Genomic DNA, 71,851 nt, shown 5'->3' with positions numbered 1-71,851 from the left:
TTTGTGGTTTGCAACAACTCAGCCCTTAAAGAATTATTTAAAATTGAATAAAATCGGATCTTCATGTAATAAATCCTTAAACAACTCTAGATCTGTCTGATAGAATCTTAGAGACTCCTGAATAATTTTGTTTTATTATTTCTGCTGCGTGTATGATATTCAGAAATTTAACAATTTTAAAGTTCAATATATTTAGAAATGAGGTTTTTAATGTTTGGAAAAAGGGGTAATTACATGTTCATATCAATATTCTCTTCTCTAAAGCTTGGGAAATAGATGATTGGTGGTAGAAAACTCAAAACCTGAAAAATAATCCTTTTTAGTAGGGTTTAGTGACCCTCAGATAATTTTTTAGTAAAGAATTACAATAAATAAGATAATGAGCTTTAAATTCTAAGAAAAAAAGTGTTTGTTCTTGTTTTTGTATGATAAATACATTGAGAATCAAAATATTTATGCTTAAAGGAGATAAATTATGAACCATTTACATGGGTGGTTCAATTAGTATTTATAGCCTTTGAACCTTGTCATGTTACTAAAATGGAGGATTTAGATTGTCATTTTCTCTTGTTAGCATTAATAAGAGATAAATATTTCTTACACAACATTAAAAGAGGAACAAATATCTCTTACACCATATTAAAGATGGATAGATATCTCTTACATAATATTAATGGCAATGAAAATATGATAGATCCTTTAAAAACTTTTAGACAACTAGGGGTGTAGAAAGATAAGTATTCCTAATATTAATATTTTATGTTAAAAATCATAAGAATAAATAAGCGAAGCCTTATGACCCAACATGAAACCTAAAATGACCATCATATTCATATCTATTTGGACTTGATATGATACAAAGTCCACGGGCAATAAATTTGATAGGTTGTAAAACCTATTTTTATTTGGGTTTAGCACGTAGTTTAACTCTATAAATAGATCAAAATTATATATTAAACTCTAATTAAATTTAATGAATCAAATTTAGCAAATCAATCACAACAACACACAAGTTTAGTTGTTTTCACTACAAATGAGTGTCAGCACATGCGACATGTGTAGCTTTCATGAAAGAAATTTAAGGCCTTTTATTTTTATTTTATTTTTTGAAGGAATTAAAAAGCAAATGGAGTGGGTGTGTTTCAATAGGCCTAATCAAAGCTCGACCCACTTGAGAATTTATGTTTCAATCTCTTGTCCCTTATAAAATGTTGGGTCAGGCGTGGTCGACTCAAATATCACTTATTACGCCTAGAACCCGTGGATTTATTTTGTTCTTTTAATTTCAAAAATAAAAGCGTATATATTCTCCTCTTCTTCTTCTTTTAAGAAAGAAAAAACAAAATTCATGCAAATTTCTAGATATTAACATTAATGATTAACATTAAATAAATAAATAAATAAAAGAATAGGGGTTCATTATATCCCTTGTGGCTATTCATTGAAATAATATTTTATTTTTAAAAAATATTATTAGTGTTTTTTTTAATTTTATTATTTAATATTTTTTATTGTATTATTTTACTCTCATGACATGGATTGCAGATTTGACGGGTTGACTTGGGTTTTTTTAATTAACTTTATTATCCAATTATATCTTTTAATATTGGGTTGATTAAGAATTAGACTTCATAATTTGTTTATTTTTTATTAGGTTGTTTTAGTCTCATAACCTGATAATAGTTCTTAATAGATTAACCTGAGGTGACCCGGATTATTTTTCGTGTTTTTTTTTAATTGAATTTTTTTAAAAAAATTATCATTCAACATTAAAATGAATGAGAATTGACCTTTTATAATATATTTTGATTTGCTTTCTATAATGATATTTTAGTCTCATGATCATAATCTCGAGTTTTGGCATTTTAATCCCAATTAAATTATGTTATTTTTTTATTTTCTCTTTAAAAAGTTATCTCGGTCTCATGATCCAGGTCAAGAGTCATACAAAATTAGATTTGCTTTTTATTGGTACATCCTCATCTCATGACCTAAGTCGCGAGTTCAACGAGTTAACATAATGACTCAATTTTTTTAATTGATTTTTTTTTCTAATTTCATCATTAAATATTGTGTTTGATTGGAAATTAGACTTTATAATTTTTTTAGTTTGTCTTTTTTAGTTTATCTCGGTATCATGATTAAAGAATAATTTTCATGATCTTATAACCTAGATTATGGATTTAACATGTTAACTGTTTGTTCAAGTTGTTTTTAGACCCTTAAAGTGAAGTAGATAATATCAAACTAACTTCTATATAATTTAAAATTTTATTTTATTATAAAAAAATATTAGTAACATCTGAATATTTTTTTATATTTTAAAAAAATTTAATCCAACTCAGTAGCACGGCTGAAAATCCAGTTGAGACTAAGTTTCTTAGTAATCGAGTCTTAAAACAATATTAGTAGTCTTGTGAGGAATTAATGGACTAATAATATAACCCAGGCCCCATATACAGTGCCAACCTCAAAAAAAAAAAAAAACAGAGAAGAAAAACTGCGCTGCAACGTGGGAGATCATGCATCAATGCATTGCACAGTCCAGGCTGGCTGATCTTGAATACATTAATACATTTGTAGAAGTTGTCAGAATTGTCCTTGATTCTGGGAACAGATTAGATGGTTAAAGGAAAGGGAGTAGAATTTAGAAATACAACAGTCATCGGGCCGGGAGTAACACATTCTTACTTTTCTTCAGAGAGAGAGAGAGAGAGAGAGAGCAATGCTGTACCCAGGGGTGGTTAATGTCTTTCTTATTGCTTAAAATTTCTTTGTCGAATAGTATAGTTGAACAAAAATTAGTGAAATAATACATTTTATACATATCATTATTAGATAACACGATCTCCAACGCTAATGCTAAATGAGAAGCCGAACTGAAAAAATGCTACTTCTTGGCTTTTTATCTCTGTTTTACTCGCTCCAACGGGGAAGCTACATCAAATGGCAAAAAATGCTCTTACTCTGTGCTGAACAACACAACCTGTATATTTGGGAGAGATTTGGAAGTTCTTGAAAAGTGACAAGACTCTGGCTCTCACGGGGTGGAGGTAGATCTGGGAGAGATTTTATGACCTCTGGAGTCAAAATTGCACTAGAGTTTTAACATGGGGTGACCTGTTTGGCCGAAACTGAGGACACACATGGCTGGGGCCTCGGGGCCCAAGAACAAGTTCTGTTTAATGACAATGTCAGTGCAGGCATTACCTATGGAAGAGAATGCAGGAAAATTTTCTTACGATGCAAAAACACGAAGTTAGCTGCCTTTTTATCAAATTCCCTCCATTCTTTTTCCCTGGTAAGCTTGGATTATAAATTCTTTATCTATAAATTGGCAATATAAACAAATGTCACATCCTGATCTGTGTTAAAAAAAAGTGTCACCGTCTTTCTTTTGCTTGTTTCCAAAGTAAATCAAAAAAGATTTTGAGAAATTACTGGGAGAGGAGGATGCAACCCCACCAGGAGGTCAGAAACAGAGTTACAATTAATTATTGCATTAATGCTAGTAATTAGAGAGTAAAAGCATGCAGCGCTTGAAGTACTGGTGGGGTAACAGGCAACAATGGTGGTAGCCCTCTTTTGTCCCGGCACTCGTAACTATTGACGTGAATGAAAGTGGAACTGTTGACGTGAATGAAAGTTTCCATGGGCAGCTACATGAAATTGGAAGGATTCATGTTACTTGAGGCAAAGTTGAATCACACAGCATGCTTTTGTTCAAAATAAAGAATCACAGCATCTCTTTCTCAAACCTTTTCATCTTTCTTTTTTTTAACCATGTTGAGATCCATATTCGTTAGAAATCTTTCCTTGGGTATCAGATAGTTAATATGTGATACACAGCTAGTACCTGTTAAAAAGCAAAACCTCAAATCCAATAACATCAGGAAACATCTTACAGAAATGCATCCTGCGTTGACTTCTGCAAGAATGAGACAAGGATAGCACCATTGGTGTGGCCTTTTTTTTTCTCCTCTCCTTTTACGTAGGTACATACATTTAAAAGTCCAAGAACAAAACAATACATGCGTACACATTATAACATTGTCGCGTCTTACAAATTACCACAGTTGTGGAGTGGTGATACAAACAAAATGGAACATCTTAATAATCTCAGAACTTAGAGCAATAAATTCTTTTATCGGTCAGATTTAGAGCCGTAGGGGAGATTAGAACCAGAAATGGCATGTACTACTCCCACGAGAAGGAAAGTGTCTGATGAGATCCATTTGCAGATAACCAATCAGGTCCGATCTGAAACATATGCTGACCATGGGGGTTGGAATTGCTGCTGCCATCAGATGCTAAGACAGGTCCTACTGGCTCACTTTCCATTCCAAGAGCATCATTATAGTTCAAGCTTGGGATCAAGGACTGAGCAGGAGGGTTCAGGTCAGGCTGCACTACGTGGCTCAAACCAATATCCCGAGTCTCAGATGGTGGAGATGACAGAAGAGAGAGAGCACGGTTGGAGTCTATGACTCGGTTTAACCCATCAGAGAACATTTTCTGGCTGTTGCCAATATTTCCTAATGTGGAATTGGCATTGAGACGGATAGAATCTCCAGGAAGTGTGGAACTAGTGCCTTGTAAAAAGGGGAACTGCTTTCCTCCTTTATAGTTGGGAGACAAGGAACCAGGAAAAAGATTTTTTCTGCCATCGAAGTTCATTGAGGATTGACTAGTATAAAGCATTGGATCCCTCTCGGCTTTTGCAGCTCCAGTCCAAGCAGAGCTCATAGCACTGGTTGAAAATATTTGAGAGCTACCGAATTGTAGATATCTAGTACCTGCAGTATAATAAATTAGTATGTTTCAACAATGTTCAACAGTTTTGGAGTGCTTATGAATTTTTTTATACTGGAAGACAAACTGAATGGTGGGGAAAGAGACAACTCTCCGAACACAAACACAATTTCTCAAAGTCAAAATTCAAACCTTGGTTGGAAAATATCCTTGCAGAATTTACTGAAAGTGAATCTGGCTGGGGCTTCCTTCGACGCCGATTATGTCCATCAAGACGCTTTCTGCAGCTTCGCTTCCCCTCATCAAACTCCCCCAACGAATGGAACCTGTTAAAAGGAGCATTCAATAGCATTAAAATTTCGCACCAACAAAAGAAAATTGTGACCAAAACAATTTCTTTCTAGAATGGGTGACCGATCTATCATGCCTAAAAGACCATAGACACCATCCCCAACCTCGAGGGTATGGAAGTTGATAAGAAAGATACAGCTAGAAGCCTAGAACTACATAGGTTATTAAGCTGCCAAACACTATCGGCAGCATCTGGCAAAGTCAACCCACATAGAGAAAATAAAGATCCTCCCCCTCACCTACTTGTAGAGAAAAAAAAGATCCTCCCCCTCACCTACTTTTACTCTATGGTAGCGCAAAATATTTTCATAGTCAATTAGCTTGCATAAACTACGCTTTTATAGACCAATCAGTTTTCTTCCGCTACTTTTGTTCCTTTTAAACCTCTTCCTAACAGCAGAGCGGCATTAGTAGGATTGCTTTAGGCAATCATACCAAAGCTAATTAGTTGTTTGATCTTATTGTATTTATTGGATGGCAAATAGGAAACATATCCTCTGAATTAATTGTGAATGAATCTTGTGCAATGCAAAGAATGATGGTCAACCAATAGAGTCTCACTTGTTGAAGCAAAGGATGAGAGTTAAACCTCGATAATAGTGTTATTCCAAAGCTAAAATGTATTCATGCAAATTTATGAATCTAACAAAAGAGATTCAGACTCGACAGCAAACATCTCGAAACAAACCAAAAACATGGTGTCAGGAGAACATGCAGACAGAATCTCAACAATCGCAGCATACGGCAACTTAAAAAAAAAGGATGCTGCACTTCTGATTTCGTTCTATTAAAATCAATTCTAATTAACGAAAAGTTAAAAGTTGGAATTGCTAGAATTCAAAGAGCTCTCTACATTCACAAGAATGCTAGTTCTTACCTGCTGCACTGCTGGCAAAACCGTTGTTCCTGACCTTTAATAAAAACCTGAGACGACTTGGAGTGGAACTCACATACTTTATGTCGCCGATGGTAATCCCTGCATTTGCTAAGGTCCGAAGTGCATCCATCAACCAAGCATGAGGGGACTAGGGTTGCATTGTTAGGTGTCCTAGCTCTCTTTGATGATCCAGACGAAGATGATTCCATTAAAGAGCCCCCGGGATCCTTATACTTGTCCTTGAAATTACCAGAATTGCCGAGCTTCAAGTCTACTGAACAATACCCGGTAGCCTGAGGTACCCTTAAGCTGCTAGACACAGTGATTTGAGTAAAGTACGGACTGCTTTGTTTTTCCGATTCAGCTAATTCCCAAGGAGTCTTAAAATTATAGCCCATAGAGCATCCTTGCTTTGCAAACGTATTTCACTCTTTCCCACCCTACAATCAAATTCTTCTCCAAGTGATCCACCAAGCCAATCATTACACGGTCTGTAATATTAACAGATAACAAGAATAAAGATTATAGAAAACAGGGACTGTCAAACATGTTGTGTTTGAACATTACATTCCCGGACAAAGAATTAGTTGGTGGTTTACTTGTAGATAAAGCAATAGCTTGCATCTGTTTATCAAAGTTACAAGACATTTAGTATGCACATCTAAATGGACCAAATGCAGTTAACTGGTAAAGCAATAGTAGTTGTAGTTCAAAATTTGGAATTTGCAGGAAAGGAAAAAGGGCCACGATGGTCATTGCACTTTAATAATAAAGAGCACCCTTCAATGCTATTAAAAGACTGGATGCCTGTCACATCATGGGAGTCAGCACTCTCATCCCAGCCACAGAAAGCATTGAAGAAATTTCTTTTCATTGAAAAAAAATTTCGCATATTATTTTCTTTATTTTAAACAACGAAAAAGTAAACTTCAAGCTCATTAATGAACATAAATTTAAACAAGCTGGTTACAGGCCAGTATGACTGCATCTAATTGCGACAATTATTGTAGGAGAAGGGCATGCCTAAGACTTTCTCACAAGTTTTTTTTTTTTTTTTTTTCTAGGCAAAAGCTGTCAAAACCACTTTATTCCACATGTGTCCCTAAGACTTTTACTGTTCAGAAGTTACTATTGCAGCGTGTGTGTCTTCTATCAGTAATTTCTTCTTCCTTGCAAGCAACAGAGAGAGACCAAACCAAACCAGCAAAAAAAACCCATTCTGAATTATATAATTAAAATAAAATCACAAAGAGCTAAAATGACCGGCTTAAAGGAGGAGTTCAAATTTAGAGATGGGTACCTGAAACAAACAAAGAGGTAGAATCCAGTCTCGGTAACCTCCAGGCTATTAGAAATCCTTAAAATGAGGCCGCAAAGGAAAGAAACTGCTGGTTGAAGTGTAAAGAAGCCAGAATTCAGAATCTAAAGCAGTGTGGAAGAAGTGAAATGAAGAAATTGGCAAAGGGTTAAGAAGGAGAAGATAAACGATTCCTGTTGACTTCACAGCCAATAAATCTCTGGCAACAGTAGCATCAAATAGTGTTGAAAGAGGAAAAATTAAAGAGCTTAGCTTTTGCTATCTGCTAATGCACAGAAGAAAGACAGGAGCGAGAAAGAGAGAGAGAGACGTGGGGGGAGAGGGGTGTTATTGTAAGAATAATTGAAAGTAACATGGAAAGCGGATAATGTATTCAACTTTTGGAAGGGTTATGTTTAAAGAAAAGGAGAGGCCAAGAACTGGAAAGCAGACTGCGTATGAAGGGTAAAGACTTGCTTTTTTCCAAGTCTCTCTCCCTTCCTTTTCAGGCTTGTGGCTTTGTGATAAGAGTAAAGAAAGATAAATAAAATACTGTAAAAGAGATTTTAGAAAAAAACAAAATCCAAAAAAAAAAAAAAAAGAGAGGTAAGGAAAGGGACAGGGTGTTGTTGCTTTCAATTTTGAGAGAGAAAAAGTGCAAGGCAGTGGGAAGGAAAGGTGGGAGTCGTTTCTTGTGTTTCACATTCCATGATGAAACAAGTCGTATATATGACGTGCAACTCCATTTAAATTATAAAATACTGTTTACAAAATTAAATTCAGAGAAAAAAAATTTTGAGGACACAACGAAGCTTGACTTGATGACAATAACACCACTTTAACGAAGAGCTGAGTAATTTATGATATTTTTTAATGTCTTTAAATTTATCTAGAAAAGATTTTTTTTAATTAAAGTAGGTGTTTGAATTAGTTTCCATACATCTTGATTAACTAATTTAACGGGTTATAAAATTAATCATCATATAAACCTTCAATGACCTTGAGATTTGTGGGGCTGGAACTGGTGATCTTTAGATAGTAAACTTAGAACTTGACCAATTGAACTACCCCTCTAAAAATTAAATATTTTTTTTAAAAAAAAATTAGATATTTTTTTTTTTAGTTTAACGCGAGTGTCCAGGTCTGCTTTCGCGCACCTCGACTAATCCCACGAGGCCCTAAAGTTAACAACCATGTAGGTCTCTAGTGGCCATCATATAAGCAACCACATGGCTCGAACCTGAGACCATAGAGAGAGCAAACCTCTTAGTCCCAAGCTCTTACTACTAGATCACCACCTAAATAATTAAAAAATTAGATATTCTTAACTATATTAGTGGTATTGTCATCAGATTTTTTGGAGTATTTCTAAGATTTTTTTTCCTCCTCTTTTTAATTTAATTTATTTTGCAAATCATTTTATAATTTAGAAAAAGTCTCTCTCTAAGTATACTAATTTTCTAAATATTTTTTTGAATATGTTATTGTTTGTTGCAGTCATTTCTCATCCGTTGGATTTCGATTCAGTAGCTGTACAAGTTTGGAAGTCAACCCAAATCTGGACACAAGTGTTGTCCCTCCCGTGGAGAAGATGCAAGACTTTGCAATTTTCTATTTTCTGGTCTTAATTTTTTGATAGCCAGTTTGGTGTGACCTTCTTCCCTGCCAAATCGTTGTTAGAGACTTGTCCGTTTGGAGAGTCGTTCTGTCTGCTTAAGACTAAGCGGGTAAGTGTTGGACAGACTAGTCGATGGGAATATTGAAAATTACCACAAGATACCATAGCAAGAACATGAGGTCCTTTTCCACTATGCTTACCTTTCTCAACTCGGGGCCTATCAGCCCACAGACAGGGGGGGGGGGGGGGGGGAAACCAGAGAGAAGGGAAGTCGTGTTCTGGAGAATTTCTGATTTGATTTAGTGTTAACTGGATGGATAGGTGGCTAGATCCAAGTGTTTTTAAAATAGTTTTAAGAAATTAAAACTCGGATAATTGGATTTGAATAAGTTTAATAAATTTAGGTAATTTAATAACATGAATAAAAAAATATAAAAATTAATCAATGAAATTAAAATAAAAAATTAATTAAGAAAAAATAAATATAGAAGAATCTTATATGATAACAAAACAAAAATCAAAAGAAAATGTAAAAACCTTATAAAAAATTAAAAAATATAGAAGCTTAATTTTTAATAAATAAAATATTAAAAGATGACATTAAAAAAAAATATAATTCAAAAAAGGTTGAAAAAACCTGACCTGAACCCAACTTGGTTACTCCGATTGAAAGTAAAATGAATAAAATTATGAAATACAAATATTAAACAGCTCAATATTAATGGGTGAGATAATCATGACCATTCAAAATCAATGAAAAATTCTACAGAAAGTATATAAAAAAATAACAGCGCTCAATATCTAATTAAATAAATTCTAAATGCTAAAATTGAAAAAAAATAAGTTTTTATATATATTTTTTTAAAAAAAAACATGCTAACCCAAGTGAATCTCTTAGACTTGAATTTTTTTTATTTCTCAAAAATAAAATCAGAAGATTATTTTGTTTTTATTCAAAGCATGGACATTGATTTCTGAAATCTTTGAACCCTCAAGTTTTTTCTTTCTTTTTTAATCCTTATTGATGTAACGTAGCAGCAACAATTTGCATCTCCTCAAGCCTTTTTGACAAGGCAGTAATGTAGCAGTAACAAGATCTTCCACGCTCAGAAGCAAGTGACAAGCGGTATCAAAAAAATAATTGATAACAAATTGACTTCTTGTTTGCCTTCCCAAATCAGACTTCCAAGCACTCTTGTGCAAATAAGAAATTGAATTGAATGGATCCCTTGATAAATTCAGAAGGAGTAGCGGTTGTGCAGTAGCGGGAGAAACAGTACTGTAAAAAGAAAGGGAGAAAAAGAAGAATCAAACCAGTAGAGTTGAATTGAACAAAATTGGCAGGAAATAAAAGAGAGTGAAAAGGATGTTAAATTGATTTAAAAAATCTTGGTTCCTATTATTATTTAAACTAACGGTGTTTTTAGTGCCAGAATCATTCTTAATAAATCAAATTATGATGTTTGGTCCTAATTGATGGAAATGCATATTGCCAAAAAGAGAAAATTCTTCTATATTTGAGGCAAAAAATCAAATCACTTGCGTAATCATATGATGAGTATCAAAAGTAGTATGCAAGAATCCAAAAGTAAAGAGGTGGCTATTGATATCTATGACCCCAAAAATTATGAACCGTTGTATATTCTTACCAATTGCCCGTAAAATCTGAAATGCTTTATCAGCAACATTCTATGATGGAAATGATGATGAGTTGCAAGTTTTTGTCCTAAACCAAGAGGCTTTCGTTACCACACAACATGGAAAGTCCCTCTCTAAGTGTTATGGAGAGCCAACCGAGGTTTTTTTGAAAGTTTGATCATTGTGACAAAGCGGTCATGAAAGATCATAATGACAATGTAGCATATCAAAATTCCACCAGACGTCTTAGGGTACACATTTCTTATTGGATTAGATTGGGACTTTGAGAAGTTCATGAAGAGATTTTAGGTGAAGAGCAAGTTCTAGACTTGCAAGGATGCTTCATTTTTTTGTTCGATGAGAGGCAGTGCGTCATACAAGTTTGAAAAGGAAGATGATGTTGCTGAAAAACCTCTAACATTGTTAGTAATTGCATGTAGTGGTGGTAATTAAGGTCTCAAATACTTTTGTGCTTGTTTCTAATTCATCCTCACATAGATTTATTTCCATTGAAAATGGTACTTTCACTACTACCAGAAAACCGATAAATACAAACGGAAATATCAGGGGAATATTTCCGTCGGTAAATTTCCAAGGGATTTTACCGACGGACATATTCTCTCGGTATATACCGAGGAAATTACGGAGGGACAAAAAAATTAAAACAAAGCAAAAAAAAATGATGACGTGTCAGGATTTACCAACGAAATTACCGACGGATTTATTCCGTCAGTAAAATCCGTCAGTAAAGCCGTTGGTAAACTTGTTTACACTGTTCATCTTGTCAATTACAAAGGGAATCACCGACGGACAAAATCCGTCGGTATTTTCCAGAGAGCTCCAGAACTGTTCACTTTCCAATTGCACTGTTAATTGTTGTTCTTTACGGACAAAATCACCGACGGATTGAAAAGTCGTCGGCGTTTTTTGGCGGTTTTCTGAAAAAATTCAATTGATTTAAAATTTTCATTTAAATATTACAGACAGAATCACCGACGGACTAAAAAATCATCGGTAATTGTTGGCGGTTTCTGAAAACTTTTTACGAAATTAAAAATTTAAATTAAATATTACTGATGGAATTACCGACGGAATAATTAAAAAATATTAATATTCAATTATCCGTCGGTAAATCCATCGCTAACGTGCCCCAATAAAAAGCCCGAATCCCTTATTTCACAAGAGACAGACTTATTTCTTCTTCTTCTACTACTTCTTCTTCTTATTCTTCTACTTCTACTTCTACTTCTACTTCTACTTCTTCTTCTTCACTATATGTAAAAAACATCAATATCTATTTTTTTTCTCTTCTTTTCTCTCCTCATCTCCTTCTCTTTTTCTCCATGCTCGGGTATGTCTTCTTCTTTTATCCTCTTAGTTTTTTTTTTAATTAATATGCTTTACGAAAAAAAATTTCTCTCCTTAGCTTCACTTGCAACTACATTAAGGTAAGATTTTTCTTCTTTTTTCATATTTTTTAACCCTTTATATTTGTTTTTTATTTTATTTTTAATTGTTTTCATTCTTAATAATTGTATAAATGTTGTTGTGAGATTTGTTTTTTCATATGAGATTAATTTTTAGTTGATTTATTTATAGGATTTTTAAATTTTTAGCAATTGCAACTTCATTTTTTTCATATGAATTTTTTTAGTTGAATTTATTTTTTCATTTTATTTATTTGTTGCAAATTTCTTTGAGTTGATTTTCTTATTTTTTTTCAATCATTTTGAGTATATATTATACAGTGTTGATTTATGTTAATTTAATTATTTTATAATTTTATAAAATGAATTTTTTTTATTTTTTTTTAAATAATTACCGATGGAATTACCGATGGAAATTCCATCGGTAATTCCGTCGGTAAATCCGTTGGTAATAAAAAATATTATTACCGAGGGATATACCGATGAAATGAAGCGGGTAATTTTATTTTTTTATTTCCGACGGATTTACCGACGGATAAAAAATTACCGATGAAGGTTTCACCGACGGAGCATTTCCGTCGGTGATGTCGTCGGTAAATTAATTACCGACAGAATATGTGTCTTACGCCGACGGAAAAAGTTCTTTAACCCTTATTGATATTCTAAGCTTATATTAGGTTATAATTGTTCTATCATTAGATTATCACGTGTTGTCAGTTTCTAAAATAATCTCAGATTTATTTTGTGTGGTAATTTTCTTGTTTAACTATTTTATGTTAAAGGATATTTGAACTAGAAAAATGATTGATTATGATATCAAGCAAGAAAAGTTGTAGTTGTATTGCTTGGACTTAAGGTCAAAAAATTCTAATACTTTATGTCAAGATTTAATGATGGATTGCTTTGATAGGAAGAGAACAATGGTTGAGATTTGGTTATGACATTGACATCCAGGACATGCTTTATTGAGTTTTTTTGAATTTTTTTTCTAGTTTTTAATATGATGTTTGTGATACAATAAAAAAACTATCAGACTTCATTTATAGAAATTTGACTAAAAGATCATATTCATTTATGAATATATTTTTAGATGTATGGGTCTATCTAAAGTCAATACTTTAGATGGGTCATGTTGGTTTGTTACTTTTATTAATAACTATACTAAGATGACCAAGTGTGCTTGATGAAGTCTAAAGTTGAGATAAACTTATTATTTCATGAAAATTATAAAATGATTAGATCTTAGTACAAAGTATATGTCATGGTTCGTTGTAGTGATAATAGAAGAGAATATAATAGTTATGAACCTTAGTAGTGTTTGGAAGTACATGAAACTATTTATCAAACTATTTGTTCCAGTACACCTTATAAAATAGGGTCGATGAGTGTAAAAATATATGTTTAAGGTTGTTTATGCTTCATTAATCAAATCTTGTATACCATTATCTTATTAAAGAGAAGCACTTAACTCTATAACATATTTAATCAATCAGGTATCCTTCAATTCTATTAACTTTTGGACTGTATTTTAGGCTCTCATTAATCAATATATGCCTCAATACTCCCGAACTTACTACCCTATGTTTTTTGTTATGTTGCATTTATACACCTCCATTAACATTGGTATAACAAATTGACTCCTTAAATGTTGCTATATGTTTTTCTTAGGTATGCCAATAATAAAAAGGGGTATCAATATTATCATTCTCCAACTTAATAAATGTTTATTACAGTGGATGTTTTTTTTTATAAAGACACAATGTGTTTTTCCTCTAAGCCTAAAATTCAAGTGAAGTATCAAAAGGAAATTCAAACTCATGATTTTCAATACATGAATTTGGATTCTAAAAGTGAAGATTTATAAGCTAGATTAGATAATCAAAAAGGTGAAATGGATTTAAATGGTATAATTTCAAACCAAAATAGTGATGAACACCTGAGAGCTAAAGATGTTACTATAAAAAAAAAGTACTTTATTTGAGTTGGAATCCCTTACAACCAATATATCAAACCAATCAATTATTAAGGATATTATTGACTTGGTGTTTGAGTCAGTCATAAAATTATCACATCGTTACTTTAAAGGTATTTCTAAACACATATATGAACTTAAAATTTCTAGTAAATTTAAATATCATATGAGTTATTATGTATCTATTCTTAATAGTGTGTAGAAAGGATTAACTGACCCAATATAGAAAGTAATTATAAACAAATAGATGAAATCCGTGTAAAAAAATGGAACGTATTAACTCTTGGACCCTTTGCTAAGAAAGAAACCAGTTGGATACTGATAGATTTACATGGTTAAGTACAATACTAATAATATAATCAAACATTTTAAAGCCATATTGTGGTGAAAGGTTACACTCGAACCTATGGGATTGATTCCACAAAGATATTTTCACCTATAACTAAAATTAACATAGTCAGAATCTTATTATCTTTAGTTATAAACATAGGTTGAACATTACAATAATTTGATATGAAGAACACCTTTCTTCATAGAAAAGTATCTGCACTCATCAAAGGACATGATACTTTAAAAAGCATAATCAGAAGGTATAGGCTGAAGAAATCATTGTATAAATTAAAACAATCTTCAAAAACATGGTTTGGAAAGTTCATAAAATATATAATAGCCTTTGGTTATCATCATAGTAATTTCAATCACACATTGTTCTTGAGAAAATAGCTGAGTAAGATTACAACACTTATTGTATATATAGATGATATGATGGTTACAATAAATGATTTTAAAAAAAGGAATGCCTCACAAAATTCCATGGCTAGAGAATTTAAAATTAATGAAAAACCTAGGTTCTTTAAACTATTTTTTAAGTCAAAGTATCTTATCTCATAAAGTAATAATTCTATCTAAAAAACATATGCCTTAGATCTCTTACAAGAGACTAAGTATGTCAACATATCAAACAATTAATATTCTAGTAAAAGAAAATATAAAGTTACATGGTGAGTCCAATAAGATACCAACTGATAAAGTAAGATACCAAATGCTTATAGGGAGATTGATGTTCTTAACACACACGAGACTGGATTTAGATCATGTATTCTTAGCACACACGAGACTGGATTTGGATCATGTATTAAGTAAGAAACTAGATGTTATTGCTAACTCAAATGCAAAAACTGAATTCATAGGTATGTCTATTAGACTTTACGAAGCTTTGTGATTAAGAATTCTATTGTAGGATTTGAATTTCTATTAAGGTTCAACTATATTGTGATAATAAAGTGGAATGTGACATTGTCAATAATTTAGTTCAACATGATTGTACAAAAATAGACACATTCTTATTAAGAAGAAGTTAGATAAAAAAAAATTATGAGTTGTCTAAGATAAAATATAAGGATAATTCTCATCAAAGTTGTTTCAATTTGAGTGTTCTTAAAGGTTTTAAACAAGTAGGGCATGTGTGATATTTATGTACCAACTTAAGGGAGAGTGTTGATATTTCCTGGTGTGTGTGTGTGTGTGTGTGTAAGTTAGCTTAATTAGTATTGTACACTTGATCATTTCATGCACTACGCTGCGGATCAGATTAAATTTTTTTAAATGTAAAAAAAATTTAGATGTTATTAATGTGTTTTTTAGCAGAAAAAATTCAACTATATAGGGATTGACCTGATATGACTTGGTTGACTTGGTAGGTCCAAAGATAGATAAAAATGTAGTTTGACTTAAAAAAATAAAGATGATATTAGATCGATTAAGATCAGTTCAGAATAACTTGCTAAATCTGTTACTCAGGTCATGAGACCTTGATAACCCTATAAAAAAATAAAAAAATTATTAAACTCAATTTTCTATATCAACCCAACGTTGAAAGATGACATTGAAAATAAAATTCAATTAAAAAAACAAGTCGATTCAACTCGGGTTAACTTGTCAAACTTGAGTCATTAGACCAAGAAAACCCCATAAAAAAACAAATTAAAATAACTTATGAAGTTCAATTCCTAATCAACCCAATATTAAAGGATGAAATAAAAATAATAATTTAAAAAAATACAAAGAACCACTCAAGTCAACTGATCAAACTCATGACCTGCATATAACAAAAATCAAAAGAATGATAAAATTGAAAAGAATTCAATTAAAAAGGACAGAAAAAAAAACCCCGAGTTAGCCAGCCTAACACGTGACTCGAGTCATAAGACTGTGATAACTCTATAAAAAAATATATGATGCTTAATTCTCAATCAACTCAATGTTAAAGGATTACATTGAAGAAAAAAAAAGACAAAAAAATAAACTCGAGTCAACCAGCTTGTCAAACCCTAGTTAAGAGATTGAGATAACTCCATATAAAGTAAATAAAAAAATTATAAATTTTAATTCCCAATCAACTAAAGATAAAACTAAAAAAAAAATTTAATTAAAAAAAACACGAACCATCATAGCTAACCAGTAAAACTCGTAACCCTGATCATGAGATCGTAATAACCTCATAAACAAAAATTAAAAAAAAATAATTATAAAACTCAATTAATTGTTAGAAGATAAAATTGAGAAAAAAATTAATAAAAAAGGATAAAAATCTGTCATCCTGCCATAGGTTTGGTTTCATTGTATGCGCGAAGTTCCATGATCAGTGACTCTTTCCATTTAAAAGACGGATAAAAAGCTAGGCCCTTTGCCTTCGCTTCCAGGTGGTTTCTAACTTTTGAGTTTAGACTCTTATATATCATATATAACTTATTGCATATGTTAAGGAATATTGGAATTCCTAATTAAAGTTCCATGATCAGTGACTAGCCCTAGCCCCTAGGTCAGGTGGTTTCTAACTTTCGACTTCAGACTGATCCTACGATCATAATAGCTTGTATATCGCGTATGTTATGGAATGCTGGAGTCCCACCTGATCAGTGCTGCTAGCTAATAACGTGATCGACAGAAATGGAAACATGGCATGCATTGCTCCATCATAGCAAACTAAGCCCTATAATATTCAGCTCACTACGATATGCCAACGTCCGTACTAGGTTAGTTTTCTATGAAGTTTACAATAAGAATATTAGAGGATAAAGGTACACTTAGGGGCTTAATTATGTTTATACAAGTCCCGAAACTTTTGACATATAGTCATTTTAATCCCTCTAATTTACCTTTGGGCTCAGTGACCCTCACCTTTTCAGTTCTTTTATCACATATGGTCCCTCTGTATAACCCATCCCCCCCAAAATGCCCTACTACGAGACATGTATATAAATTAATGGATAAAGGTACACGTATGGGGTAGACATGCCCAAAACTGCACTACATGAAATGAATTTACTAAAGTCTAAGACCTGAGAAACCATATATCATGATCCTTTATATTTTGGTTTTCGGAAGAAAAACATTAACATATGAAATATTAAAAGAGTGCTGCAGCCACTCTCATCGGACTTTTATTTTATTAAGGTGAGGGTCCCTCGACGTGAAGAGACTTAAATAATACACACACACACAGACACTAAAAAAGTTGATAATTCATATGTTTTCATGACAGCCACCACCTATTTCAAGCAAGTGGCCCAAAAGTTGCTTTACATTTCATACCATAATAGCAGTGCTTTTGCGAGGAATATTCCATTCCTTTAATATTTTATTTGCTTTTCGTTACTTGTTGTTTCCAGTCATGCAGCATCATAGCATAGAATCATGTTAAGTGTACGACTTTCACTGAACAGGGTAAGACCCCAGACTGGATTAAAGAAACAAATATTGTTGTGGCAATTTACCTCCTTGCCTATTAACAGATACAATTTGCAGGCACCAACACGAGGGAAAACCCTAAACCCGCAAGTTTTTTTTTTTTTTTGATAAATAAAAGAAGCCAAAGGGTATAGAGAATAATATCACACTCCTACAACTTCATTGCTTAATTGACTGCAAAGGATGCCATCCAAACCCTTCATGATTCACTTGACCAGGTGATCTAAAGGTAACAGGAATGAGATTATACAAGGTAATTAAGCAATACAGCACCTGAGATTAGTCAGGACCCAGAGAGCTTGTGCATATGACTTGAAATGTTCATGATTCAATACACATGGGAGTTAGGCGATCTTTCTCTTGTTCTCTGCTGGTAGATGTTCATTTTCTGCAAACAACAAACATTCATTGTAAGAACTTGATGTTAACGAAAGCAAACCCCGTCTATAAAAGCAAGTGCATATATAACATGTACTGTGCAGCTATGGAAGGACATGTTGCAGCATCAACCTGGCCTTGGACCCAATATGGTTTGGATATTGAACCATTCTTTCATGATTATGTCAAAATCTTAGCTCTATTGTTTACGTAACTAAGATTATCGCAGATATCCAAACACAAAATAAAAGGAAGCTTTTGCAACATCAACATAGAGGAATATATAATCGTCTGTTTGTTAGAACAAATGCCTTTGATAGAAGACCACGAAGTTGGGTAACAAGAAGGGAAACAACCTGAAAATGAAAGGAACACGCATTATATTTAATTGAAACAAGAATTGACTACCTGATTAATAGCAACATAAAATGTATATATTTTGTAGTCAATCAATTTATTACAAGTGGTATTAATTTTGTTTATGTAAATATATTTAATTTATTAATGAAAGTTTACTTATCTTTAATATTAATCAATCAAATTTTTGATAGCTTTTATATTGAATATTTATTTTTATTTTTATTTTATTTAGAAATGTTTTGGCTTCAAATTTTTTATTAGTGCGTTTACTATTAGATCTTTTAATAGAAAATGATTATTTTTTTCGCTAAAAGACCGTAACTAGAATTTAATTGTGACGACATGAAATACAAATATGCTTCTAAATATATATTCTTAAAAAATAGCAATATAAACTTAACTCTTAGATATTTATAATATCCACACATAAAATTTAATTCAGCCCAATATGTCCAGCCCGCTTAAATCCAAATTTTTTTTAATAAATTAAATTTATGATTTATAAAATATCATAATTATTAAAAAAACCGACCTATTTATAGAAATAAAAAACACCCCTAACATCGATGGTGAGACACGGGTTTAGTTAAATCAGTGCTCACTCTGTCATAGAATCCCGACCCATATATTTATAAAAAAACCGACCCATGTATATTAAAGAATCACCCCTAACACCCCCGTCCACGCTAGAACATGTCAAAACAATGACCATGACATGTGTTGCTTGGAGCAAATATCAGCTTCAGAAAATGGCTCCAGTTCCACCACACCAGCTTACTTCTTAAATGCTTTACTGTCCCCGTCTCTCAATATGCCAGCACCATTTTGGAACTAGCATCTAGGCTTGTCTTCGATCCTTAACATGAAATGAGATGTTGCTTGTCCTGAGGAAAGCAACGCCAACAGTTTTAAGCCAGGAACCATGCGTGCCAGTGATACATTTGTAACATCGAAAAACAAATCTCCCATCAAACCGAAGACGTGATGAGGAGAGTTCTTCCATTATTATTTGGCATCATCCTTTTAAGCAGAAATTCTCATAGGTATTAAGAAGTACCTTGTTTTCCCCCTTTCCCCTCTAAGATCCACTACTCATATTTCTAACCTATATTGTTCATATCAAGAATGATATTAACCTTTAAACATAAGCATCTCTACAAAACTCAGCACCATTCAGGTATTTGTATTCATAGGGCGACTCCTACCACCAGTAACAGCCAAACTTGAAGCATCTCCCAGAGTAAACTAATTACAGCACAGGAGTAAAATGATTTTCATTGGAAAATATCATCATGATTGCTGTTTACTTGAACTTGTTTGTTGCACTACACTGTTTATTGCGCTGCGGGTCCTCATAAGAAATGCCGGTTTAAACCAACTTGTTCCATTACTTGCTTCTTCTGGTGTATGGATACCATTTGAAATCCCAAGGCTGCTAGCAACCTCAGCCACTCCTGAAATCCCAGTACTTCCCTGGAAACGTTTCATTAAAAAATTTCGATGTCAAGAAAATATATAAATAAGGATGTAAAGTGCAAAATGAAATTCAATCTTAACCTTCTGGCTGGAGGCTGATGCAGCATTGCGAGGGAGCCTTTGAACCTGAGAAAGGGAAAATCAAGGAAAGGAAATTGAGGTAATTATATTCTTAGAAGTGCTGGGAAGAGTTTCAGACAAAACACAAACTGAAGGGGGGAACATCAAGCAAGCTCATAGCATGGAATAAAAGTCATAAAGCAATTTTTTAAAACTTATAAGATGGCTATATTAGATTATTCTTGGACAGGGAATCAGGGGAAGTCATAACACATGAAAAATCATAAAAAAAAAAACTCTCATTGAAGCTCACAGAATTTTTTTTGGCCACAAGCAGAAGAAACAAAGTTTTCAAGAGTAAACAAACCTCTTGAGATCCATTCAAGGCAGAAGGAGTTGATGGTTCACTTGATGGAGTTGATGGTTCACTTGATGGAGTTGATGGTTCACTTGATGGAGCAGGTAATGCCCCAGCCTGGTTAATAACAAGACAAAAACTAGTGAAAACGGTAGGCACTAGAAACCATATTTGGAACATAGCTAGCACTTTAGCAATGCTATTTTAAGCATATGGCCAATGATTAGGATAACAGAAAGCATCATTTGGCCTGGACATGTCCAGTACAAATAATCAAATTCTAACCTCAAACAGATCTCCCCACTAACCTAAAGCTAGAGAAACAAAACAGACATTATCTAGCTTTTAAAAATATAGGTATGGTGTCTCCAATAACTACAGCTACCTTTGATGAGAATGCTAGCCGTGAACTGGAAGCTGAAGTCTGCAGAATTTGTGGAGCATGGTTAACAGTAAAGTCAAATAACAAAGTATTGAAAAAGGAAAAAGGAAACAAAAAGATGTTGACATGCCTGGACATTCTCTTCAAGTAAGTTGTTTTCCAAACTGGAGGCATAGTCACACAGCCTCTTTACTCCTAGGGTTGTCAAATCCTAAATAGATATCAAATTAGATAACAGTTACCACAGGTAGAATAAACGAATCATTTCTGATAGCACTGCATATGATAATATAATATCAAAATCAAAAACAGTTACCACAGTTGGAATAAACAAATCATTTCTGATAGCACTGCATATGATGTTGATATAATAATTACCTGTTTCCCTTCAATTCTGCTAATTTTTAGTTCCTAAGAAAATTTTAAAAAAAATCAAATAAGTTTCTGATTTCACATCCAGAATGAATTTTTAAAAAATGGATGAGCAAAAGGAATTATTAGTATCAAGATTGATCACCAATGTTTCAACAGCATCACGGACATATCGAACATCGTTGCCAATCTTACTTGAATCTTCCCGCAATTCAGTAACCTACATGTGTCAACATACATTATATATCAGTATTACTACTGCACTAACAAATTAGCTAATATCTAGGTTAGACCCACCCTTTCTTGAGTACTGGCTGTCAGTTCTGCAATGGCATTCAAATTTGTGTCCACACCATCGATCTTTGAAGATAAATGCCTCCTGGTACTCTACAGACCAAAAAAACATGTATTGGGATAAGAAAGCTCTAATTTCAAAATCCATAAGCAAAATTAAACATTTCAACTCCTGTTTTATTTCATTGAAAAACCAATACAAAAGTTCAAAATCTTACCCGGATTGACCCATAAACATTCTCTAGTTGTTGGCCTATAGAAGTGCAAGCATCAGATAAACTACGCCTGGTTGCAAACATCATATCAGGAAGTTTCCAACCCTGAAAATATACAACAATTATAAGAATAGAGCACCAGTCAAACCAAAGAACAGGATGGAGCTCAAGACATATCAACAAGAGGTAGGGTGATAATAAACTCAAGTATTAACCAATTGCTGAATTTGGTTACTTAGCACTTCAAACCTCAAGGGAAGAAATATTTTTTCAGTATTAATAGTACTCCATTAAACGATGTAATACCAGGAACATGAATTAGATCCTTATGATATATTGTAATGTTTGACAAAATGGTGCCTATACACACATTACACCAAAAGATCAATTGAGAAAGGAAACCATTACCTTCCACCAAACATAGCCATATCCAACAACTATCACCACAACAACTACACCATATTTATTAGCACCTGCACGTTATAAAAGTGTCAGAGAACAGTCCAAAATTAGTGCATAATCAAAGCTAGCTTATATTATAGGAACTTGACCAAAGATGAGCAAGTAGCAAGTTGTTTATATGGAAGATTAGCACTTGATGTCAAGAATAAGAACATGGTCTAAGATTTCTCAAGAGATTATACAGAGATGAAGTTGCAAAAAGATAAATAGCACTCGCGTGCAAAGATGTATAGCAGCAAAGACAAATTTGATCATTGTTTAAATATGAAACAACAGAGCATACAGTTGAGGATCCAGATACATTTCAGTGATGTAAATTTCCTAAATTGGAAATTGAAAGTTAACAAACAAGTAAATGGAAACTCAAGTTCACAACACACAGATGTACAACAACGTTGGACAGCTTCAATCGATGGTTAAAATGTGAAACTGTCACAGCATAACCATTGAGAAATGAGAAACCTGATACAGTTCAGAGATGTACATTCCCACATTAAAAAAGGAAAAAAAAGGAGGGGGAGGTAAAAGATTGAATAAAGCAAGGACATCCATAGGCACATAAACTTTACAGGTTTATTACAACATAGAAGGAGGACTAGCAGCACCACTCCCCCTCCGAGAAAATTAGAAATTACAAGAAATATCAAAAAATTTATTTTGTTGTTCTTTGCGTCATGGATTTTTGCAAGAGAAAAAGACTTTAAAAACTCAATATTATATTACATTTAAACTGATTTTTTGAGAAAGAGAGAGAGACATTTATTTTAGTGTATTTCGTATTTCTCAGTGTAGATGGGTATCTGTGTGACAATATAGTGCAGATTCAGCTATAAACTTTTTCAAGCAGACCGTTGACTGGAGTGACAAATACATACAATGCAAATATGGCAACTATGTGAAGCAGACTGTGATTCCTGGAAATCCAAGTTGCACAATACAATAAGGAGTACATAGCCTCATTATGCTTTCAGTAATTTTTCAAGCAATAAAATGGGCATAAGTTCCACGTTGACCAGTCCAGTCCACAGATGTGTGGTTAGAACAGGATGGACACAACATAACTCATCTCCTGATTCAGATGCAAGAGAAGGATCAGAACCCAAACCTGTCCCACTTGCAGTTACAATTGTGACTGGTCTACTAGATGCCAACATTTGCAGCTCTTGTCGAAGGCTGGTTACCTGTAAAACATGTAATCTAGTACTCTCAATCTCTAACAGACACCTCAACCTAAAGCACATGATAATTCATTTCCTGAAATGATGAGCACATATAATTACAAAAGAAAATTTGAACAAATTAAATCCTGAACAATCAAATTAGATCCAATGAGTGACTGTTTAACATTCAGGCATTTACCAAAAAAAAAGAAAAAAAAAGACGACCGAAATTTTGTTCCTACGCACTAAATCATTCAGACAGTACAAGTTCTTTTGATGTTTCTTTGGTTGTCCAAACAAGTGTCAGGAAAGAAAGCGTAAAAAATAAATTATTTCCAGAGTAGGAAGCACAGCAAAATGAGTATTTCTCACCATCTTATCCTGTCACTTCGAGATTTTTACTTTTGCTACCAAATGAAAAAAAAACCCCTGTCATAAAAGTTAGATTTTAAAGAAGATTTAATTTAGTCACTTCAAAATGCAATCAGTCATCACCAACAACACTATCAGTTACAACTGGGTTACTGGAGTATCTTCGAGAAAGTGCAAAGGCAAAATCATTATCAATTGAATTGGATTAAAAGATAAAGCATGTAAGAATGTTGCAAATTAAATTTCAATAGGTGAGAACTTATAAAGAACCATAAAATTGACAAGCAAACCTGAGCCATCAAAGAGTCATTTGGAGGCTTGCTAGACTTGCTAACTGATGAAGTAGAATCATCTCGTTTAAGTTGCCTGAGAGCAATCTGTGGTGAAAGATAAATCACTAGCAATCAGTATGAAGCAGACTAAGAATTGCTGAGAATCTAACGCTACATTTTGAATCGCATTATAGTTTCTAAAAGACATAGGCAACAAGTATAAAAAAAGTACTTGACAAAATATTTTATCCAAAGAGTCAATTAAATAACAGTTAATCAGTGGCAACAGATGCTACAAGCAACGTGGTAAACCAAATTTTATGCAAATAGCAGAGTTCAAATAATCAAGGCTGTAAGATCACAATAACATTCAAGTTGTATTGCATTCAATGAGGTCCTACATTAATAGAACCCAAAAATTAAATAAATGACAGATTATCTCGTGAAAGACTGAATTGAAACAATGCAAACCTAAGACACAAGATTTTCAATGCACTCCACCATAGACACTGAAAAATGCCAGTAAAGACAAGCAATAAAAGACAAAAAAAATCATCACAAAAGCATGTCTAGTAAAGATAATACAAATTTAAAGGTAAAAGGGCTGATGTAATGGATCATAATCCACCTGTTAAGACATAAATAATAGAGATACTGCAAACAAGTCTACTATCAATGAAGATAAACCCCCAAATATTCATTGAACTTTTTGCATTTCTAAGAGATCACAATAAGTCATATAAGTACCTTGAAAGCTCCTGAAACAAAACTAGAAACATCAGGCATGCGCCCCTCTTTCGCAAGAACTGAGCCAAGAATACCTAAAATCCAGAAGACAACTAATTAAGTAAGAAAATAATTTCTACAAAGCATGGCTTTGATTTAGATCAAAAGGAAACATCTGAAGGTACAAAGGAGAGAAATTTGCTTATCAAGGCTAGGATCACACATGGACATTCCTGTACCAGTCTGGTTAAGATACACTAGACAGAAGCATTAGACATGCATAACAGAGATGAAGTTATTGACTATCAGCAAGGGGGTCAATAAGGTGGTTGGAATAATGGCGAGATGTGGGTAAATAGGCTTCCTATGAAAGCTTGATCAGGACCTCGGTGATGGGTTTAGGGGTACGGAACAATCTAGAAAGAATGAAAGTGATGCCTAGTCTATTAATAATCCCCAACCACTAAAGTACCCTAAGTGAGTGTTCCCCAGCATTCCGCCTATTCTGGACTCATATTTCTCCAACTAAATAAGATATGGCCCAGCTAACATGATTATTAGATTTTAGACACTGGAAGTTGTTGCCCCTCACGAGCACATATTGTCACTTTTTTTCTTTTTTGCCTCCAAAATAGAAGGCACTTATTATTCCACTTCAAGGTACTACATTTGTCTAATTAAATACCCGGTTGCTAACTAGCCCAGTATTCTAGAATTATCCCATCATCTAATTCAACTACCAGTGGCAAGATAAGGGATTCAAGTTCATTTTTTTCTGGTATCATATAAAGCCAAATGCTTACATTCACTTCAAACACAATAATACTCATTAGTATTAACAAGAAGCAGAATCACTTTTAATAACTGTAAAAACACACACACACATAGAGAGAGAGAATTCTAGCTAATGTGAGAGCTGCACAGTAGTTTCACAGCAAATCAAGTATGACCGATGACATCAATGCAGCAGAACAAAACCCCTTGACCAGACAAACTAGACCAGAATCTCACCAACTCAGTGTTGCAATTAACTATAGAGCAAAAGAAAGCAAACACCCCAAAAAGAAAAAAAAATCCCAACTTTATATCAAGTGCCTAAGGTCCCTAACACTAACAAAACCCCTCCCTAATACAATCGCACATAAACAGGCACATACTTCGTTTCAAATTTAGAGCTAACGAACAAAATGTTCACACACTAAAAAACAATCGAATCAAGGGTTCACCTCCAAAAACCCTAAAACTCACTCACTGCTCCACACATCCCAAATTAAAAACAAATACAATCAAATCAATTTGCGAATAAAATAAAGTAGTAAAAAATTTCATAGGAAAATTAGAAACATAAAATCAAACAAATTTAACGGACCTGCACCGACGAGAATAGTTAACTTGCCGAGAGGAATAGCCATGGATGGATAGCCACTGATAACAGTAATAATAATGTAATAAATAGATGGTTTTTTTTTTTAAGTTGGATTTTGAATTAAAAGAGTGCGAGCAAGAACAGAGAGCATGATTTTTTTGGGGAGCGAAAAGGCTAGTTTTTAAGATTGGAGAACAAGAAATATATATTTGTGTTTCTGCTTGTGTTGTTGGGCTTTGTAGAATCGGGCTTTTGTCTGGTGTGGTGCTGGCTGCTGTCCAGCAACTGTCCGTTTTAAATTTATGTCATGAAGTATTTTTTATTTAAAAATATATTAAAATAATATTTTTTGAAAATTTTTGATTTTTAATATCTAAATACTATAAAAATTCAAAATATCAAAAAAAAATTAACTTAAAAAAAAAATACCACCACCATAAAAACAGACACAACTCATAAACAGACGAAAAAAAAATCAGCTACTCATATTTGTTGATGTGTTGTGTAATTCACCTTTAATTTCGGTTTTGTTTAACAACGTTACCCCTCCAACATCTAATATGCAAAAATAGCCATCTCTTTTTCATTTTATTACGAGAATACACATTGACGTGAGCATAATTTATTAATTTTAATTGTTTGAGGGTTGATTTAGCATAATTCTGAGAGCTGAAGAGGTAAACATTCAACTCCCAATATATTATAATTATAATCACATGTTTTTTAAACTCCAAGCGTGTGTGTTTGTCATCGTAAAAAGGCAAATCAGGCGAGGCGGGGCTACAAATAGACAAATGAAAGAAAGGAATCATATGTCCTTTGAATGACTATGTTTTGTTTTTTTTTTTTTTAACGTGAATGTCCTGACCAGCTTACGTTTACTTTGATTAATCTGATGAGCTCTGAAGTTAACAACCATGTAAGTCTCCAGTAGTCATCATATGAGCAACCACAAGGCTCGAACCTGAAACCACATAGGAAGCAAATCTCTTAGTCCCAAACTCTTATCACTGGGCCACCACCTAGATGGTTTTGAACGACTATGTTTGCTTGTGCTGTTTGGACGCAAATCCTAGACCTATATAGACAAATTAAAAACACAAGAGTCTGAACTCGACTAGGTTAAGAAAATATATTTTCCTTCTAACACGAGGGACATTAAGATATAACTTAACTTGTTAAATTTTAAATTTAATTTTTAGAGATCACCAATTTGAGTATTATAAATCTTAGGGTCACTAAAAGTTTATATGATTATTAATTTCAGGGCCTATAAAATTAATTAAAGTACACACAAACTAACCCGAACATTTACGTTAATAAAAAAAAAATATCATTTCCTTCTACCATGCTTCTTTGAATTTCATGGCGTGCGTGCGTGCACTTTATTTTGGAATGAAAGGAGCTCCAGATGGCATGGCATTCTAATTTTCTCTCTAGATTGCTTTGTACAATCTATAATCTTCCTGATTAATATCTATAAATCTGTAGTTAAATGCCTTACTTTGTTTTGATAAGTGTCACAAGTGGGGTTTAGTTTGATCAAATAACTATTAAATATAGCTTTATAGTATATATATATATATATATATATATATATATATATATATATATATAGATTGACTCCTTTTTTCTTTTTATGTCTTTTCATTCGTCAACACACATACTGCATGTATAAACTACGTCGAATCGTTTTATACTATATCAACTTTAATTTATTTTTTATTTAAAAATATATCAAATAATATTATTTTATTTTAAAAATTTTATTTTTAATTTTAATATAGCATATCAAAACAATTTAAAAAAATAATTTAATATATATATAGCACGTTTTATATTGAGGTTCAATTTTGTACCTTTTGGTTTCGTGTAAACTAACATATATGATATATGATGTCGCACCCGACATCGTGGCGGCCCACAAAATAATTCTTGATTAGGGAAAAAGAACAGATTTCTGGCATCTTGTTCTTTTAGGGAAAAATGTCTTATTTAAGGAGTCGCCACCTAGTATTATGGTCACTAGGAACCCTAACTGGTCAACAGAGATTCTATGGTTCGGGACTGGTTACGTAAAAGAGAAGATATTAGCACCCCTTAAACGTTCTGCCTAAGGCAAACTGCATTGTTGTTTTGTCTTAAATTGCTAAATGTTTATTAGTTTATGCTTTGATAATTTGTTTATAATATTCCTGACTCTGGCGTCAGTGAATATTCGATTGCGAATAATTCCAACTCTGGCGTTGGTAAAAATTCCACCCCGAATAATTCCAACTCTGGCGTTGGTAAAAATTCCACCACAAATAATTTCAACTCTGGCGTTGGTAAAAATTCGTAGCTACCAAAAAAACAGTATATTTTCTTTTCTTTCCCTTTGTATTCTTGATTCTGATATCAGTGAATAAATTGACAAAAATATATTTTTTTCTAAGACATGCAAAATTTTTATTTCTACACTTTCTATTTTTATTTTTTTACTTTTTTAGGGCTGGGCCCAGCTCAGCCCACATGGGCTGGGCTAAGCCCAGCCTGCCCGGCCACTGGCCCAAACCAGTGGCCCGGCAGAGTTAATTAAACTGCACGCGTGAAGCAATTTCACGCGTGCAGCAACTGTGCGAAGGTAATTAAATTACCTTCGCACAGTTCTTACATTTGCACAATTCAAAACAAGAATGAAGAGAGAATGAGAACGGCTTACCTGCTTCTGGAGGTCGCGAGGAGGCTTGTAGCACGGTGATCTCGTTCTCGTCTGTGTATGCCTGCCCCTTCTGTTTTCCTTTTGTTTCGGTGATGATGAAGGTCACGGCTTGCTGCTTGGGTTCTTTCTTTTTCTGATTTGCAGGGGGGAATTGAGGAGACGGTGATGTTAATGTTGGTTTTTCTGGGTTTCTTTGTTTGCGTTTTCTCTGTTTTTTTTCTGTGTATTTTCTTTCTCTCTGTTTTGCTGGGTTTCTTCCCTCTGTCTTGCTCTGTTTTTCTCCTCCCCCCTCGGTTCTGCCCTTTCTTCCTCTGCTTTTTTTTAGTTCGGCTCTGCCTGGCTTTTTCGTGTCCGGGCTTAGCTTCCCCTCTCCCTTGGTTTTTTTCCGTCTGGGATTTTTAGCCTCTGGGTTTTTTTTTTGTCTTCCTTCTCCCCCCTTCTTTGTGACCTTTCGTTCTCTGGCTTTTATAGCCAGAGAACAATCCGTTTCTTCCAACCATTGATTGCAGGTGTAATGGCAGCAATGGCAGCGGCGGGCGTCCGTTGCAGAAGATGAACAGAGTATCCACAGACGGCGCTGTTTTGAAGTTTAACGATTATTTGCGTTTTGGCCCTTGAAGTTTTAAACGTTTTGTAATTAAGCCCCTAGTTCAAACTGTAATTGGCCCCCTGCATTTGCGCGCCATTTTCAATGTGATCCTTGGATTTTAATTTTGTAATTTTGACCCCAAAGTTTAATATTTCTTCAATTAAGTCCCTGATTTAATTAATTTAATTAAATCCAAAGTCTAATTAAGTCTAAAACTTATCAATTCTCCAATTAAGCCCCTGATTGGATTAATTAAATTAATTCCAAGCTTAATTAAGTCTCAAAACTTATCAATTCTCCAATTAAACCCTTGATTGGATGAATTAAATTAAATTCAAGCTTAATTAAGTCTAAAAATTTATCAATCCTCCAATTAAACCCTTAATTGGATTAATTAAATTAATTTCAAGCTTAATTAGATTAATTTTAAAGTTTAATTAAACCCAAAAACTTTCAATCATTTTGCCCTTAACCCAAATTTTAATTCATTCTTCATTTATTTCATTTTACTTGTTTTTTCCATCATTATTATTATTATTTTTTCATCATCATTTTTTTTTCAGTAAATAAAATAATAATAATAATTAAAATAAAATAGTCAAAAATTGGGTTATGACATATGGAGTGTATAATTACATATTATTCTAGAACAAACAAAATACAAAAAAAATAGAGATAAAAAAATATTTAGTTGAAGAGATAAAAATATAAAAATAAATATGTTTCTGAAATAATTTTAGGATAAATTCATGTACTTTCAAAACAGAAGATGCAAAGGGAACTTGTCTTTAGAGATAATATTTATTATTTATTATTTCTAAAATATAGTTGTAAAAAACTCTCAAATTCAAAATTATTAAATTAAAATATTTAAAAATAAAAATAATTATTATCATAATTTTAAAATCTAAATAACGGGTCGATCTGGTGCAAAGCCTGGGTCACGGGTCGGACTGACCTAAGTTGACTCGAGCCAGTGTAAGAATAAAAGTGATTATTATTATTATAGTTTTAAAACCCGATTCAGGGGTCGACTCGGGGCAAGGCCCGAGTAACAAGTGGGGTTGATTGTTGACCCAGGTCAATGTACAAACAAAAATAATTATTATCATAATTTTAAAACTCGACTCGAAAATTAACCTGGGGTAAAGACTGGGTAATGTGTCAAGAGGGTCAACATTAACTGATTTGAGTCAACATAAAAATAAAAATTATTATTGTCATAGTTGTAAAACTTGATTCAAAGATCAACTCAAAGCAAGGCTCAGGTCATGGATCGAGAGGGTCAATATAAGGATAAATTATTATTATTATTATAGTTTTAAAATCCGACTCGAGAGTCGATCCGAGTCAACGTTTAGGTTATGGGTAGGAAGGGTCAACTTGTTTAACCCAAAAAAAATTTTAAAAATAATCAAAGCAACCTTAATATTTTGATCTATTTTTTAAAAAAATGTCAACGGGTTTTTGACCCGGATTTTATCGTGAGTTGACTTGGTTATTTTATTGAGTCAGGTCGAGATGATCTTTTTTATTTTATTTTTTCTTAAACTCAAGTCATCTCAAGCTTAGGGTTGACCTGATTTCAGGTCAATTTACCAGGTCAATTTTGATTTTATAACCAGAGTTATTATAATATTATTAATTTTAAAATTTAATATAACTAAAGTAAGAAAAATAATATCTAATTATTTTTTAAAATATATAAGTTAGGTAAAGTAAGTTTTTTATATATTTTATTCTGTTTTGTTTATTATATAACCAAATAGGATATAAAAACCATCACTTTCTCTTGTACACTATCACCAAACAAGATTTTGTCTCCATCTCCTTCTTTATTTTATCTTTTCTATCTTCATTGTTTATGTCTCTTCTAGCCCGAGATAATAACCAAAACACTAGCTTAATATACAAGTCTAAGCGATTGATCTACTGCTACAATTTCTTCTATCTAACTTAATGCAGGGACTTGGTTACAAGGGTTTCAGGAGTAGATTTGCATCTGCCTCAAGATATGCTCAAAGTTATCTGTAGACTTTTCAATCTGATGAGAATGCGTTCCTTCATAGGTTGTCACCACGATTCCTTCATCTTTAGTTAATCTTTGAACTTGCTTTTTCACATTACATCCTTGATGTGTGCACCGATAGTAGCTTCTGCAGACAGAAAACAAAGAAATAATTAGTTATATAAACTTTATGATTAAGGTCAATTAAGCTATGTTAATTTAACAAAACATGACTACTTTAGATATTTCCAAGTCAAGGGATCATGCAATGATTTTCTTTCACCACACACACACACATATAAAATACTGGGTCCAAGTTTTTCCACCTCAAGGAAGCCTACCTATGAATTAATAAATAATTCTTCAATGTAATTAAAATCTTTCATGTATCCATCATGCAAATTATATATTCACTATATATTCCAAAGCATATCGTAATCACAGAATACGAATTATTTTCCTATCGTTGGCTACTTCAACCGAGGCAAGTAAAGCGATCGAGGAATATAACGTTTACGTGCTAACAATTCACTAAATTGCATTAAAAATTAATATTCGACACGTAACTATTGGAAAGATGTTGACGGAGCACTAGTGGACCTTGCGAACAATATTTTCCCTCTACTACAGGATCGAGTCCCGGACACTTGGAATTAGCATCCTCATCAGCAACTTGAAGCCACCGATGAGACAGTGTGCCATTCTGCTGCAGATTCATTTTGGGACTATCAGGTATTGAGCTTGGATCACGAGAAACATCAAAAGAGAAACTGCGAAACCGATGAGACAGAAGGACAGGAGTCATAATATCTTCGGGCCCTACCAACAATTCCCAAGTATTGATAGTTTCTGGCTCTCCAGGTCGTGTGATAATCGGAGTTTTAAGTTTAGACTAGTCATGGATCTATCTACTATATATATATATACACCTTTTTTTCCTCAATGGGATAGTTGCCACTCATGTAGACACCTGACAAATATCTCCCTCTCGTATGTGAGTATGATCCATTCAAACACAAATTCTCTTTTAGCAGTCTGACCATAATCATCTCTCGTCTCGAAGAGTTGTTTGTGTTCAAGAGAATGTATGACCTTTGCATTATCTATGCACACAAGAGCTTGCTTACACACAAAGATAGATATCATCTTCAATTTAAAAACTTAAATTATTGGCTCATGGATCTAACTTATAAGCATTTCTCATTTTCTCATTTATTTATAAGATAATTATTAGTCATATGTGCAATCTAACGGTTCCTAATGTTACAGCTTCCAATTTCTTATTTCACCCTCTGCTATATGAATTCGCCTCGACTGAAATGATAAAACCACAGAAAGAAAAGGTCAATCTCCATCCAAAATGTTGCACAATTAAGATTATGATACAGAAATAAAAAGTAATTACATTTTAACTAGGTACTTAATATTAAAAAAAAAAACACTTTTTAATAGGTAAAAGAATATATTAAAAATAATGAGACATTGTCCGGTATTGAAAAAAGCTAGACGGAATTGTATAAAAGTGCAATATATACACAGACACAGACACACACCCACACACCAAATTGTTCAATCATACCATCTCATTTTATTTTCTATATATATATATACACACACACACACTAGATTTTTTTTTCCGTGCTACACTGCGGGTTAGATCATTTTTTTATAACCTTAAAAACAATTCTAAAAATATTAAGAAATAAAAAATTGGATGCATCCTAAATGAAATATTTTTAAAATATTAAAATGGTAATATATTAGATAACATATTTTAAAAAAAATATTTGAAATGGTGATATAAGACAGTAATAACCTAATACAATCCAAATCGAAACAAAATAAGAAGTTCAATTCTAATCAACCAAATATTGAAGGTCGAGAATGAACAAAAAACATTTAATTAAAAGAAAACACTCAAAAAAAGCAACATTTAAGCCAAAAAAAAATATTATGAAGTGAGCATAACATGCTTATATTTAAGTAATTGAATTAATTTAATTAAAAAAAACTTTCTTTTTAAAAAAGCTAAATTTAACTTATAAAAATCAAATGTTGAAGGATGAAATTAGTGAAAAAATAAAAAAAATCCTATAAAAATCAAATAAAAAATAGATGTTGAATAATGAAATTGATAAAAAAAATATGAGTTGAAAAAGAAGAGAAAAAAACAATAGAGTCGGACAAATTTTTTAAACCTGAGGTAATTTCTAAAATCTGTAACCCGTTAAATCGTAGATCAAGCTTAATCAAGAAACCAAATTTAATGTAAAATGATGAAATTAGAAAAATTATCAATTTTAAAAAAAATATTGAAGCAAACAAAATGGCAATAAGAATGAAGGAGAATGAAATCATAAAACAAATTAAAAATGATATAAAATAAGATAAATTAAAATCAAAAGAATAAGAACCGAATTTGATATATTAAGAAATTTAAAAAATGATAAAATTAAAAACAAATTTTAATTCTATAAAATAAATCAAATACAAAAATATCAATTGAAAACAATCAAAAGAAAAAATATCAAATCTAACAAATTAAAAAATTAAAAAATAATAAATTTAAAAATAAATTTAAATATATAAAATAATTCAAATAAAAATATATCAATTGAAAGAATGTAAATTAAATAAAAAAAAATTAAAAGGTTGCTGTGAAATTTTAAAGGTCAAACCTGAAAATCAATGAGAGATAAAAGAAAAAAAAGAAGCAAACTAACATCAAACTGGAGGGAATAATATAACAAGCGTCGGTCTAGGAAGATAGGCCCTGCCATGAGCAATCAAAAAACACCTAAAAAAAGCTGTATTGGGCTGTCATAAGCTATCGGACGGATCGTTTGAGCATGCTTTGGTGCCTTACTCGTTGGTGGGTTTTATGCACATGCTATTAATTTTTTATTTTTTTTATTTACTAAAAATATAAAATTTCTCCTAAAACTAAATGATAATCACAATAAACCAAAATGAAATTACAAATAAACTCTTAAGCAAGGCAAGGAAAATATAATTTTTTTAAAAATAGTTATTTTATTGTGCTATAAAAAATAAAATACAGAAAAAACCCCTAAACCAACATTAAATATTTATTTTGTTTTTAAAAGAAATTAAATAATTTTATAACATACAAATTTTTTAAAAAATATCAAACTATCCAAGATCAAATCTAAAATTACCAATGAATCTTTTATATATATATATATATAAAAGATCCAATTATCTCTTCTAAACACTAGTATGTTTTTTTAAAAGTAAAATAATAATAATTTTACTGTCAAAAATCAAGATATTTTTACTGTGTTTTTCTGACTTCCTTAAAGTTTTGTTTTTTAATATATGGAATCATATTCCCTCCTCACCACCACCGTTTGATTGAATCCCTTTCGCTGTCTCTATTTCCAAAATTTATCTCTTTTATTTTCAAAACTCTGAAAAGAAAAGGATTTCTGTAATTTATCATCATAACCCACATCTTTCACATTTTAAATTCCAAAATATATTTACTCCGCGTTCAGTTTTATATGTGTGAACGATGGATCATTCTGATACAGTATTTTTTAGCCCTCCAAGAAAAACTTATATATATATATATATATATATATATATATATATTACATGAATAATTCTGCTAAACTGCATGGACCGACATGTAGACAGAAAATCATTGCTGAGACTAGCTCCTCCTTTTCAAATATATAAAATTGTAAAAAACATATATAATTAGAAAATACATGGTTTTAATACCCTCTGTTTGTAGTAACCTAATTCGTGTATATATACTAAAAAAATAGTGGCCCTTAATATTTTCTATGATACTGTAATAGATCCAATCAGAAAATTCCATGTTTTTATTTATATCCTTCTTCCTCCATAATTCTACACTCAGGCACTTTAGATTAAACTGGCTACTTTCCTGTAACATTATTCTCTTAACTAAGAAATGAAAATATAATATTTAAACTACATGAAATAAATTATAAAATATATGAATTAATAAATTAAAAAAGAATTGCTAGTGTAAATAAAATTTTAAAATGTTGAGATATTTGAGAATCAAAAAGTCATAATTTAAAGAGTAGGACCAAAGTGAAAATGTATCCTCATTATTTTATACTTTGATCCATTTTATTTCAATTATGACCCTTCTTAACATTTTTGATAAATTGGTGTATAAAATAATGAAATTAAAAAAAATAAAGTTTAAAGACTAAATTATAAAAAAAATTATTGTAAATTGTTATCATAAAAAACTTAGTATTTTAAAGTTTTTGTTAATATATTTATATATAAATGCTTGGAAGACAAGATTTTAAGTATGAAAATCATTTCAATCTCATGAATAGAAATAAACAAGGATACAAGCAATTCACCCATATAGCTTGCAAAATTGCAAGTTGCAACTAAAACTTAGTTGAATAAATTATAATCTTGCTCGTTTTTAAGAAGTAGTTTTATTTTAAAAAGTAATTTTTATAAAAAAATAAATTAATTTTTGATGTTTTGGTAAAAATCATGAATAATAAATCAAAAAAAATTTTTAGTATTTGACTGTGTCAAGAAAAATAACTAAAAAATAACTTGTTTTAATTTTTTTTAAGTTTATTAAAAGAATAATAACCATATTTTACAGATAAAAAAATTAATGGAGAATGAAATTAAAAAATAAATATAATTTAATAAATTATTTTAGAATAAATAAATAATAATTAAAATAATAAAAATCAAATATAACAGATAAAAAAATTGAAAGATGATGAAATTTAAAAAAAAAATCATAAATTATTTTAAATAATATAAATTGTAATAAAAAACTATAGATCAAATCTGATAAAAAAATTTTAATTAAAATAATAAAAATCAAAATTAATATAAAAATTAAATTAAATTAAATTTTAAAAGATAAAATTAAAAAAATAATTAAAAAAATAATTAAAAACAAAATATATAAAAATCAAGAAATTTAGGAGTCAATTTGATATAATTTACAAATAACAAGATATTTTCAATTTTTTTATAACTTTAAAAAAATATTTTTCTTCTAAAATAAAAATAAAATATTTTTTTTATAATCCAAGCTAAATTTTTGTAATTGAAAAATACGTTTTTGTTGATTATTTTTTTTTTTGATAGTAAATAAACATAAAAAAAAATTAAAAGGGGATCACTTTCTATTAAATAAATGTTGCCTAAAGTTCTATGTTTGAGTATGAGTGTTTAGAATATTTTAGGGAAGTCATCCTTAATAGTTAATTCTCTCGGGTTCAGAAACTCTTATAACCAAAAAAGAGTTTTTTCTGCGGAACGTTTTGCTTAAGAAAAAAAATTATTTAAAAGAGTATGAATTAATTATGCCATATAAAATACTGAATTTGTTGTCTTAATTATACATGTGAGGATTTTATAGTAAATAAATAAATAAATGTTGAATACTTTAAATATGTTGTATTGAAACAAATTAAAGATCAGTATAGTTAGTTATAAAAAAAAATAAAATTAAGGAGTGTATATAGTACTTAGTTACCTGGGGAATTTGTTGTTCTTCACTGCCTTTTGACCATACTTTCTCCATCTATAGCCATCATCAAGTATATCAACCTGGCTCCTTGTTTGAAAAGCATACTTAGGCTTTCTTGTCTTCTTCTCTCCCCTTTTCTTCTCCAATCTTCCTTCACTAGTTACAGACCCAACAAGCCCTCTGTTTTGAGAGATGTTGTCGACATTTAAACTGGCTGCAGGAGCTTCCATCTCTTGCATCAATCCCAAAAATCCATTTCCCTTGGCGCCTTCCAGGTCAGTAGAAGCATAAGAATTGGGCACCATGTTCAAAGACATGGAGGAAGCCGGTGTGGTTGTTGAAGATGAAGATGGAAGAAATAACGTGTAGAAGGAGCTGAATGTAGGAGCTATGTGGCCAGGCATATATAAAGGTTGGATTAACAAGGCGGCGTACTTAACCTTGGCCCCCAGTTTTCTTTATCCCACGTTAGGTGGCGTAAACGAGACGTAAAAGATTAATTGAGATTAAAAGTAAAAACGCAATGATTATTGGTAATATACTTAATAATTTCTTACAAATATTATATGTAGTTTTTAAACGTTTAAAACAAAGATTCCAACCCATGAGGATTGATAAATAAGAAGAAAAAAAGAAAAAGAAAAAAGAGAGGAAGTGGTTAAGTCTTAGATAGGATGCATGAAAGTCCTAGATTAATTTCTAATCCTTATAGCCTTGGGGTTTCTTTCCAAACAAACGAAGGATCGACAGTTTTCCAGGAATTAATCATCCTAATTATAAGAAAAATATTAGTTATGATTATACAAAAAGATATACCGGTAAAAAAAATAGATCTAATATCACATTATAACGATATCTAGAATATTTAAAAATTTAATAATAATTGCGGTTCAAAATACTTTTCACTTAAAATTATTTTAAAATAATAATTTTTTAAAAAAAATTATTTTTAATATTAACATATTAAAATGATATAAAAATATAAAAAAATTAATAAAATACAGTTTAAATCATGTTTCCAAACATCGATGTAATATCAAATAATTCAACATTAAAGAATTCCATAGTCTAAGAGGATCATTTTAAGGAATAATTAAAGAAATTAAAATATTAATATAGCAGTCCTTTTGGTAATGTTTCAACGAATATTATGTACGATATTGTATGTGGGTTGGATTTGACTAAATTTTGATTTCGTAGGAGAGTACTTGATGGTTTAATAGTAAGAAGCTCCATTTAGGTGAGCATAATTCAAAAGAAACCTGTATTACCAAGATCCCATTCGATTAAAAAAAATCATAAGTTTTAGAGAATCAGAGATTATTTTTGGGTAATTATTAAAAAAATCAAGAAATTCAAGTAATATTAAAAAAAATTGGATTGCTCGGATTATATATATATATATATATATATATAAAATTCTTAAAACTAGTGAGCTTATAACTTTTCCGGGACCTAATTTTTTTTATCTAATCAAAACTTTCATAAGGCATGATTTCAGTTAGTTAATTGTAATTTATTTATTTTTAGTATTTTAGATAATAAAATCAAGTTACTTGAATTACCTGAATCATTTAATCAAATAGAATAAGTTTCGGATAAAAGAAAAAAAAATTGAGTTAGATAAAGAAAACAATTTCTCATAATTATCCAAAACGACAATACTTCCCTAAATAGCAATAAGCCGCGGAGCATTAACAATTTACCACTCAGTAAAAAAACAAAAACAACAGATAAGGTTGCCTGTCATTATGGCCGTTGATCCGCCATGGAGAAGTAAGAAGTGGCTATTTTTTATGGCAAGGAATTTATGGCATTTGAGTTTATAGACGCACACATGAAACAATACAATATGAGAAAAATAGCAATAATTTTATAGAATAAGGTCAATATACAAAATCTTAATTAAAATTTTATTATTAAATATTTTCTTTATGTAATTTGTCTCTTTAAAGGCTTATAACTCCTCAAATAAATCAAAAAAACTAATCTAAACCAGCTAAGAAATCCAAAAATACAAGAAAAATAATAAAAAGTCCTAAATAAACCTAAAAATTTGAAAATAAAGAGGATAAATTAATAAAATTAGCCTGAACATCTCCTATCAGGTCTAATTTGAAGGTCTTTTGAACCTCAGCTAATTATCCTTTTATTAAAATAAACTTGTTTTAATAAAAATTTGATAACGATTTAATAGTTGTATCAAGAAATAAAATGTTTTTTTTTTATGATTGATCACTCTGTAAACGATGTAGACCTTTTTCTAGGCTTAGCCTCACCCCATCTATTTATAAAATATTCGTAAACTATCCACGAAGCTTAGTTGTGGTAGATCTATAACTCAATTATTAGAATCACCAGCATTTTCTTTTCTTCCTTCAATCTTCATCTCATCCAACAAGGAGTTCAGTTAGATTAGAATGCTAACCTAACCAGATTGGAACAATACAACTTATTCAAAAATTAAGAGATATCTTAGGTATGACCTAGTTTGGGTTGATGAATGACTGATAACTAGAGCTTTTAACCATCACAATTGGTGTGTGTGGAGGTAGCGGTGGCGCAGAGGGAGAAAAAGATAGTGGTTGGCGGCTGGTGATTGTGATAAGCGACTGTGAGTATGGGAGGGAGAAGATGAAGAGGATGTGGCTAATGTTTTATTTTTATTTTTGTTGTTTTTGTTTTGTTTTTTTATGTTTGGTAATATTATAGAAAATAAGTTGGAAAACATTTTCTAATGTTTGAATATGTTATAGAAAATAAGTTGGCAAATAAATTGTTAATATTATTTTTCAAGTTTATTAAAATAATGAGGAACAATTTTACAAATTAAAAAGTTGAATGAGAATAAAATTGAAAAAAAATCTAATTTTATAAATTATCTCAAATAAAATAAATAACAATCAAAAGAATGATGATCAAATTTGATATATATAAAAAAATTCAATTAAATAAATGATAAGAGAAAAGTAAACAACAATCATAAAAATAAAGATCAAAGTTGATATAAAAATCAAATTAAATCAAATTCTAAGGGATGAAATTGAAAAAAAAATCAAATCAAAATATATAGCAATCAAAAGTTTGAAGATCAAAGTTAATATAAACAGCAAATAACATGACATTTCTAAATTTTTTACAACTTTTAAAAAAGTGTTTTCCGTCCAAAATAAAAAAAAAACACTTTCTTAAAATCCAAACCAAATTTTTTTTGATTGTAAAGTATTTTCTATTAACTAACTTTTTTAATAACAAATAAACACAGAAAAGTTTGAAAAATAATTTTCAGGAAATCACTTTCCGTGAAACAAACAGTGACTTAGCATTTTTTTGTGGTTTAGTTTGAAAAAAAAAACTATAATTAATTATGGTTTCAAGAAGAATTTTAAGTGAGATTTGTGCAAAAATATTGTATTTTAATTAATTAAATATTTTTAAAATTTTAGTCGGGACAAACATATTTTCAACCACACCGCAGTATAGTCCCTGATGAACCTTGACTGCAAAAATAAAAATTGCTTTTATTTTCTTTGTTTTTTTGCCTTTTGCACTAGAAAAACCCAAAAACTGTTAAATAATAATTATTTTGCTTTTAGAAATATGGAATCAAGTAAGAATATCTCTAATGATAAAGCTAGTTTGAAGAGTCAAATTATTAATATAATTTTTTAAATGGTGAAAAACCCATTTGTATTCTAATATATTTAACATCAATATTTTTTATTTTTATTTTTATAAAAACGCTGAGAAAAGTTGTAGAGATAAAAAAAAAAGAATCTTTAAATAATATATTTCAATGCTCTTAACTCTTTTGATACATATTGAAAAATGATTTTTCTTTGGAAAACAAATATTTTATCTCTTTATTTAGCTTAAGAGTGGAGAAATTTTTGAACGAAGTGTACATCAACCATAAATTCCTCGTCGTCTCCGGAATCAGTCGCTTTTCTGGACATTAAATATTTGTTCCACCTCAACCGTTCTTCTAGAAGACATTAAATTTTTAGTATATAAAAATTGACAAATATTTAACAAGAAATATTGTACTTTCTATATTTACGCATATTTGGAGGGATTTCGCTAAAACGATATCATATTATATGTTAGGGCTAATATTTGCTATATTAATATTTAACGGGTCAAGGGTCACTGGTTTTGAAAAGGCAACACTGCCACTATTGTTAATCCAGGCATGTTTTGACTATATGCCGGTCAGATATTAATTAATTAAGTTGCAAATACAACTACTTATATATGTACCAGCCCATGTAAAAGATTAATTAATAATAATCATACAAGATTAATTAATAATTAGGATACGGAAGCATGTGTACTTCATTAATTAGCACATAAATTTATATTAAATTGTTTTTTTTTTAAACAGAGCACATGTATTGTCGCAGGGGCGCGAGCGCCGCGACGTCGTCTGGCGACGGCGGAGGCTACTTTTCATGCCTCTTGTTGTGAGGTGTTGTGTGTTGTTGCTGCCGATACTGGAGAAGGAAGAAAACGAAAATGGTAGTGCTGGTGGGTTGCTGCCGCTGTGGAGGAAAAGAAGAAGTAGTCGGTGGAGAGGGATAAGTGTGGTGGATAGGGTGGCGGTCAAGCCGGCGGTGACAGTGGTGGGGTCGCTGAGAGCACGATGAAGAGAGAGAGTGAAGAGGGAGAGACTTGTTGCAGAAAAACTAGGGAGGACGCTGGTTTTTTCCAAAGTTTGGACCCGATTTTCTCCTTGTTCCGAACATGAAATCTGCTCCTATTTATAAGCGGTGGAAGAGGGCAATCTTGTCTTCACGAGGGAAAAATTTTCAGCCCTTGATTTGAATGGAAGAATCCAGACCGTCCGTTCAAAGTGTGCACCTCAAACTGCCAAATTTGACAGTCCAAGGCTGCCCGAGGTGGCCACTTCAGGCCGGTCATTAGAGCGGTTTTGATGTTTATAGGCCTGAACGGATAATTCTCGGAGATAGAGGGAGTTCAGGTGACCATTTTGGTGCATGATTTGTCAATTTTGGTGGACGTATGAGGCATTAAATGCACCTTAAAAGTAGCTCCATGAGCTGTCATTTTCAGGCAAAAATCGGGAAAGACAATGAACAGTGACCAGACGACGCGTCGTCTGGTCCCTTTTTTTTTTTAAAGCAGAAACGGCGCCGTTTTGGGTTAATAAAGGAGTTTTGACTGATTTTCAATTTAGTTCGCGTTCTTTCAAATTATTTCTATTGAACCCCTAATTGATTCTAAACCTTTGATTTAATGCAATTAGGCCCTTGTCGAAACTTCAATTGGAACCCCAAGTTTGCGCGCCTTGTACAGTGTAGTCCTTGGTCTCGGATTTATGCAATTTCACCCCTAATTGACCATTAAACTTTCAATTTCTTCAATTTGACCCCGAAATTTGTCAATTAAGCCCCCCAATTTTGGCGCCTTTTGCAGATTGGTCCTTGGCTGCAAATTTTGTTAATTTAACCCCTAATTGACCCCAAAACTTTAATTTTCTTGCAATTTGGCCCCTAATTTCAATCAATTAACTTTGTAAAAATTAAATTTGATCTTTTAAAATTCCAATCTTCTCAATTAAGCCCAAATTAGGCTCCCAAACTTAAATTTTCACCAATTAAGCCCCAAATAAAATTAATTTGGCCCATTTAAAGTATAATTAAGTCCTTGCACTTAATTAAATCCTCCAATTTAGACCTAAATTAATTCTTAAAGATAATTAAAATTTAATTTGGCCCATGATTAAATCAAATTGGCCTATTAAAAATTTAATTATGTTATTGGACTTAATTTTTATACAAATTCATCCAATAATAATTTAATTTGACCTTGAATTTGCATTTTTTTTCTCTATTTTTAGGCATAATGGGGTACAATTAGGTCTTGAATTTCCTCCAAAAATTGCAGCTTGATTTTTGCCTTTTTTTATAGTTTTTCTTAATCTGCTTTCTCCACATTGCCAGCCTTTATTTAATTTTTTTGATTTTTATTTTGAAAAAAAAAATAATTTTGGGGAATAACCCAGAATTGGGTTATGACATGTATGATAGTGGCCGAGCCGGTCATTTTAAGTGTAACTAGTTTTATCACCCTATATAATTTCAGAAATGTGTCAGTATTATAAATATGTTTTATTGTATTGTGATTTTTAATTGAAAAATATAAAAATATCATTTATATTTAATAAAATATATATATATATATATATATATATATATATATATATAAATTGATAAATTGTGAAAAAATTATTAATGCTAATTTGAATTTATACATTTTTTTTATTTTTTTTTATCTTGGATGTTATTTTTTCTTTCTAGGAATAAATAATTTTTATTTTTATAAATACACCAATTGATATACTAGCTAGAAAATCGGGTGGAGGGGGGTGACCCAAAAATCCAAATCTTCACCTAATTTTATCTAATAATACCTTAAAAATACCATAAACCCTCTTATATCACTTACTAGCTCCAAAATACTCTAAAATCATTAAAAATAATAAAAATCAACTGAATTAAAAAAAAATACAAATGGATCTCAATTTATTTTTTTAGGCATGTTTATATGAAACATCAAACTTCTCTCGTCTAATAAAATCTTTTAACACTAAAATCACTATTCTTGTTGTCAAAATATGACAAACTAACAACTTTCTCTCAGTGAATTTTTGTATTTTCAAAATAGAAGATACATGGAAGAGATGTCTTTAGAGATAATATTTATTATTTTTTATTTTTTATTTCTAAAATATTATTATAAAAACTTTCAATTCTAAAATTATTTAACTAAGACATGTAAGGATAAAAATAATAATTATTATATTTTTAAAACTCAACTTAGGGGTTGATCCAGGATAAATTCCGAGTCAACTAAGACTCATTTGTTCACTTTGTCTTATACATCACTATTAGTGGCAGAGCCGGGATTTTTTAAGTGAGAGGGTAAATTACTAACAAATGCTTGATATTATGTAGACACGTGTTATATAGAAAAATCAATTTGAAACATATATATTAACTCATATCAAGCGAAATTAATTTAAAAATATTTTTAAATGAGAAAACTTATATTATAAATGTTCTCTTCAAGTTTTTATATTTTAAAATCGCTTCATAATGACTTCATTACCAATCTAATTGAAGATATCTTTCTTAATGCATACAAACCAAACTGTTATTTATCCGTTTATCTTTCAACCTATTCCGCAATCTACTTTTTATAACATGCATAACAAGAAAAAAAAAACTCTCCACTGTAATAGTTGCAACCGGTAGTAGTAATAATAATTTGATAAGAATATATACCAATTTGAAAAACTCTTCCCAAACTGTCATTCTTTGTTTTTACCACTTTCTTTGCGAGACCAACAATACCTTCAATACTAGATAACTCCTCATCATTGTGTAGATCAATAATATACATATCGAGTTAGTCACCAAGTATCACAACGTCATTATAGAGAACTTATTGGGATAAAAATGAGTAAGGTGAATAAGTTTTTCTTTGTTGAAAGTAAAGAAAGAGTTACTTGGGTTTAAACAGGTCATACAAAGAAGTAACTATATACTCATCTCGGTAAAACAATTATCCTAACTCATTAAGTTGTATATCAATAATATTGTTAAATAATTAACACAACTGCACAATAATCTACTGTTAAACAAAAGTCAATTGAGTTACACAATAATCATTGGGACATTACATGGATTTGGTTTGATTATCACACAATCTCAATTATATTTAATCTTAAATTACCAAACACTCATTACATGTGCTAAGCATGAAGTTGTTTTCATCTAATATGGTGAAATATATTGCATGAAGTGTTTATTCATATAGAAAAATTATGATAATTAATATTTTACTCCAATATTTTCACACCAAATTTCCTATTCAATAGCATTTTTTTTGATAAAAAATTAGTAGCAATGTAAACTAAAATATGCAACTAATAATTTTTAGATTATTAATTATGTTTTTGAGGTTATATTTTTAAATTAATAGCTTTTTTATATATAAATAAAGCGTCCGCGTCTTAAAAATAACAAGTGATCCATATAATTTTTGTTTAAATATAAGCCCACAAAAATTAATTTTATTAGCTACCTATTAAAACTTAGATCCAAAATTATCAAAATTTCTTGAAAGAGAAGGAAAAAAAAATAACCCCAACTAAATTTATTATTTAGAGAACGAAAAAGAAACTAACACTAACAATTCAAGAATCATAGCAATCTTGAAATTTTAAAAAGTGGAAATGATATATATATCTAGTCAATGCAAATAAATCAAGACAAAAAAAGAAGAAGAAACTAACCCACTTGAAAGAAGATGCAAATAAATTGACGAGAAAAAAATAACAAGAAGATAGAAATTATTGAGATATAAACCTAGAAGTTGTGGTCTTTCTCTAGCAATGTCATTTTCTGCTTTCTTTTCCTTTTTATTAATTTTTTTTTTGTAAGATATAGGTTGCTATATTAATATTTTAATATAAAAAATATTTTGAAAAAAATATCACTGGCTCTGCCCTAGTTATTACCGAATATAATTTTTTTTTTTTATCTTTGTTTTCTTTATCGTTTCGGGTTTTTTCTCCTTGAAATAGTATTCAAATACTGTCTACATCTACGAAAGATGGTGAGGATTTTTCTTTATTTTTTTTTGAAGAATAAAATTATTTTTCTTATGCAGTGGGAAGCATACACACCCTGATGACGACGTGGGTTTTGAATATTCTCATGTACACGAACCAAAACAGAAGGCTTACATATTTCCAAATGCACGTTATCGGCACGTGGTTTGAAATATTGCCGGCTGAGATAGGCTAATAAAGCATGACATATCATTTTCCATCCATGACCATGATTCCCTTTTTTTATCGCATCGTTAAAATTTCTAGGTGCGACGTGTCGTTGGCTGATATGAACTAATGGATGAATCAAACCACAAGCACCCCAGTTTCTTAAATTGAAATTAATAGAGTTTTTTTTCCCTTTGTCATGAACCCTAATGGCCATTATTGCACATGTTGGATGGCTTTCATTCCAATTTTGAGTGGCAAAAATGCACGTAGAATTTCATGGACATGGAATGTATATATTGGTAATTAATTACATTACACCCAATACGGACGATACATGTCCATATTTCCCGTACGTGTATGTGTAGACTTTTGTCTCCTTCAAAGATTTGAATAGACTTTTGATTAATTTCCTGGAAGCCAATTTCTATGAGATGCTGAAGAGAATATGGGGCACAGATAAACGCGGGATTGAACGAGACATGAGCCGAGCTAGATCTTGACATGTTCAAGCTTTGTTAATTTAAATACACAAAATGGTAAGAGTTTATCACATAATTTAGTATTTTTAAATATTTTAATATGTTGATATTAAAAATAATTGCCGGGTAAATCTGTGCACTCCAACGTAACCTGCGTTGAAGTTTCTTCAAGAAACACTATTCCTGACAAAGCCTTCGGCCTGATAAGTAACCCATTACATCATAATTTCTTAAGATTCTTGGCCATGGGCCGTGATTCATGACTTTCATTGCTTGTGATCATTGCGGCCCCTTTTTGTTTTTTTGTTTTTGGCAATCTGGGACTTCATTGCTTTGCTGTATAAATTATTGTAATTGCATTACTGCGTGCTTTTATGAACAATATATATATATAACTGGTTATCTGGAATTTAAAAATATATCTGAGCAGTTGATGAAGATTAAATCCAAGTTAACAGTACTTGGGTTGGTACCTAAAGATAGTGTTGGATTTGCAGATGTGTTTGTATTTGGTGCGGTAATGCGTACTTTTTTTTAAATATATTTTTTATTTAAAAATACATTAATTAAATTATTTTTGTTTTTTACATCGGCATCTCAAAATAATAATAAAATATCAATTTAATATTTTTTAAAATAATTTATACTTATTCACAAGCAAGGCCTAAGTATTGTTTAATATTTTGCCTTGACCAAGTGCTCTTTTTCACAAGCTGGTTGCTTATGATGCTTTATTAACTACAACAGTACCATCATGAGTTAATTTCTGTTCAGTAAAAAACGTATATAAGGCATTTGTGCATCATTATTATAATTATTCCCATCATCATTATTATTATTATTCTATTATCATTATATTTTTCACATAATTATTTATGAAATATTGTAAAATTTATTCATCTAGTAAAAATATTATTTCTTATACCCTTTTGTATTCAATATATGTTCATCAAGTAAAAATATTTAATATAATTCCTAAAAAAAAGGATATTTAACATGAATAAATTCATTGCTTTTCCCTTATCATTTTTTATATAATTTTGATCCTTATTTTTATAATTGTTATTTGCTTTTCCCTTATCATTTTGTAATTGAAATTTTTTAACTATCAAATTTAGTCCTTATTTTTTTGATTGTTACTTATTTTATTTGAAATAATTTATGAAATGTTAATTATTATTATTTTAATTTCTTCATCTTTCAATTTTTTTTTAAATTTGATCTCTATTATTTTGATTATTATTTATTTTATTTGAGATAATTTATTAAATTATATATTTTTTCCAATTTCATTCCCATTCAACTTTTAATTTGTAAGATTTATTCCTCATTATTTTAATAAACTTGAAAAAAATAAAATATTGATAAGTTATTTTTCAGCTTATTTTCTATGACATAACCAAATATTAAAGAGTATTTTCCAATTTATTTTTTATTATACTATCAAACATCAACAATCATTTATTTTCTTGAAATTCACTTTCTCAAAATTTACAGGCATTAATTGGAGGGAGAGAGCTCAGCAACAATTTACTTCATCCTGGACAAGACTTCACCGAGAAAATATCTTGCTCAGACCAGAACTTGAACAAAATAAGAGACGCATTACAAAAAAAATAAAAATAAAATTGAAGCTAGCTGTAGTTGGCAAAAAAATCAACAACGCACAGTATTGAGAAAAGTCGAGAATAAATTTCTATTCCTGGTGTGTAGTGTTGGCTAAAACAGGGAAGAAAAAGAAGTCCATGTATCTGATCTTTACACAAATTATCATGCAGAAACGAAGCAGAGGAACCTTAGTATCATGATTCAACTTCTGCACTATGTTCCATGACTTCAAATTCCCTTTCAAATAATCTACGCTAGCTCTCTCCATGAGAGCAAGAGTCTGTGAATTGATCGCCCCCCCTACTACTTCTTACAAGAAGAAAGAGTACAAAAGACTTCACTTCCCGTGGAAGGTAATCATAATAAAGAAGGCAGCAACACGACTAGCTATACCAGTTAAAACAAGAAAGATTAAACAACGATACCAATGGCCTAGATCATACCCACTTTCCATGAGTGAACCACACCTTGTTATCAGCCAAACTCCGTAGTACCTGAAAAACAGAATAATCAGAAGGTAAGTTGGTACATTACATGCAAAAACATTAATTAATCACCACATGTGGAGGAGGAATATCAAAGTCATACACAAACCTTTTAGCATTTGATATCACAAATGCTTCCAGTGCCCACTTGGTATAGCACAAGTCAGATATATAATCCACAACAACGCCGTTTTCACTTTGGGTTGCTATCAGGGTTAGAACAACCGGAAGCAACACTGACCACTGCACAGCACAAAAAATTGCCTCGTTAGCGCGAGTGAAAATGTTTGCAATAATCGTATGTGGATATGGATTGCATGTCTGTTTATTATACGAGGGCGATGGATTCATGATTTACCAACTTAATTTATGGAACTAACAAGTTCTCAATGCAAATGGTACTTCAAATGCTCACCAGTTGGGCTGGACCAGGTTCAAAGAAGATGGCGATCGCGTAAGCAATTCCCGTCACACAATACACCAGACAGATTAAGACTACGTAGTTATCTATGACTGTTGATCTTGGATTGTTGAAGTAGTAGAACATTGACAGATAGACAAGTGGCTTGACAATTGTGCTGAAATGGTCTATTGTATCCTTCGCAAGAAAGTTTGCTAGGCTGCTCATACCAGAAGATCTCTCTCTCCAGTAATGTAGCTTATCCAGGGAAAATGATCTCAAAGCCGCAATCTTACAGAGCAGTGCTGAAAGTCCGAAAAACATTTAGACTAGTGGGAATGAACCTTGTACAAAAAAGCACTTCATAAAGGCCCATAGGGAAGCTAATTTACAGTGAAAAAGGCAGATTGGCATGCAAAACAACAAGCACCCAATAGATTGCAAATTTGATCACAAGTTACCCTACATTTTAAACATCAAAAGCCTACATCTAAGCAAGAATATTCTAATGGAGCCTTGCATATACAAGAACTTCAAGAGGATTTGATCACTTACAAACTGCAATGACAGTGTATGTGTAACCAAGCACCCCAAAAGTTTCATCGCTCACTTTAGCTAGTGTTCCTAAGCAGATTCCAGCTAGCAATAAAATCAAATAATCTACAGCTTGTGCCCTTGCTTCTCGTAGCCGCTGCTTTCCAACCCTACAAACAAGCCATTCAAGAAGAATATGTTAATTTTTTATGATGAACGCAAACTCAATAAAACTGATCATCCCAAAATAGAGTAATTTCGCGTGAGAGATGCAAGAGCCTAATATTGCACAGTACTTCAATTAGCATAGCGCTATTATCATGATAATAATGGAGGGTTACACTTTTCATGCTCCAGCATTAGAGAAATGGGATCTCCCTTACCTCCCAAGGAAGTACCTATACTGCTGATATACTCCAGGGCTTCTCCGTCCGGATAAGTCGCCTGATTTTGATAAATCGTGCAGCAACTTTTCTTTCTCTGACTCAACATTAGCTTTCATATCCTGCCAAAAACCTCCAGCAAAAGACTCTGTTTCAGATCCAGCTTCACTTGCTCCATGAGCAGAATTTTCACCGGAGGGTAGTCCCAGCCCATCTGTATTCTGCAGCATATCCATAGGAACTGGGTAGCCATTATGAAGCATCCATCTAACTGGAAGTTGCTTATAGTTCACCCCTGATTTTGGTTTTGCAATGCCCTCCAAAACGTCAATGAAGTAATCTGGAGGATTCACACGCTCAGGTACAGTAATCCCAAGGCCAGCAAAGTACTCCTCAACTTTCTTTGCTGATCCGTGATATGCTGTCAAGCCACCTTTAGCTAGAAGTATCAAATCATCAAACATCCTGAATAATGTATAGCTGAAGCAACCAAGAAAAGCGAAGGAAAAAAAAAAGGAAAGTTAATATTCTCTTATGGCCACTATATCACATAATCTATAAAGACAACTCTCTATCATAATAGAAAGGGTAAATTACCTAGGTTGGTGTACAACCATGCATATGTTTACTCCTTCAAGAGCTTCACGTCGAAGAGCTCTAAGTAGCAACTGGGAGGATGAACTGTCCAAGCCAGATGTGGGTTCATCTAATATCAGAAGTGAAGGTTCCATAACCATTTCAAGACCAACATTGACACGTTTTCTTTGACCTCCAGAAATTCCTCGCTTTTCCACTGTCCCAACCAGAGAATCTCGCACTGCCTGCAGGCCCAAGGCCTCAATAACTCTTTCAACAACTAGAACCTTTTCTGGTTTTGGTAGATCAGCGGAGAGTCTACAATAACAGAAATCCAGTAAATATATATGCTAAAAAAAGCAAGTACTGTTAAACAGCCACAGCATTTGTGACTGTGGGTGTAAGAAAGAGAGGGAGAGGGTAATATCTAAGAAGGCAGAGAAAATTAATACATAAAGGGTGTGTCTGTATGAGAGAGGGGGGAGATATAAGCAGCCGGAGCAAATAAATGAATAACAAAGGAGGAACAGAGAAGAGAGAACAATTGGACATTCTTGTTGTGTTGATGCAATATGTGTACATATAAATATATGAATGATGCCAAGCAGACTGATAGAAGAAATAGAAGGAAAAAAAAGGTTTTCTTTTACGAGAAAAAAATCTTTGGCACACCATGACGAAATTCCAAATTTTCAGGAAGCTCCAATGCCATCAATTACAATAACAGAAATATTCGGAAAATTTTAGCTTCCCTTGTTTGGTAGAAAAAGTATATATAAATGTGTACAATCAAAATTAACCACCTAATGCATGTAAAATTTCTAGCAATGTTCATAAGTTTAGATGTTTTCCAACTCAATATCCTAGTCTGAAATGCGTTAACATAAAAATCATTTTATAGTTTCTATTGTTCAACAACCCAGAAAAGCCAGGTTCTACTTCCACCATTTAGGGGGCCTGTGTCAGTCAATGTTGGTTAAACACAAGAAGGACTAACACCAGATGCATGCATTTTGTTTGATGCATGAAAACTTGTTGGATGTCAACATTGATGTCATCACTATGATGGCAATGTGAATTGAGACTAACAAAAATGTGGTTAGTAATGAATTGTGAATTTATAGTTTTATACCTGCATCTTGCACTGAACCAGAGATTTTCCTCCACTGTCAGGTTTCCATGCACAATATCATCTTGAGGCACATAACCAATGATTTTCTTGTATGCTTGGATCGGGTCCGTCTTACCATTCACAAGAACCATACCAGACATGGCGCAACCAGTTGCCTTTCCTGTCAAAGCAGAAAGAAATGTTGTTTTTCCAGCCCCAGATGGACCCATTACAGCGGAAACTCGGCCAGGCGATAATTTCCCAGTCACACATCTTAGCAGATGTTTGCGTTTACTCTTCAAAGTGAGGGTTAAATCTTTAAAAGCAATCTCCAAAGTTGGCCTTTTCCTGATCTCAATATCGTTAGCCATTGAAATTACCCCAGAGAAGGTCAAATTATTGTTCTGCTCCTGCATAGCTTTCTCTCTCTCAATCTGTCCATATGCATACCTGAACATTTGACTCTGAGTATGCAACTTCTTACCCCTTGGTGCATTCTTTCTTGTGTTTTTATCTCCAATCTTAAAATCGAAGCCTTCATGACCCTCGGGATTGTTCTCAATGTCATCCAGCATCTGTGTGAGGTTGCTCTTTTCCTTTTTCTTCCCTTTTGCAGATGATTGATAAGATGAACTACCTCCAGGCATAGGTGGTAGAGCAGCATCTGTTCCAGGTTTAGCCTGACCTAAACCTTTTAGCTGTTCTGCTGGCTTTTTAGACTTTGTACGAGAAAATGTGCGTGACAACTGAGTTTGCAGTCCAATGGCACCCTTCTTGGCAATGTCTCTTGCAGATTTCCATTTTTCACGTGCTTGTGCAGTTTCTCTTACACTTTGAACTGCCTTCTCCCTTGTCTGTGCCTGTCTTTTCTCTCGAGTCGCAAGAACTTGATCAGAACAGTTGTAAATAATGATGAGCAGAAAGCTTAATCCAGCCTACATTGACAAGTGAAGCGATTAGATCTGATGGTTGTGCACACAGGATCATATATAAGAATATTGCGATTTTAAAGTATGTCGTAAATATTTTGTGTGCATTCTGACACTTATTTTTCTGCCGTTCTTCTCATAATAGTATACCGTAATGGAAACTCAAATCCATCGCCAGACAATGATTAAAAGGTAAACTGATCACTCACGAAAAATAAAATGCCGTATGCAGTGATGTTCTGATTTGTTGAGCGTGGTTCACAAGTTGCCAGCTTAAAACACCCTGCAAGTTCATTGTTAAAGATTATACATGCTGCTAAAATTGAAAAAAATAAATCATATTTCTAAACCAAAAGGCATAGATTGTTAACAAGCAGAAACATAGCAGATGAAAAAAGTACGCCCCGGCAACAGAATAACAAAGTAGCACAGACTAATACAACAAACACAATGTCCTCTCAATAAACTAGTAAAAGAATGCCCACCTGTTTGAGACGTTGAACCAGTCCTGCAGTAATGTCTGAAACAAAACGCAGCATAGTTTCATAAGTAACAGGAAAGGCAAAACAGGTGGCTGTGATATGAGGAAAGGTGAAAAATGCAATTCAATAGATAACTGCTGGAAGTTCAGGGATAATTATCAATACCCACGACTGCAAGGAATTTTTTGGATATTGGACGGACAGTATGATCCTGCTGAACAGAATATCTCGCCGCTACTTAAAATATCGGCCCAAACATCTGCTCCACCACATGTATGGTTTGGGTTTCCAGGAGGCAATTGGTAATGGTATCTGCAAAACATTTCTGCTAATAAATATTAATGTATGTATGATAAAACAGAAAAAAAAAACTTGAAATGAAAAGGCACGAAACAAGAATGAACTTACGGGTCGCATATGCCAGTGGTTTTGTTCAGTTTCGCTAGTGGGCAGTAAGCACCCAATGGACAAGCTTCAGAGACAAGATAGAAAATGTCAGAATATAAAGAATGTTAGATGTGGCTCAATTAGGAACGTATGACACAATGAATCCAATAAACTAACTTACCAGAAAGAAACTAATGTAAACAACAATTTAAAATTCAGAAATGAAAAACAGAATACAATAACTCCATGTAAGCCAGAAACATTGTTAAAACAATTCCACATAGAACCAAATTCAGGTGAAATGGTAACTTCTTTTACGGGACTCTGATACAATCATTGTTTTCCAAGGAGCACTCTTTTAAGTGTCTTGATCATCTCAGCATCATCTATCAGACAAATTCTTGGATGTTTCAAAAGGTCCATCTCCTAGAAATAGGAGCAATACTAAAGAGATTCATTGACTTGATACAGACAAAAGGGGATGTACAGAAGCACTTCCCTTGGCTTGTCTGGACAAACTGTCTGGTTTCATGCTATTTTCATTAGAGCCCAAAACTGAAAAAGGAATCTTCAAGGCAGCTTGGAAAGTGAAACGATTTTTCATACTTCAAATATAAAATGGAAACTCTAAATTTCTCTCTGTCTGTTCAATTATCTTCTTTTCTCTGCTAATACACGGACAGAAATTGAAAATGAGTGGTAGACTTTCTTCATGCCCCCTTTCCCTGGAAGAAGTTTATGAAATTGCAATAAGAGGCTCAGACTTGGGAAGGTCACTTCACCAATTTTCCTCCGTTAAGGATCAAAATGCTTTAATACTTCCTTCTTGCCAACATATAAATTTGTTGCTAGTTTGCTCTTCAGAAAAATGGGACATACAGGGGGAGCTAAAATGAGTGTTCGGATGGATAAAAGTGTTTTGGATTGAAAGCATAAAGTATGGCCTTTGAGTCATCTAGATTCTGGAGTGGAGATTTGAAAACCACACCCCCAACACTTTTTAAGGCCTTGACATTAACATTCGACTTTATAACTTGAATGGTCATGATCTGAGGTCACTGAGAATGAATATATAGAGAAAGAAGCAGTGGTCATAATTAAGTCCAATGTATGCAGATTTCGGGGAAGATCTCTACCCATGCTAATCAAAAACTGGTAATTAGACCAAGGAATGCAACAATAATACCAGGAGCGCATAACATATGCAATTCTTAACTATTGCCATGGCTCCAGACCAAAAAAAAGAAGAAACTATTGCCATGATTGATGGTGGGTTTCGGAATACTTACGTATCATGCAAGTAATACCATGAGGGCAGAAGAAACCCTCACAACAAGTTGCACAGTTTGTAGTTCTATCAGGAATGTCCTTTGAATCTCTGAGGTCAACCTTTTGACCTTTGCCAACTCCACAAGCCCATCCTGGCTCACATCCAGAAACCCATGAACTCAAATTACAGTTCTTGTTAGGTTTCAAATAGTTTGCTTTCTTTGTGCCTTTTTCAAAGAAACTGTTGAAGTAGAATTTTATTTCTGCTGCTGTGCATATACGTGCTGTTATATCTCCTGATGCACAACATGAGAAATGTCAGAAAGATTTACCACAGAAAGAAAATGGATTAATAAACTAAGGGGAGTAGCTAAATGTTTCGATAATATAAACTAAGGGGAGTAACAAAGTGCATCCGATTAAGAATAGCATAACTGAAACTAGAATTAGAATGGTAACTACAAAAACACTCCACAAGTTTGAGGGAAACTTGTAGAGAAATATATGTAAAAATATAAAGAAGCAAACCGGATCTTTAAAGTTTAATCTATTAAATTAGGCATTAAGATTTGCTTTGTGATAGAACAAAGGAAAATTAGCACGCATGTGCTATGTTTTATGAACCACTCTTTCTTTCCAACTTGTGAATTGGTTTTCCATGAAGGAAAGAGAATCCAAACAAAATGTCCGTTGAACTAATTAAGTTATGTAGCGTTCATTAAACCTCAAAATGCAGAAGCCTATGTAAAAAACAATACACAGAAAACTCTAAAACCTTTATCAAATCATTGTTTTCAGGCTCCAAACTTTGAACGTACCGTTTGTTTTCTTGGCGCAATCGGATATGAATTGTGTTTTTTTGGAGAAATTGAATGCCATATTCCAATCTTCATCCCTGCAAATCCAAATAAAAAAAGAAAAGAAGAGAGAATATAAGTTATATAACCACTTTTAATAATCAACACTCATTCCTGAAATCCACCATTACATTAAAACGACATAGTGGCTGAGTAATCTACACGTCAATTATGCAGAAACCAAAATATTTGGCAATATCTTGCTTGAACACAGAGGTAAAATTTGAGAAACTGTTGTAGACCAGCTCTGAAAATAGGTCTTCTGTGGCCGTACTGTTGTCATTGCCATCAGACTGTTGACAATAAATAGGGCTCAATGACAACGCTAATGCGAAAACAAAGATGGATACAGAGAGAAAACAGCAATGGTTGTGTCTTAATTTATTAAACTTATCTCTGATCATATCTTTGTTAAGAACAAAAAATGTAAGAGAGCTTCAAAGATGTTAAAAGTAACCGACTGACTATATGGTAACGTAAATACGAGGAAATTAAGATTGTTTGAAATAAAAGAGTTGTGGAAATTAAGGTTGGTTGGCGATGGGGTTGATGATGAGGAAGAAAGGGAGGAAGGGAAGAGATGTTAGTTTTTCAAAATAAGGAAAATAGAGGCCTCAGCATTTGGGGAGATTAAGGTTTGGTTTTTTCTCGGAGGAAGAAATGGCAGGGAGGAAGAGTAGGAGATTCAAACAGTTGAGTCTGTCTATGTGTTTTTTCAAATTGTGGGGGGGAGGCTTACCTTCTATCGAGTTATTTTTTACATTGTCAAAACAGTTTGTAGCTCAACTCGTTCGTACCTATGCCCCTCTTCCTCCAAGTGTTTTAAAAAAACTCCTTTACAAGTCCTTGATGTACAGTTTCTTCTTACTTTTTTCAACACATTTATAATATTTGATTTTAACCAATTACCATAACTTTCCATCCACCTGATAGGAAGCTTATTAATTCTGGCTGAATGCTTGAATCACATCTATAAAAAAAAATGAATTTGATGAGCCATGCTGTTCTTCCTGAAATAAGATTGAAATCATTTTTTTTAAGGGAAAATAGCATTTAAGTAAATGTGTCTTGGTTGTTCAACAATCATTCAGTGTTGCTTAGACACATGTACAGAACATGGGCATAGGAGAGCTGACCTCTTGTAGGGTTTCTTTGGCGGGGAAGGCTACAAGAGGTTATCTTTCCGAATTCCCTGATCTCAGCGTTTTTTTATGAAGAACAGGAAGGGAGGAACAAAGAAATGAGAGGGGCGAAAGAGAGGGATGCTGAATCCTCGGCGTTCTTATTCTTAAACGGAGAAGAACATCTTCCTTTGACTCAGACAGACCAAGACTGGGGGTCTTTATTACTAGGCTAAACCCACTTGTTTGTATATTACTTGATGTTGGATTTGAGATTAGAGATTTGGAGCATATCTATGATATCAATCACTACATCATCAATAGAAACATTTCGGGAAGCTCTTCTCGTTTGTATTCAGTAGATAATTCACTAATAAAGATGGGCAAGGAAACTAGAACTCTTAAAAGAAAACCGAGAGAGTTCTCTCTACAACTAGAATGTCAGCTCGAGCTTTGGTCCTCGCAGAAATTTGAGATCATTTCTTCATCTTGATGATGCGGTGAAATTGATCAAGGCACCTCCTCAATAATCTCTGTTGGCTGAAGAAATATCAAAACAGGTAAAGTAAAAAAATTAAAAGGTGATGTATCATGTGGAGAACGGCATTAGCATGGAAGACTTGAGTATAATATGCCATAGTTGACTCTTTCAACCCATGATATAAATCTTATATTGAGTCAATTTTAGAATTGAGTTTTAAAAATTGAGTTTTAAAAGTATAATAATAATTATTTTTATTTATACATTAATTTAAGTTGATTTTCTTAACTCATGATCCAAGTCTTGTATTGATCGTCTTATTAGTTGGGTTTTAAAATTATAATAATAACATTTTTTACCCTTATATTAACCCAGAACTACCTAAGCTGATCCTCCTGATCCGTGATCATGGCCTTACCCCGGATTGACTCTCAAATTAGATTTTAAAACTATGACAATAACTATTTTTATTGTTATGTTGACCCTCCCAACACGTGACTCGGGTCTTATTTTGGGTCAACCCCGAGTCGAGTTTAAAAACTAAAATAATAACTATTTTTTTTATTAAGATGACTAGGGTCAACATTCAACCACATTTGTGACTCGGGCTTTGCATTGAATTAACTCTTAAATCAGTTTTTAAAACTATGATAATAATTATTTTTATTTTTACATTAATTCGAGTCAACTTGATCTATTACCCGGGCCTCAACCAATGACCTAGACTTTTCCCTGAATCGATCCTTGATTGGATTTTAAAACTATTATAATAGATATTTTTATCCTAACATGTCTTGGTTGAATAATTTTAGAATTATGATTTTTTTACAATGATATTTTAAGAATAAAAGGTAAAAAATATTATTTTTGGAGACACGTTTCATTTGTATTTGTATTTCTTGTTTTGGAAGTACATAAATTTACTTTAAAAATATCACATAAACATATTTATTTTTATGTTTATATCTATTTTTTTAACCAAATATATTTTTATTTCTAATGTTTTGATTTTTTCTATTTTTGAACAATAACCAAATGCTAACTTAAAAAACAAGTATTGTTGCTATAGAAGTTAAGAAAGCCTCAATGAACCATCTTAAATTGCCCACCATCCACCAACTTCACATCATTATAAGAAAAACTAGAAAGCATCAATCTTTTATTGTTTATCAAAATATAAATTATTATGGACAATAGCTGTATAAAAATGATTTTGCCATTGCCAAAAAAAATTGATTAAGCATGTAATTGGAGGTAAAGATGCCTTTTTTCATGGGATACATTTGACATTGCATATTTGATTGGGGGCAAAATAGTACATGAATTTCTTTTTGCTACAATATAAATACTATTTTGCCCATAAGAGCACAAAAAATTAATCTTTAAATGAGGGGCTCTTTTGTCTTTTTAGATAAAAAGGAACAATAAAAGTACGATCATACATTTGGAAGGGAAAAAATATATATGCAAAGAAAGACTTATTTGTCTTTTCCTTTTATTAACACAGTTAATGATCAAATTGCCCTCAGAATTCAAAAAATCAAAGGCTGATTGCGGGAGTGTTTTGGTCTTTTTATATTGGTTTTTTTGTTATTCTTGGATTTTGACAAGGGCGTCTTGGTAATTTTAGGTTTAAGAGTATTATTAAAAAAAAGTCATCCTTTTTATATGCTTTTTTTTTCTTATCCTGATCTCATATTGTAGGTTGTTGGTTTATCAAGTTATCCTGAGTTAACTCGAGCTTTCTTCTTTGACGTTAATTTTTTTTTTATTTTTTCATCTTTGATATTAGGTTATTAAGCCTTGAACTTTACAATTTGTTTTTTTTTTCAGGTTCTTTTGATCTCATATCTTGGGTCACATTTTTAATTAATTTAATCCGGTTGTCTCGGATTATCGTTGTCTGGATATTTTTTTTAACATTGCAAAATGTTTAGTCTGGCTCGCGGTGTAACGCATGCCACCTAACTAGAATTAAATGTAACAGAAAAAATCATAGTTTGATTGCTTAAGGGAATTTTTGAAAGTGTGGTAGTGATTACTTTTGTTTTTCATTTAAAAATATATTAAAATAATATTAATCTGAAAAAATAAATACATAAAAATTTAATTTTTTAAAAAAATATTTTGAAAACACAAAATCATACCTTCCTTGAAATTTACATGTTACAGTGGGGGCATAAAAAAACAATCGGTTGTTTGTTTTGCAGCATCATTCCAAGAGTTTCTTCATCTAGCAAAAAACACAGAACAAATGCTCAGCCAACTTGCAAGTAGTGAAATCCTCAGGAAGACTAAAGTTATTTTGAATAGTTCACTCACATAACTTCGCATCCCTTCGGGTTCAATTTCCAGAAGCACACATATCGCCTTCCTAATTGCCCGTGCCATATCACCAGGATCCGGCGATCTGCAAGCACAGTCATGTCCTCTCTAGTAGAGCGTCCCGCAGCAAGAGAAGTAACAAATTAGCTGTCTGTGTGATTTAGGATTACCAGAAGCTTAATACCCACTAGAATGTCTCTAGCAAGATGTACAAACAGTGACAAGCATCTGATAACTAGATGGAGAAGAAACATCTCATGCTACATGCCTCAGGTATGCCTCCTTCGTGTACTGACTGTCCATAATCCACAACTTGCAGCCTCTAATATGGCTATGCATGATGCCTCTATCAAAGACTGCCCAGTGAGTTTGTTGTTCTGGCGCAATCAGCCCTCCTCTTAGACAACTGTTATCTCCTAACATCCCATTCTTTGTCTTCCTCTCTTCAAAAGCTTTCAAGCGCGGATCCAAATTCACTACATCTATGATTGGAGCAATAGATTCCGCATATCAAACACAAACAAAAGTATCATTCACTACATCTATTGACTTGTCTGAATAATCTCTCTCTATAAAAATAGTAGAAATACACGTATTCTTCATGGTTTTGTCGTCTCTTTCATTACATTTTAGTGTTATCTATCTATCTATCTATCCACCATCTTCATCAACAACAACGGCAATGGATCATGTCATTTCATCTTTGATTGATTTAAAAGCATCAGCTAATTCTTTTTTTATCAAATTATGAGCCTCTTGCTTTGGTTTTCGTACCTCTTCTCTCTCTTTTTATTGCCCGAATTCTTCGATCCTTCCTTCTTATTCACGATAATGGTCTCAAATCCACCATTTTAGGGTTTCTGTTCACCTCCATCAAGTAAGTAATTATTTTATTAATTCACTCTTTCATTTTGATTCTTGAAAGAGATTTTATATAATAATCTCTCTCTCTCTCTCTTTTGTTGAATAAAAAACAGGATGGTGCCTGGTGTCAAGACTCAAGGGTTACATAGATGCAGAGAAACAAAAGGTAAGAAAGATGAATTCCTTTTATTATAAATGATGGGTTTTGTTTGTATATTTTTTTTTTTCTGATTTTGTGGGGTCTGTTTTTAGTTTTTTAATTGGGTTTCGATAACTACGAAAATGTGAATATTGAATCATGTCAGGCAGGGGAAACATTAAATGAGATGTTAGTAACTTGATTGTGAAATTCTCCAAAAGGTTTTTGTTTGTGGGGCTATTTTCTCCTTGTGGCATGGTTGGAAGACCTAAAATTGATAAGCAAGAATTAGATTACATATAATTTATAGAACAAATTAGCTTGGCAAGAAAAGAGATTCTAGTCTTGTCTTTTAAATGTTAAAAAATCATCTTAATTCAAAAATTTAAGCTATAAATTGAGGAAGAACGATTTTATATTAACTCACTAGCATTAATTACTTGATCAAGAGAGTGCAATTGATTAAAGATCAGTCTATATTGAGGTCACGATTAAGCTCCAAGTCATTTAGGGCCACAGGAAGGATGTTCCATGCAAGAAAAGGAGTTTATCTTTCCTGTTGGAAATTGGACAAGGAAATGCAATAAAGGGTGCTTATCGAGCAATATTGCCCTAGTTTATATAATTTCTCTCAACCTTTGACAGTGGACAATGCTCTAAGAATGCATGTCTTTGGGGAGACCCCATCACCATGGTGTCCTGGCATAGGAGTTTAGAGGCCTTTCTGTATCCTGGACTACCTTTTCTTTCTAGGTCTATGCAAAGGGGCTGGTCCAAGGTTCTGCTATTCTTCACCAGGACAACATGTGACTATTGTTGGACTTGACTGAAAGCTGTAACTGGCTTTATTATTATTCTACATGTGTTGCATATGTCTGTTGTGTGCTTTATAGATTTTGGTACATGGTATGAAATATCAGACAGTCAATTGCTCCATTTTCTGTCCCTGGTTTGGCAAATTCAATTTTTCTTCCCATTTCAGTCACCCGATTCCACCTTTTGATTTCTCCGTTAAACGAGTCACCTCAATATCAGTGGATGTGCATAAATATGGACTGGCACCAAAAGGAACAAGTGCAGTTCTATAAACCATGATATTAGAAGGGTAAAACTACTATAGGTTTATCTGTAAAAAATTTACCATCTCTCTAGTTTTGAATTTGATGAACATACTAGTACTTTTAGTTTCCATCATGCTGCCTGGCATTGTGGAACTAGTGTTTAATTCCTATTCTTTTCTTTTTCTTTTTTCTTTTTTTCATTTTGAGCAACTGCTACATCTTGTTATCGGATTTTTGTTCCTGAATTTCAAATTGAAGACCTCTTGCGTTGCTCAAATAGTTATTTAGTTTTTTCTCTTCATTATCATTGATTCCAAATTGCATTAATCTTGCATCCCTCACATTGTTAATACAAAGCCATATTGTTGCTTGACTTCTGAATTTTATGTTTCTGTTGGTGCTTGGTGATTCTTTTTATGTAAATTCTTTCTTACATGAGTTTCTTGTGATGGCATCTTGATGGGCATGCTACTGAAAATTTGTGCACTGGGCTTTTTTCCCAACAGCATCAATTTGTTGCTGCAAAGTTTTATTAATCTTTATCAGATAAATTATCAGGGAAAATGAGGGCTGATTTTTGGTTGATTATTCTCAAGACTCACATTAGTAAATTGTCAAATGTCTGGGCATTCGTAAACACTATTAATGTGGAAAAGAGCAGAGCTCATCTTAATATCTAGTTTTTATGCAATAGACTTTTCTAGTTGGCTGTTTGACGCCTGTGCTTCTGGTGTTCTAATTGTGTTTTCTTTGTGTCCTCGCTGCAGTGACTGAGTGGTCAGGCGGGCTCTATGTCTCCCCTACCATTGCTGGAAGCAGGCCTGGGGATTTGATTGCTGGGGCTTGGTCTTCATTAATGTCACTAGGATTAGAAGGTGCTACAATGCATCTTTCCCTCGTTGCCTATCTAGATGTTCCCTTGAATGCTTGTAGATAACCTGATTTTCATTACATCCTATTGGGTACCTGGAAAACACTAAATCAATAACGGAAGTATCAAAGAGAATACAAAAGGGGTCTGTGTTGTTTGTACCTTCATTTTGCCACTCCTTTGAGTTGTAAATTCTTTGAACCATTGAAAATGAGGCATTCTGTTTACAGGATCAAGGAAATACCTGAGTTATTATCATTGGAAGGCCAGACATGACAATTGTGGCAATCAGATCAAATGATCTAGACATATTTGAAGTCAATGATATCATGACATCCAAAGGCTGGCATCTGAATGCATTGCAGAGACCCAACAGGTAGGCTTTTTTCTTTCTATTTTCCCCAGAAGAACTGTGTTTCTGTAGGGCATAATAAATGCATGGTCATCTCACGTTCTCATTGTCCCCGTTAGAAGTTAGCCACCTTTGGCAGCAAGCTATTGTTCCTTGATATGAGGCATAAGAGAATGCGAAGTTTTTTTCTTTTAATAGATTGATTCCAATTGTTTGTAGTGACTGGCATTGGTTTATTTTCTTTGTATTTCAGTCTCATGAGTTGCGTCTGAGCATGCATTTATGAGCATATTTTTGTACACTGACTACAACTTTTAACGTGGTTGAATCAGCATTCATATCTGTGTTACCCTTCAACACGCAACAGTTTTTGAGGACTTCCTCCGGGATTTGAGGGAATCTGTACGTACTGTAAGTTATTTTCACCAATGGGGTTATCAAAGTAACTCTGTAATTTTCTTACCTTTAGGGATGTTCATGTTGGCTTTTCGGAGGTGGTAGTGAAGGATCTTCAGTTATGGCTTCTTCTGTTTGATTTTTTATTTTCGTTCCTTTTTTCTGAAATCATCCAGGTGAAAGAAAATCCTGGTCCCAGCAAGTGGAGGGCTAGCCCCAATATATGGTGCTGCTGGGAAGATACCGGATAGAGGAATGCTTGAGGAATTGTTGGTAAACTACATGGACAGTGCATGCTGATGACATTCCCATGTCATGGGAATCAGAACGTGTTGGTGAATCCTATAAGATGAAATAAAAACTCCATTGATCAATATTTATTTTTTCCATATTCACCTTGCATCGAGTTGTAAGTATGTGGTGCAGTGAAGGTCGGATTCTTAAGCAGTTTAAACCATTCAATCTGGATTCTGGAATATGGATAGTGAGCACTCCTTTACCGGACAGGGAGTTCCACTTGAACAGAGCTTGCAGGCTGGGGTCCTTTGACAGTGCTTAAGGCATAATCTTTACCTCTTTGACAGCTGTTTTGATTTTTTATGCAGCCAATTCTAAATTAGCTATTAGGTTACGCTGTTATGATGAGTTGATTGAAGTATATGGATCTCCGTAATGCATGGTTCCATCTGTTTTCTCCATTAACCAACCAAAGACAGCATAAAAGCATCAAGCTCAGGGAACTGTTGGTTTCCTGTTGTCCTAAACCCCGTTCTGGCCTATGATGTTGGGGCCAATCTACTTACAGAGATTTATCGAGTTGGGACTAGGGAGTCATTGAAATGGTTAAATGTCATTTCCATGCAAGCTTGCCTTCCTCTTCAATACAAGTCCGATTATTGACTATATGTACAAGTAGACAGGTGCAATTATTACTTCTTCCATCCAAGTTCCTGAAAGGTATCTCCTTCACTAGATATTTACTAGAGAACTAGCTAGGTTTGTGAAGTGTCTTTTGTATCTGTCATGTTTTAAAAAGGTTTTTGCTTTAATCACACCGATGGGAAGTGGGTGTGTGCTGGGATGTATGGTAATGGGATTCTGTATTTCACAAAATTAGGATGTACTGATGAATTTTGGGGCATGGAAGTGCGTTGAAGTTTTACTTGTGAAATATGCAATTTCACTGCCATGATGTCATCTACTCATGGTGAAATGTCCAGTACGTAGTGTTCTCTACGATATCGCACTTGCCCTGGGTATCCTGGCCATCAACTACTCTTTCTGTATCTTACATGAAAGAGAGAGCAAATATCGTCTGTCATGGTCAATCTGATTCATAATTTGCTCCACTGTTTTGGATAGGTCGCCTGTCTAATCATCCACGCATGAAAAAAGTTTTGGCAGGTTGAGGCTCATCTGCTGGTGCCCGATATGATTCTATATGATTCCCAGCTCATGTGTAGTCATGGTCGAGGATGATTTGTTCTTAGAAACACTTAGTTGGATGCCTGAATATGTTTCCGGTGAAAAAGACAGAACATTACATTATGCATCAGTTAGGTTTTTTAGATTCTATATGATTCCCAGCTCATGTGTAGTCATAGTCGAGGATGATATATATATATAAACACTTGCTTGGATACCTGAATGTGTTTCCAGTGAAAAAGACAGAACATTATGCTTCAGTTGGGTTCTTAGGGATACGGCCAGCAATCACCCACAAGACTAGTCACAATAAAGACTGATAAAGGTAAAACCACTCACAATTGGCCAAGACTTGATAAAATGTAGCAGCAGGACCGCTGCATCTGCCTTTTAGAGCTCCGAGACAGGAGTCTGTAATGCAAAACATTTGAATGAATCAGGAGACAATCAAAACCAAAACAGAATATTAGACCCATGATAGCTGGTAACACTAATTAAAAAGCAACTGACCTGTAATATATAGTCCTTAAACAGTCTTAATAAAGTCATGCATGGATTCAATTCTTATTCTGCACGACCATACCCTTGACATTAGTTACTCACAATTGCAAGGGTTCTTTCTTTCTTCTGCCTTTTCTCGCTAGGGTTATTCTATGATCCTTAAAGCTTCGTATGGAACTATTTTGAATAACAATCAATAATTCTATGGTATAGTTTTCTTTCGATATCTTACCATGTACATTTAGCATCACTGTTAGTCATTCTTGTGTAAAAAAGCTTTGGCAGTTTGAGCCACATTTGTCTGTAACGTTTCGGCTCATATATATGAGCTCTTTGTTTGGGGTCAATCTATCATTTGCAGTTCATTTACCCAGAGAAAAAAAATATATGAAATTTAACTTGGACATAACTAAAATATGTCGACCACAAACAGATATACATAACAATTACTCGAAGGCACGTACTGTACGAACTGCCCTTTTTATTTATTTTTGCCACTCAAGTTCTTCATAACATAGTAATCACACTCACATTTTACAAGCATCAATCACCTATAAGGACATGTTTTCAAACCCATTATTACTTCTTTCTAATTGAAGAAGATATTTTAGAACCATACTTGACTGCTGCATTTTCCTTTCACAGCTCCAACACCAGGTCTGCAAAGCATAACACACAAAACTGAATTAGGACAGTTACAGCTCCCAACAAAACAAGCACCATTACCAGCCATATGATGCCTGGTACTGTTGCTAAAATTAGGTGATCCATATCATGTCCCTGCTCAATCAATCTTCATAATGCTTGACAATAATAACATGGAAACGATCAAAGAACTAAAACTTGAGAGAAACTAGAGCAGAATCTCAAAAGATCCCATATTTAGTCAAAGAACAGATATGTTTGTCTTTTCATTGATCATGAGAATCAGAAACTGATCCCAGCCATATGTTCCAGAATTTGAGTTCTAAACAGTCAGGTTGTGATCACAACAAATTTAGTGAACGAGTACTTGAAGAAATAAGGCCATTTAGTTATCGTTCTATCAAAGAGCAGTTCTGAGAGGGATTACTTACAGTCTGCATCTGTTTTAATCCAGCATTCCCTGCTTCCATTTGAGTCACAGCCAGTAAACATGAAGTGGGGTGGGTTAGATTGACTCTTGAAGCGCCTTATGCTCCTCTTTGAAAGGGTTCGGGGAACTATGGTGATATCCTCATCCAGAAGCATCTGTCCTCCATTGTTGTTTCCCCCATTGTTGTTGCTCTTCTTATTCTCGGTTTTTGGGGGCTTGTCGGCCTTCCTTGTGGATGTTGAGCTTTCAGGATGAACTTTCCTGTGGAACATGTGTAGGATCTGCACAACAAACATCAAGCAGAACTTCACACTTAGGATATTGCACTTATTCAGTATAACAGAAAATATGCTTGGCTCGAAAACTGTGTTCGGTAAATATACATGAGCAAAGAAAAATAATAAAATATAAGGGTTGATCTGTATTTCTGTCTTCTTTTTAGTTTTTTTAATGAGGTCATTTTTTTGAAAGCAAGCATTTTGGACTTGGTGAATTGCGTCATATTTGCTGAGTTTATTTTTTCAAGTTCATTAGATGGTCAGCGGGTCTCTAATAAAGCAACAGTGACAGTATTCTGTATTCCCTCATCTTCCAAACCTCCCAGCACTATCTAGTGGGATTTGAACATGGAATTCTCAAGTTGGTATTATTGATTCTATATTTATCCAATCAGGATTTTGGCTTAGAAGTTATGGTATCTGTAGACATACCTTGTGCAGTTTTGTTTCTGCTGAAGCAGAATCAACAGTTGCTCCTCCAGCGGAAGTAGAGCTCCTAGAAGAAGCATGGAGCATTTTCTTCTTCAGAATCTTTTTCATGAGATTCACGGCAGATTTATCAGCCTCCTTCTCCACGCGCTTCTCCTCCCTCTCGAATTTAACACCATAATTTTCCTCTGCTATTTTTGTTTTCTGAAATAGCTCGCCAAGTGATGTCCTGTGCTCCTTCTTTGCCACAGGTGCTGTCTCTGACAGTTCAATTGCTGATCCAAAGAGATATCCCTGCAGAGGACAGACTGCATTGGAATCTCGCCCTTCCGTTGGCTTGCCACTGAGTGTAATGGTGCTGCCATGACTGCTTCTCCCAGCACTGACATGACTGTTTCTTCCTGATGAGTCATTGCTGCAATCTTCTGCCAGAACCTTCTCCAACTCATCATTGATAAGCTTAAGTTCATTCTCTGTCACTTCAGTCTCTTTCTCAGTTATATTCTCAACAGAGATGGGAAATGTTGGTGTTGAAGGGTCAGTGTTGACTGGCTCCGAACCAAGAGTTCCAATTGCCAGAAAGCCATGGAATAGTTCGGATATTGCGGCTGAAGATTCTTCTTCAAAGTCTTCTTCTTCTTCTCCTTCTTCTTCTTCTACTCGAGCTGCTTCTAAACCAGCAAAAGACTTTCGAAGGTGCTCTTTCTGGGCTTGCCTAAATGTTCTTGTCCCATAGTTCGGTTTCGTGTAGTATTGTTGGTCATCAAGGGATGGCTGTCCTATAAGGCAATTGCAAGGATTGCCTGACACACACACGCAAAAGAAGGAGAAAGTTAAATGAACTTGATTCTAATAATGCATTTTGGCAGGAATCCAATCCAATGTCTTGGTTTTTAACCATATTGCGTTAAACTAAGGTACAAATTTACGAGTTTTCTGCTTTCGCATATTTTTCAAATGAAGTTTATTTCACTAGGGTCTTATGGATGATATTCTATTCATAATAGAATGCAGCGTAGAAAATTATTGCCTTAGCCAAAAGTCTGGAAATATTTCTGTTGTATTATGCTCATCATTTTTGCTTTTCCTTGGTGGACGGTGGTGGCTAACTACCTTTGCTGGGAGATTAATACGATCCTGAAATTCAAGAATTTGTCTTCTGTGCAAGTGTATAATACGAGTCATGCATGACAATCTTTTCGTTCTGCGCTTACATTTTGCCTCTCCTCTACATGTGGATAATCTTATATTAACCCAAAAATCTAAGGCCATCATTTCCATGGTCATGCCTATATTTGAAATAGGGAAGTGTTTAGCAGGAAAATAAAAGTTGAAGATACCTACCAATAGCAAAATCCTTCAGTGTTTCACTACCATTTTGCCGAAGCTTACGGTGCATCCAACCTAGTAACTGCAATAAAGTGGGATTCAGAAATTAGCTCAAGAAGCATTGAGAAAGATCAATACTTTTCTCTTTTTCACGTGTACAGTAGACTTACCTTCATCTTTTCTCTCTCTTGAGAAATCAACCCTCAGTTTCAATCACTTTGGTTGTTATGAGAAGCTAGGAGAGGAGTTGCATTTCATTATTACAGGTCCAACTGTGTATGAATAAGATGACAAATACAACCTGGATATATCCAATGATCTCAGATGAGGGTTGCTGGAGAGAACCAAAAAGATAGTTCCAAGATTTGGGATGGGAATTCTTTGTCAAGATCAAATCATGCGGTCAAAATGGACAGTGTGTCCTGGACTTTATGAGCAAATGGTTCTGTATAAGCCATGTACTCGTTTGGGAGTGAGGTTGATAAATTCTTTTGCATGATTTCACTTTGATCGCTAAATCTGTAGCAGTGTTTTCACACTGTTGAACATCTTACTGGCCACACATCCGATAGACCTGTATTTGCAGATGCATTTTATGAGAAGCGGCTATGTCAGATGACCCGTGGGCCTTTCGAATTTGACATGTTTGCACACATGCAACTTCTATATTGTTTCAACAACACCAACTGTTGCAACATGGTATTCTACTAGGTACTTCGTGGAAAGACTTCGGACTCAAAATTGGGGACCGAAAAGAATATCATGTCGGAATTTAATGAATTCAAGGACAATCTGACAAAGAAGAAGATCTTTTCTCATTAGGGCACAATAAGCTGAAATGTCCATTGCTTTCTGGTTGCTCGACCCCAGGGTGTGGTATTTTTCTGAAGGTCCCTTATCAGATAAACTATAATAAATTGTGATTATCTTTAATAAATATCTTGATACTGCATTTTCTGATCTTAAAATTTGCCGCCACGTTTTGCTATTCAGTAAGCAACTTGATGTGCGTAACAGTTGGGAAGCCTGAAGCTCCGGAATCACAGACATGACTAAAATCTAAAACCTTTTCTTAGTTCTGGTTCCATGGCCAATTTGTTGGAGCTATAATGAACTCCTTGTTTTATTTCCTTGTACAGAACGGAACTCCTCAGAGCCTGATTTTAACATACGGCTATATGACCCACACCGCTTCCTGGCAGTTTTTGCTGTGGATGGCCAAGTTGCCAAAGCTACTGTTCCAGTTGCGTTTTTTCGGAGTAACCGATCAAATATTATCATAATTTATTACAATCATTAGATATGTTTTCTTAGCTCGTTTGCCTGTTTGCCATGAAATACTGACTCTGCCCCACAAGCAACTTCAAGAATGAGCGAGCTGAAAAATAAGAAAAGTGTTTTTAGCTCAGAGACAAAAGGTAATAGAGACATCCTGGATGAGAACAAATACCTTTCCACGCTAGTGTACTCATAACATATTGTTGCCTCTTAATTTGTGCACTATCAAATTGTTGCTTGGAAAAGAATAGAGTTTGATGAAATCATAGCATCATGATCTGCTATGGAATTCAGATTTCAGCCAACACTCACTGATCAATGATCATCATAACTCAATGGTAAAAAAGTGTGGTTAGTAGGAGTTTCGGAATCAAAGGTGAATGGCTAAACGAAGTTAAGAAGTCGGCACATATTATACATGTTTGTTTAGTGATCATCGACTAAAAAACTATCATAATAGGATTGGTAACAGCTTGAACTCGAGGAGATTCAAGGCTGCTCACTTCAACCTGGATTTGTTTCACATCTAGAAGAAATTGTGAATCGGATTTAAAAAAAATTCGGGTGTCATCGATATAGTTAGCCTTGACATTTGAGAATCTTTTGTTGGAGCACACAAATGTTGAATGGGTAACTTGGTTATTTGCTGGGGTAAAAATGATGCTGTTGCATTTATGTGTTTGTCTTCATTTATGCTTTCAATTGCATCACCAAAGTTCATTAATTTATTTCTAACTTCTGCTGTGATGTATATGGTCATGTAAAAGAACATCTATTCAGACAAAGCAAGATGCAGTGAAATAGAAAGCTCGCAGAGATAGGAAGCAAACCACGTGTAGGCATCCAAATTATGATGTCAGTTGAGTTTCTGTTCCAACCTCCTCTGGTAACCAACATGAAACTAGAATACGAACTCGTGGAACCACAAACATGAGGGGAGCCGACTCGGCAGGAGACACTAGAAAAGGTCATCCATCCCCTCTTGACATTTTCCTCTCGTCAATTCTGGACACACACAGATCCCCACAGCGATACGAGTGCAAGTCGGACCCCGAGTCATGGTGCTGTTCGTCACTATCCTAGTAAACTATCATTCTCGAATCAACTTTAAAGATGGTGGGTTCAGGGCGGAGCCACTTGAGGACAAAAGAGGACAAATGCCTCTTTATATTATTTTTTTAATATTTTTTGTATTAAGATATTAATATAATAAATATAATAGTTTTGATAAGGATTTAATATAGGGAAAAAAATGAAAAGTTATTATTGATTTATACATATATATCCAACTCATTTACCCAAAAAAAAATTATAAGCAAAGAACTATATTTTCTTTCGAACCTCAGTTTTCTATCTCTTTTTCTTATATAAATTTCTTTTCAAATCCATATAAGCAAGTAATTTCTTTTGCTTTATGTTTTAGATAAATTTCTTTCATCTTTTGTATTTATTTTATTGTTTAATTTTAGTTTTATTCTTTTATAATTAGTTATTAAAAATATTAAGGTTTATGATAATTTAGAGGTTTTGATATGAATGTGTTCAAAATAAATATTTGAATTTACTTATTTAATCAATTAAATATTTCTTTTCTTATTATAAATGAATAAATTAATGTTCATGCAAAACCACTATTCTTGACATCTCTTATACTGACAGAGTAGATTATTGAAATTATTTAACTGCGGTCTCTTAATTCACTATAATCATAGATTAATTATTTAATTAAGGTCTTTTAATTTACAATGTACATATATTGATTGTCATTTTATATCACAAATTTGTTTGTAATTAATGAGATGCTTGGAGTTAGGAGAGGGCATGGGTTTAAATCCCATAAGCTACACTTTTTCTATCTCGGTGTTTTCTCTTATTTAAAACTAGAGTATAATATTAAAACTTGTTTCACATATTTGATTTAGTGAGTTCATATAATTTTTTTATGTGTGCCTAGAAATAATTTCAATGTCTAGAAATGATTAAGTATAAAAGACTCTGTTTGGGAATGCGGTGTAAATCGTGTTTCCTAAAAATTCAAAAAACAAATTTGCTACAAATTAATTTTTTGTATTTTGAATCATTTTGATGCGCTGATCTAAAAAATGATTTCAGAAAAATAAAAAAAAATCATTTTGATACATTTCAGCACGAAAAACACTTTAAAAAGCAACCGCAACCACAGTATTAACATACTTATTATATGCATATAGATATGAATTGAAATGAGTTTTGATGAATTAATGTGTATTTTGCTATGAATTTCATATGAAAAATTTAGAATTATTGTATAACTCAACTGACTTTTATTTAACAGTAAATTATTGTATAGTTGTGTTAATTATTATGTAGATATTAATGATAATAAAAAAAAATCAGCAGGTTCATCAATTAAATTAATATGTCACTAGACAAGTATTTCAAGTATAAATCTCTTGAGAATGAAAATTCATTCAAAACTTCAAGTTATGTAACTCAATCAAGTTCAAAATAAATTTATATTAAAAAATTATATAATATTTATTAGTAATTTACCTCTAATCTAAGAAACTTCCCTCCGTCACTGGAGGGGCTAGCCTTAATTTCTCCCTCTGTTGAGAAGTAGGATTTCTGCTACCAATTAGCAGGAAAGAATATCACGCAAACAGATAGAGTCAAGCAAGTAGTGCTGGTGCATAAGGGGGGTCATGAATGAGGATGACTTCACATTCTTGCATGCTTGCAGGAGTTTTTTATTCTAACGGATGGTTGAATCTCGGCTAATCGAACATGGTACAGTACTGGATCAACGTCGACAACTTCAATTGTGGATGGTATCGAATGGCCATTTTGAAGCCTTACACTTTGTAAGGTCATCGATTTTGCGCAA

General features: G+C 32.9%; 5 protein-coding genes and 1 pseudogene across 8 annotated transcripts; 1 reads left to right on the top strand and 5 right to left on the bottom strand.

Moving 5' to 3' along the window:
* Positions 1-3,859: 3,859 nt before the first annotated feature.
* On the bottom strand, positions 3,860-7,790 carry LOC133692687 (squamosa promoter-binding-like protein 16). 3 transcript variants are annotated; one of them, XM_062113805.1, is made up of 4 exons: positions 7,281-7,790; positions 5,981-6,433; positions 4,945-5,078; positions 3,860-4,796 (listed from the first exon to the last, which is right to left on the bottom strand). In XM_062113805.1, exons 2-4 carry the CDS (start codon positions 6,376-6,378, stop codon positions 4,198-4,200), a joined length of 1,131 nt encoding a protein of 376 aa, XP_061969789.1. In that variant the 5' UTR covers positions 6,379-6,433; positions 7,281-7,790; the 3' UTR covers positions 3,860-4,197. The 3 variants fall into 3 exon arrangements, with proteins under 3 accessions (XP_061969789.1, XP_061969796.1, XP_061969780.1); XM_062113812.1 differs by having other exon boundaries at positions 5,981-6,420; XM_062113796.1 differs by having other exon boundaries at positions 5,981-6,471; positions 7,281-7,789.
* Positions 7,791-19,360: 11,570 nt separating this feature from the next.
* On the bottom strand, positions 19,361-26,129 carry LOC133689386 (uncharacterized). Of its 2 annotated transcripts, XM_062109239.1 has the most exons (14): positions 25,939-26,129; positions 24,591-24,664; positions 23,862-23,948; positions 23,145-23,220; positions 21,986-22,050; positions 21,581-21,682; positions 21,366-21,455; positions 21,214-21,288; positions 21,075-21,107; positions 20,827-20,907; positions 20,700-20,738; positions 20,324-20,431; positions 19,978-20,022; positions 19,361-19,893 (listed from the first exon to the last, which is right to left on the bottom strand). In XM_062109239.1, exons 1-14 carry the CDS (start codon positions 25,979-25,981, stop codon positions 19,711-19,713), a joined length of 1,101 nt encoding a protein of 366 aa, XP_061965223.1. In that variant the 5' UTR covers positions 25,982-26,129; the 3' UTR covers positions 19,361-19,710. The 2 variants fall into 2 exon arrangements, with proteins under 2 accessions (XP_061965223.1, XP_061965232.1); XM_062109248.1 differs by lacking the exons at positions 24,591-24,664; positions 25,939-26,129 and adding an exon at positions 23,572-23,628.
* A 4,903-nt stretch (positions 26,130-31,032) lies between these two features.
* Positions 31,033-37,169, bottom strand: LOC133685297 (probable WRKY transcription factor 75). Its single transcript, XM_062106895.1, has 2 exons — positions 36,758-37,169; positions 31,033-31,381 (listed from the first exon to the last, which is right to left on the bottom strand). Exons 1-2 carry the CDS (start codon positions 37,153-37,155, stop codon positions 31,210-31,212), a joined length of 570 nt encoding a protein of 189 aa, XP_061962879.1. The 5' UTR covers positions 37,156-37,169; the 3' UTR covers positions 31,033-31,209.
* A 10,542-nt stretch (positions 37,170-47,711) lies between these two features.
* On the bottom strand, positions 47,712-61,083 carry LOC133682331 (ABC transporter G family member 28-like). The gene is made up of 17 exons (XM_062105628.1): positions 60,987-61,083; positions 59,256-59,469; positions 58,985-59,072; positions 55,223-55,353; positions 55,022-55,098; positions 54,224-54,499; positions 52,956-53,019; positions 52,713-52,859; positions 52,551-52,585; positions 52,275-52,348; positions 51,158-52,071; positions 50,047-50,343; positions 49,450-49,929; positions 49,088-49,236; positions 48,548-48,837; positions 48,242-48,375; positions 47,712-48,141 (listed from the first exon to the last, which is right to left on the bottom strand). Exons 1-17 carry the CDS (start codon positions 61,081-61,083, stop codon positions 47,985-47,987), a joined length of 3,624 nt encoding a protein of 1,207 aa, XP_061961612.1. The 3' UTR covers positions 47,712-47,984.
* A 531-nt stretch (positions 61,084-61,614) lies between these two features.
* LOC133682323 (sphingosine-1-phosphate lyase-like) lies at positions 61,615-63,343 on the top strand (annotated as a pseudogene).
* Positions 63,344-65,032: 1,689 nt separating this feature from the next.
* Positions 65,033-68,263, bottom strand: LOC133703220 (protein LAZY 1-like). Its single transcript, XM_062127679.1, has 5 exons — positions 67,878-68,263; positions 67,723-67,789; positions 66,382-67,181; positions 65,673-65,952; positions 65,033-65,255 (listed from the first exon to the last, which is right to left on the bottom strand). Exons 1-5 carry the CDS (start codon positions 67,881-67,883, stop codon positions 65,236-65,238), a joined length of 1,173 nt encoding a protein of 390 aa, XP_061983663.1. The 5' UTR covers positions 67,884-68,263; the 3' UTR covers positions 65,033-65,235.
* Between the last annotated feature and the right edge of the window lie 3,588 nt (positions 68,264-71,851).

This window comes from Populus nigra, chromosome 1 (genome assembly GCF_951802175.1).
Source record: "Populus nigra chromosome 1, ddPopNigr1.1, whole genome shotgun sequence".
In the NCBI taxonomy this organism is placed as follows: domain Eukaryota; kingdom Viridiplantae; phylum Streptophyta; class Magnoliopsida; order Malpighiales; family Salicaceae; genus Populus; species Populus nigra.
The sequence above is the reverse complement of the archived record's forward strand: the minus strand, read 5'-3'. Positions and strand labels throughout refer to the sequence as shown.

What these genes read in the sequence shown, in the direction of transcription:
- LOC133692687 (XM_062113805.1), bottom strand. Translation starts at nt 6,378, where the DNA reads ATGGGCTATAATTTTAAGACTCCTTGGGAATTAGCTGAATCGGAAAAA. An exon ending in TTTTGCCAGCAGTGCAGCAG is followed by an intron (nt 5,079 to 5,980) that starts GTAAGAACTAGC and finishes TCCTTTTAACAG; the next exon opens with GTTCCATTCGTTGGGGGAGT. An exon ending in AAGGATATTTTCCAACCAAG is followed by an intron (nt 4,797 to 4,944) that starts GTTTGAATTTTG and finishes ATTATACTGCAG; the next exon opens with GTACTAGATATCTACAATTC.
- LOC133689386 (XM_062109239.1), bottom strand. Translation starts at nt 25,981, where the DNA reads ATGGCTATTCCTCTCGGCAAGTTAACTATTCTCGTCGGTGCAG. An exon ending in GTGATGCTGTTGAAACATTG is followed by an intron (nt 21,108 to 21,213) that starts GTGATCAATCTT and finishes AAATTTTCTTAG; the next exon opens with GAACTAAAAATTAGCAGAAT. An exon ending in TACTTGAAGAGAATGTCCAG is followed by an intron (nt 20,739 to 20,826) that starts GCATGTCAACAT and finishes CAAATTCTGCAG; the next exon opens with ACTTCAGCTTCCAGTTCACG.
- LOC133685297 (XM_062106895.1), bottom strand. Translation starts at nt 37,155, where the DNA reads ATGCCTGGCCACATAGCTCCTACATTCAGCTCCTTCTACACGTTATTT. An exon ending in AAGAACAACAAATTCCCCAG is followed by an intron (nt 31,382 to 36,757) that starts GTAACTAAGTAC and finishes TTCTGTCTGCAG; the next exon opens with AAGCTACTATCGGTGCACAC.
- LOC133682331 (XM_062105628.1), bottom strand. Translation starts at nt 61,083, where the DNA reads ATGGTTTATAGAACTGCACTTGTTCCTTTTGGTGCCAGTCCATATTTA. An exon ending in TTTAACGGAGAAATCAAAAG is followed by an intron (nt 59,470 to 60,986) that starts GTGGAATCGGGT and finishes CTCCAATCATAG; the next exon opens with ATGTAGTGAATTTGGATCCG. An exon ending in CATACGGCATTTTATTTTTC is followed by an intron (nt 52,072 to 52,274) that starts GTGAGTGATCAG and finishes TTGTCAATGTAG; the next exon opens with GCTGGATTAAGCTTTCTGCT.
- LOC133703220 (XM_062127679.1), bottom strand. An exon ending in CAGAAACAAAACTGCACAAG is followed by an intron (nt 65,953 to 66,381) that starts GTATGTCTACAG and finishes TTTGTTGTGCAG; the next exon opens with ATCCTACACATGTTCCACAG. An exon ending in GATTAAAACAGATGCAGACT is followed by an intron (nt 65,256 to 65,672) that starts GTAAGTAATCCC and finishes TATGCTTTGCAG; the next exon opens with ACCTGGTGTTGGAGCTGTGA.